This window comes from Coenobita brevimanus, chromosome 29 (genome assembly GCF_032717465.1).
Source record: "Coenobita brevimanus isolate Jiangsu-jjx chromosome 29, ASM3271746v2, whole genome shotgun sequence".
Lineage (NCBI taxonomy): Eukaryota > Metazoa > Arthropoda > Malacostraca > Decapoda > Coenobitidae > Coenobita > Coenobita brevimanus.
This window is the reverse complement of record NC_136982.1, coordinates 40,508,720-40,580,808: the sequence shown is the minus strand read 5'-3', so window position 1 is coordinate 40,580,808 and position 72,089 is coordinate 40,508,720. Positions and strand designations below refer to the sequence as shown.

At 41.4% G+C, this 72,089-nt stretch overlaps 2 protein-coding genes across 2 annotated transcripts; one reads left to right on the top strand and one right to left on the bottom strand.

Annotated features, from left to right (window-relative positions):
- Positions 1–18,237: 18,237 nt before the first annotated feature.
- On the bottom strand, positions 18,238–41,651 carry LOC145395020 (cysteine-rich hydrophobic domain-containing protein 2). Its single transcript, XM_080268764.1, has 5 exons — positions 41,527–41,651; positions 36,448–36,658; positions 28,020–28,140; positions 25,955–26,006; positions 18,238–18,334 (listed from the first exon to the last, which is right to left on the bottom strand). The coding sequence occupies exons 1-5, from the start codon at positions 41,649–41,651 to the stop codon at positions 18,238–18,240; spliced, it is 606 nt and encodes a 201-aa protein (XP_080124890.1).
- A 12,034-nt stretch (positions 41,652–53,685) lies between these two features.
- On the top strand, positions 53,686–71,368 carry Rpn2 (Regulatory particle non-ATPase 2). The gene is made up of 9 exons (XM_080268810.1): positions 53,686–53,734; positions 56,819–56,936; positions 57,876–58,045; positions 58,331–58,515; positions 61,483–61,713; positions 62,943–63,248; positions 64,809–65,035; positions 69,043–69,292; positions 69,487–71,368. The coding sequence occupies exons 1-9, from the start codon at positions 53,713–53,715 to the stop codon at positions 70,975–70,977; spliced, it is 3,000 nt and encodes a 999-aa protein (XP_080124936.1). The 5' UTR covers positions 53,686–53,712; the 3' UTR covers positions 70,978–71,368.
- The last annotated feature ends 721 nt before the right edge of the window (positions 71,369–72,089 follow it).

The window sequence follows — 72,089 nt, the reverse complement described above, 5'->3', positions numbered from 1 at the left end:
ATTTTCATACTCCATATACAGACAACCAGAGATGACTGAACTTTGGTTGCTTGTACTGCATAAGAGAGGTGGAGTAGTCTACACAGTGTGGTCAATGGATTAGGAATCTGGAAGGCAGTAAGTGGTATCGTTAGTAAAGGGATTGTTAGAAATTCTTCTTGGACATGAAAGTCAGAGGGAGATCACAGTACAGCAGCAGTGGATGGGTTGTTGTTGTTGTTGACCCCAGGCTCAATTGGAAGTGAAACAGGTGGACTGTAGGCTGAATCTGCCTTGTTTCTAAATCTACCACCTTTCAGGGGACGGGGATGGAGTTGAGGGATACTTGTATAACCAAACAGCAGAGCTGCACAGTTATATCAGTTCCATTACGTGAAGGTGTCCCCTTTCAGCACTTGTAGAAGGGTAAAGAATACAAACGACAGAGTGGGAAAAACATGACATCCTCAAGACAGAGAAAACCTTTCAGCCAACTGATTTAAAAATGCTGAAATGACACATGTGGGAATGGCATCACAAATAGGAAAGGGAGCAAGAGTTCATTAGAATGAAAGTATGCTCAGCATACAAAAAAAAAAAAAAAAAAAAAAACCACAGACAGGTAAAGCATATGGAGCGAAATTATTATGAAGAGGTCTCATCTGTCTTTCTTTCCTTCATTCTTTCCTTGTCCTTTTGCCTACGGGTGACTTTACACTCCCTCTTCTGTCTTTTTTTCCACTTCCTTCAGCCTGTGGGTGACTCTACACTGAGTGACAAGCCAAATGGTTTCCTGTGCACCAGGAAACCATTTACTACGCTGGGTGGTAACCATGTAACCATATTTTGGTGCCTGGTGATTTAGTGGGTAATTATTGCGTTCCAATCGGATTGAGCCGGTGAAGGTTTATATCCAAGGGGTGGTTGGGGTTGATTGCTCATGTAATGCCACTCAGGGATGAGTGAGGCTGGTCACTCTCATCTTAAATGTCGGGACCAACTGCCTAGCCCCGGGCTCCTACGCTCCTCATGGGGCAATGTAGGATTGGATGATGGATGGATGGATGAAGAGAAATCAAGAGAGTGGAAAATATTTAAGTCAGAAATGACCTGAGTGGAGGCCATCTAAATTAGCAAGAGCACAAGTGTGTGCTCTGGTAGTGAAATGCATCCCAGATTCAGCTGCTCCTGAGCAGAGAGTAAGGGCGGGGAGGATCAGGGCACCTAAAAAATGAAGAAGATGTGAATCCTCACAAAGTACAAGTGGGGAAGATGTGGATGCAGTGGCGCACATGAGGGGGGCTGTTTGAAACTGCCCACCGGACCCTCAATTGAGGGGGAGCCCCCAAAGGCCTTAAAAATTTATAAACTTTTTTATTAATATTTAAAAATATATATATATATTTATCATCCCAACAATCCCAGCTGCGATATTAGATAAGTTTTAAGAATGAGAGGGGCTAGGTTCTTTGCAGGGCCCCCTTCCAGGAGGGGGGCCACGCAAAGAACCTAGCCTCCCGGGCCCCCAAATATCTAGTTACGTTCCTATGTGGGTCCTCAGAAAGTAAGAGTAAGGAAGATCTGGATCCTCAGAGAGTAAGAGTGAGGAAGATGTTGGTCCCAAGTAAGTACGAGCAGGGAAGATGTGGGCCCTCAGAAAGGCAACAGCACAAACTGCAGTGGAGGAAAGCATGTAGGAGGTTGGCTTGAACTGGTGAACATAAATGGATGATGAGCTGTTACTACAAGGCTTGAATATGTTTTGTCAAAGCCACCCTGGATGACCAACTGCAATATGCCATCATGTCAGTCAAATACCTCTAAAACCAGTCCACAATGTCTACCTCATCACTGCAGGTTTGGTGAGGGACACCTTCACATGGTGATATCAATGTAGCCATACAGCTCCTCTGCCCAGTTATTCAAACATCTCTCAATTTTCTCCCAATCCCTCAACAGAGAGATGGTGGATTGTGGGACAGGGGCAGGTTCAGTCTGCAGTCCACCAAAGTTTACATTCAGATGAAACGGAGCCACAAAAGCAACACCCTGATTGAGCTCCAATAACTGAAAGATTCCCACATTTAGGCTCCAATGACACACTCTTAGCTGGGGGGGGGGGAGGGAATCTACCATTACACTGAATAACCTTACTAGAGTACAGTAGATGTGACCACGAGAGTAAATGATGACAATATCAACACTCTCAGGCTTCCAGTGTCACTCTTACCTAATAAAATAATCAGCCATTACTGAAATAATATACCAAAGAAAACAACCACGAGAAGGTTAACTGTCACTATTAATTTTTTTTTTAAATCTGACTCAATGACAATCAATCAGAGGAAACATATATGTCCATTATGCAAATTATTTTTAACTGTTTATTGAGATGAGAGGACTATATAGCTGTTTCACTATACAGACCTAATATCATAGTGTACAAATATACCCTTATAGATTCAACATAACATACTAGAAAGTAGGATTATTTTTTCCATTCAGGAGTAATGTGCTACAGGGGTTAGTGAAAATAATAACATTGTCCGCACACAAAATATAAAAATCTGGAACCTTATTTCTGTCCCCCACTATGTTAACGTCTCATTCCTCTTACATTTGGTACAGTACAGTATAAGACAATTAGTGCAGGATATGAGGTACTGGGTAAGATTAAAATGTAAAATTAAATAAGTACAGCAAGTTCCATTTACATTTACTCTGGTCTTCCATTATTTGGTCTTCAGTGTTCTATCGTGGTTATCACTAATTTCACAGACAATAGTTATGAGATGTTATGGACGTAATTATGGCACTTAGTATATGTTTTTAGGTAAATATATTATGCAGTCAAGCTCTGGTAACCTGGTAGCAGCTGAGAAGATACATAATTTACAATAGTTTGTACTTTAACACTAGACAGTGCTCTTGAAAATGATGATCTTAAGTGCAATTTGCTTTCAGTGAGGGTTATGTTCCTGCACGAAAGGTTATCATCTCCTATATATTACTTATCACTGGTGCAAATACAATTAAAAATTTACTTGATGTGATTAAGTGTACATGTAGCTGAATTAATCGTGTTAAAATTCAAAAGTAGTTTAAAAGAAATGTATGACAAACTAAGATAAACATTGGTGTACACTGTATCAACCCTTTCCCTTCACTACACATCCTAATTCCTTAATAATGTACAGTACCTTGTTATAAGTAAAGTGTACATAAATGGATTAACAGCTTTACAGTCAAAAACACATTCAGCACAAGAGTGTTAAATGAAGGATTATTCTATTACAGTGCCAGAAAAATAATACAAAGCAGATAAGTAAACATTTTCACTGTTTGTCATCACCATAATATATATCTTTTTAAATTCCAGTATTTCATCTATCCCACTGTGTCAAAAGATTATATGCCTTACAGGGGATGGAATAAATTTAGTCTTCATTTAAAGCTGTCTCTTCATTAAGTTAGTGACCTAATTTTCTTTTTTTTTTCTTCTTCTTTTTTTAAGTTACTCTTGATTCATCATAAAGTTGCTTTGATGTCGGATGTATGTATTTTACTGTGCTTTCAACACTTCATTCCTGATCCAAAACCTTTCAAACTTAAGGCTGTTTCATTTAATCTGGTATTTTACTTGCACAAATCCTAGTCTTTGACACTCTGAAATTCCAGGTGATGTCCTTGTTAGCTATACTTTATTCATGCTGCTACAATATGATTTTATTCAATTTAGAAAAGACCTCTCGCACTGAAGAGATTTAATAATGCTAGCTCTAACGACTGCATTTCAGAATGACTGCCCTAAAATCAGTATAATCAAACAAAAATTAATTAATTAACTAATTAATAAAAAAACTCCAGGCTCGAAATATTAAATGAAAACTGCTTTTACATGAGACTTACTGTACCCAACAATCCTTAATGGTGGTTGCTCAGTATAACCCCTTGAATCTGGGTGAGGTCTTTTTTAGTTTATTATTGCTACTACCAGACTACTATTAAACTATGGAAAAACCTCTCATACTGGAGGGGATTATTTAGACTATATCCACCCCTCCAGTATGAAGTCTCTTCCCTGATGTGCATAACTGACTAAAAATAGCAAGAATAAATTAATACAATACTGTAATATGTCACTGGAATCAAGGGGGGTTAACAGTCACCAGCCTTACTGATATACAGTAATGAATTAACTAAGTCCGAAGATTTTTATTTTCATTCCTGTCACACCCGATCATTTTAATCCACTTAGGATAGACTTTATTAACTTGAGGGGTTAGATACACCCTTAATAAACCCTTTCACTATGGGAGGCCTTACTCTTAAGATGACTAAAATCATCTTGTAGCAGCAGTAGCATACTTAAAAAGACATCCAGATTTTAAAATTTAATATAATGAAAAGGGTTCTGTGATGGCACTTTTTGCAAATCCTTCATGTAAAGACATCATGTTATGGAACCAAAAACTGCTCACTAAACTAAAGATTTGCCAAATATACCTAAAAATGAAAAATAAAATAAATTTCTAGGGAAAGGCATTTAAAGTTTTTCCAATATTGTACATCAATACTCCTGCATATGAGCTGCATATAAACTTTGGAGATTAACTGTTTACACAGTGAACACAAAGTTTAACATTACAATACTGTACTTGTATGTAATGCATGTAACAAAGAAATGCTTTCAGTTACTAGAACTGTATTACAAAAGCTATGCCATTATCTCAGTTCCTGCACCAACTTTCCAAATAGGCTCAAATACTGAAATTCATCACCACTCACCAGTCAACTACTACTAAAACAGCTTTTGTAACCTCGTCAGGGTGATAACATACTATTTTTGTTTTATTCTTGCTACTCCAAACAATTTTATTAAACTTAAAGATGTCCTCCAGTCAAGAGATGGAGAGTATATGAAACTCCTCCAGTTAAAAAAGTATCTCCAAAGCTGAGTTAAATCATCTAGGAGTAGCAAGAATAAAATATATACTCTAATTGAAATCGTTAAGAGGTCAAACCAGCTTCTCATATGCACACCAAAATATACTGCAGGTGAAAGTAAATCAATGTTCAGAAGATACTAACTCTGCAAATTAAAGATTATTACATATCACTGTAATTCACCTGCAAACTTGGCTCACAAAACATTACTCACTAAACACATCATCGCAGCAACACTATCGTCACAACAAAGATACTCCTACACTCTGCACTTCGTCCCACATCCCTCCCTTTAACTCCTCTTCCCCCAAATTCCCAGTCCTCTACCTAATCTCCCATCCCAGTCCCTATACTGTACAGGTATCCCTCACTTAACAACACAGGTGCATTGCCAAATACTGTAACATTAGCACATTTAATTTTGTGACATGTTCTTAAGTTTATTCTTGCTATCTTCAGTTGCTTTTAATCAGCTTAAGAGAGACTTTTCAATCAGAGGATAGATACAGCCTTAATAATCTTCTTCACCACCACTAATTCCTTCCAAAGCTCAATAAAATCATCTGGAAGTAGCAAGATCAAACCAAACAGGTAATGTACAGAAGTACTAGACATGTGGGGGAATAAGGGTCATAAAACAAGGATCACAAAAGTCAGTAGGAGTGAAACACCTGTGTCCCCAAAAATTAGGGTGTTACTGAAAGAGTAGGTCACTCAAAGAGATGCTCCCATATCTAAATGCAAGTTACCAAAGTCAAAGGATCAATCTAACTGCCATTAAGCAAATCTGTTATACTGGGTTCAATGGGGATATGCTATTGGGGGTCCCAGGGTTGGCTCTGTGGGGAATATTTTTACCTAATCCATGTCAAACAACAACCTAAATAAAGTTCATAACCACCTTAAACACAGCACACAGCATCTATTAAGGACTGCTGATGAACATACACTGTAAAAACAGAAGCATAATTGCAGGGAAGCTTCGATGGCTGGGTGGCCAGGCCCCCTTTTGAAATTTTGGATCATAAAATGTGTGCACACTGTACAGCAATGGGACCCCCAGAACTGGGCTTGGACCCACCATGCCCCCCACCCCCCCTCTTTTTGGAGATTTGGCTATGCCACTGCATAAAACATTTGTAAAAAGACACTCTAGGCAATGCATTTCACTGTGATAATATATAACAACCAGGAAAAGCTTCAGTTACATTAACTCCCTGCAATGCCATTATTCAATACACAAAGTATTCACCTATTTCAACTTTACAGCTCAACAAATACTAATCATATTTTTGCCTCTCCAAGTTGTCTCTAATCTTTTCAATCCATTAATTTTTATTTTACATTAGTAATTCCCACACTCTTCCGTTCATTTTAAGACAGACTTTTCAAACTGAAGGGGTTAGATAGAGTCTTCACTAACCATTTCACTGCAAGACATGTCCCCTAAGCTGAATATAAATCATCTGCTGATAGCAAAATAACGGAACAAATACATCCTTTGAATGAAGAGATTAAAGCAATAATTGGCTAAAAGGGTGTCAAAAAATTAAAACTGTTAAAATGAAACAGGATTAATTGAAACATTGCTACAAGAGGGATACCTATACTGCCACCCACCCCAACCCCTATATCACTTTTCACTACAGTATTTCTTATCATCTATCTCTCCTCCACACTACATCAAGGCATTCTCACAGACTAAAGGTTTAATATATTAAATCTTCAGTAGCTTCTATACAATTAATGTAGTACACTGTACAATATTGCACTAATTACTGTGGTACAGCAGACTCGTAAACACTGCAGTATATTAAAGCACTTTTAGCTGATAATAGGATTAATGATTATGATTTTCACTCTGTACTCACATAAACACAAACTTTCTTCCAAATAATGGCTTAAAAATTTATAGTATCAATTTGCATGAGCACTTACTTAATCATCTCTAAACAATTATATTAATATACTGTACTCTTTAACCATTGTTACCTATATATACAAGGTGATATTTGAGGAATATTCAGGTTAATGATGTTTGGCAACTATACAACATACTGCCAATCCCTGACCAGAGTTTACGGGGATCATCCTCCCCTACTTGTGACCAATGTGACTTCATGAGGCTGGTATAGTACATTTCTTCTAACCTGACAAAGATTCCTAACTATTTTCAGCCCTGTTGCTGGCCAAGTGCAGTCATATTAGAGAATTGATTTGGCTGGCAACCAAAGAGACTCATTCCTACATCATAATTAAGGCTCATCAACCAGTATTCAACTTGTGGGAGAACAGAGAAGCCCAGTTCAATCAAGTTAAAAAAAAAAAAAAAATCAATCTAGGATAATGTCTCAAGGAACTGGTGCTTATATATGTGAGGTCACACTATAAGTAGATATCAGGAATGAGCAACAGTTATTGGTAAAAGTTGTACATTTATAATTGCCTTTCACAGTGACTCAAAAGTAAAGACAGATTTTATACTAGGTTGCAGGGACAAGTATATTATTGGTAACATTTTGTGAAATCTGAAATATGAATGATGTGGATTATGGTATGCATTTGTGTCCTTAACTAGCAGCAAACTCTTCAAAAATTACCAATAATTCTTCCACCATATCATCACCAGTCACATCACTTCTCTTCTGGCAGGCACTATCTAGACATTCACTCCTGCCAGTAAGGTACATAAATCATTGAGTAAAATGTGCACAGAATATACATACTTAGGATGCTTAAAGCTTGCATGTGCTGTGTAGATAAACCATCTTATATTTTTTAGACTTACAATTTACAGTGTGAACTGTGCACATTAGGGTGGATAAATATTCAATGCTCACAAGACAGAGCACCAATGTAAATGATTATGAGCAAAAATATGCTTAAGGGATTTTTGAACTGCACTAACTGGGCCAAGAACCCACAATACACTGTCACTTATATTCTGTATGTTCTAAACATGCAGGAATATATTGTACTCGCATATATACTATATATATATATATATATGTATATAAATTTATCAGAATTGATGTCAATCAGGATATCACAACAACTTACCTGGACCTATATAATATACTGTATGATGAAGAAAGCTTGCTTCAAGATATACAGATTTTAATAAATACAGTTTATAATTTAAACTATACTTCCTTTCATACATAGCACATGCAGTGTGGTAACTATACATTTAAGTAAACAACAGATCCCTAGTCTGATAATAATGCCAAGCTTAATCTAGTGTTCGTCAGAATACAAATGTTCTTGTGTACTAAACTTGCCCACAGATGTGAGTAGCATGTAAAGACAGAGAGAAAGGCAGTATGGAAGGCTATCACTAAACTACTCGGGAAAATTTCATCACAAATTTCTTTCCTTCTAGCTGTAACTACAATATATTTGAATTCATACTGAAAAGAAGTATGAAGGCAAGGTTACTGTATAAAAGAGATTTCAGTTCTTCCTCTATATGCAGTACTATCCCTATTGCAACTTCAATTTCACTATCACAATCAGATCAACAAAATAAAGAATTTAACTAATCAAATCAACAGGCAAACCTATTTAAGTCACCCACTGAGAACAGGGACAATTTTTAAATTTTAGTCATCCCATCCCTAACAATTTTCATCATCTTACAAGAGACTTTTCGAACTGGAGAGTTATATACAGCCTTAATAAACCCCTTCAATGTGAAATGCTTTCCCAATATGAATGAAAATAACCTGCAAAATCAGCTACAAAATAATCTAAAAAGAATTTCGCCTGCATTCAACCTGGTGACATACCTCGTATTCTACACCTGTTGTTTCCAGATGTTATTTTTTTTTAACATAAGAAGGATCTGTAATAGTTGGTACTGACAGGTGTAGCCCCCTGGTTTATCTGACATGTGAACCCCATGGACTGTAGGCTAAAGTTACACTTGTGCAATCAACCATCCTCATTTTAGGGGATAAGGAAGGGACTGAGGGATGCTTGTATAAATGGACTGTGAAACCGTTCGGTTATATCAGTGTCACCACAGGAAAGCATCCCTCTCCAGCACCTCTGTAGCAGTGAAAAGGTTTATTAAGGCTAGATGTACCTCCTTCCATTCAAAAAGTGTACCGTAAACTGAATAAAACAGCCCTGAGATGGCAAAATTTAACTAAAAAGACATCATCTGGAGGCAAGGGGTTAAACATAAATGCAGTTAACATACAAGAGCAAACAATAAATTAATCGCTGATTTATTTCCTATAATTTGAAAAGTTTATTCCTTATGAAAACAAAGTCAGCTATTGAAATCAAAACTTACATGTAAATGTAATCATGAAAAAGCTATTAAAACTGGCTGGAGCTCATTGAATACTCAATCACTCCACTGACTAAACACAATACTGTATTGTAGAAAACATCGTATTGCTAATGTACAAAAAATGTAAAAACCTAAAAAAGCAAGAAAAAAGTAAATGCTGATGTATGAGTAAAAATGCAGTATCAACCAAAAACTAGCAAGAGAAAACAATGCAAGAAAAATGTTTGTAAGGCTATATTGTTATTCTGTTTCCCCAACGATTATGGTATATAAGGAAGGATGCAAGCTAGAGCCCGGTACTGAATGATATGTCAATCCCGGTGAGGAAAATGGCCACACACAGAAAGACTGATCATGGTTTCACAGTGGTTGTGTGTGGGGGTGGGTGGGGGGATGTCTGTGTGACATTAGAAAAATTTCTGCTTGAAAGGCTGTCTAAATATATCTCCATTTACTATCAATAAAAAAGAAGCATATACAGTGACTGCCCTAAGGTCCACCCGTGTTACTGATACACTTATGTGGTAATAATATACATGGTAAATTAACTGTGGTTGCCGTGCTATCACAAACGGTGTAATGACAGCACCTCGTAAGAACACATATGGCTAACCTATGCGTTAACGGATAGTGTGTGAGTTGTTGAGTATACTATGGTCACTCCTTGGGCTGCTTTCTTGTGGGCTTTGGAAGACATTTAACACCTCTTTCATACTGATATAACTTTCATTCGCCTAACCACTATACTCTCTTGTAGGTTATTTACCAGTATATCTCTTTCCTACCAGTATATTTCATATACTACAACTTACTATTCTCTTTTATGTTTCTTTCATCTTTTTCTGCTTTGTTTTCCATGCTACACCTTACTACTCTCTTGTCGGTTATTTACCAGTGCTGTACCATGTATCTCTTTCCTACCAATGTACAGGTATTTCAAATGGTACACTTTACTGCTCTCCTGTATGTTATTTATTATACCATACTACTCTCTTGTATGTTATTTATATCTCTTTCTTACTGATTTATTATGCATGCTACACCTTACAACTCTCTTGTTTTCTATTCATATCTCTTTCTTACCAATATCCTCTGCATGCTACACCTTGCTACCCTCTTTTATGTCATTTATATCTCTTTCTTACTGATTACTTTTGCATGCCATACCTTACTACTCTCACGTATGCACTTCTAATTTTTTCTTACCTATTTATTTTGCATGCTACATCTTCCTACTCTCTTGTTTGTTATTCATACAGTACCTATCATTAGAAATCTCTTGTACATTATTCATATTTTTTTAATATCAACACAGACTACATAAATAACATAGAAGAGCTTAAGGAAAAGATGCTACAAAGCCTCCTCAACCCCTTTAGTCTAAAGACATGTTATTTACTTCATTCTCGCTTTCTCCACATTAGTTTACTGGTATTCACATAAGTAGACTTTTCAAAATGGTGGGGCACAGACAAAACACTCAATAAACCTTTCAAAACTGAAGGTACATCCTAGCACTGATAAAACTGATCAACTGAAGCAAGAATACTGTATAGGGGTGAAGGGGTTACATTATTAAAATATGAGCCTTTGGGATGTACTGTATTCTCTTTGATTAACTCCTTTACCCAGGTGAGGTATTTTGGTACGTGGGGGCACAGACCATCCACTCACTCAATGTAGTGCTGCTTTGGGTATCTACCCTTTCCTCTCTTCCTTCCTTCCTCTTCTGTCTTTCTTTCCTTCATTTTTTCCTCTTCCTTCTGCCTATGGGTGACTTTACACTCCCTCTTCCATCTTTCCTTCATTCTTTCTTCTTCCTTCTGCCTATGGGCAACTCTACACTGAGTGACATTCCACATGGTTTTCTGTACACCAGGAAACCATTTACTATGCTGGGTGGTAACCACATAACCAAATTATGGTGCCTGGTGGTTTAGTGAGTAATTATGGCGTTCCAATCAGATTGAGCCGGTGCAGGTTTATATCCAAGGGGTAGTTGGGGTTTATTGCTCATGTACTGCCACTCTGCGATGAGTGTGGCTGATCACTCTCATCTTAAATGTCAGCACCAACTTGCCTAGCCCTGGGCTCTTACGCTCCTCATGGGGCAACACAGGATTGGATGATGGATGGATGGATCTCCATACATTTTTATTCAACTTAGAATACACCTATGAATCAAAAGGGTCAAATATAGCCTGCTTCAATCCTTTCTCAACCTGACCTCTCTTAGCTAGGTAAACTCATTTGATGGTAGGAAGAATACACAAATAAGTATGTAGCCAGACTAACGGGGTTACCCCTTTTCAATCGATGGTGTGTTTTGTTTTTTTCTCACAACCTTCTGACAGACAGGTATATTCAGCTTAAGGAGAAAAGTCAGATTGTGAAGGGGTTCATGGAAAATATATCTAACACCATTACTATAAATGGTCTCTCCAAAGCCTAACAACATCATCTGCAGGCACTAGGAATAAAATAAATTACCCGGTAATACTGTACTTTGCCAAACGGGCAGACTTGTTTATATCACATATATCATCATCATAATGACGTTACCAGCAACAGCAAAGCTCTCCAAATGCACAATTTACTTTTGGCATGATTTTAAATTCTTTACCAATGTTAAGTTAGACCATTTTAGTTGATTAAGTTAGGAGAGGTTAGGTTAGGGAAGGATAGGATAGGTTAGGCAAGAAAAGGTTATGATAGATTAGATTAGATTAGAAAGTTAGGATTCAGATTGGGATTTGGCCTGACAGGTATTCAGAGGCTCTCTAGGTTAGGCCAAGTGGCAGTCCTAAGTGGTTAAAATCAAGGAAGGTTTAGGAGGTGAAGTCCCTCAGCTGAGATAGGCTAGGTTTGGCTGGTCATTAGGTTAATAGGTTTCCTATAAATCTGAATGTTTGATGCACTGACACTGCCCGTCAGCGACATCGTCAGTAATCAACACATCCAGTTGGTAAACAGGCAAACTGGCAGCTTCCATAAATACCCCAAAATAGGTATATTTCATTTCTCCTCTGCACTTATTGTAATCTAAAATAACCAAATACCCATGTTGCAAAATGTAATAAAATTACTGTCCTGGAGATCACGACATTGTAAGAAGACAGTTGCAATTGCTGTGCCCGTGTGGTAAAGTTTTACCTAATATTAGAAATATGTCCTCAGACTGAAGGGGTTAAAGAGGAACCCAAGCGCCTCATCCTTAACAGTACGTTTCTGAATACAGAATGTTAATATTCACTTTGGCACCTGGTGGTTTAGTGGGTAATTATTGCACTCCAGTCAGATTGAGCCGGTGAAGGTTTATATCCAAGAGATGGTTGGGATTCATTGCTCATGTAATGCCACTCAGGGATGAGTGAGGCTGGTCACTCTCATCTTAAATGTCGAGACCAACTCCCTAGCGCCAGGCTCCTATGCTCCTCATGGGGCAATGTAGGATTGGATGATGGATGGATGGATATATATATTATTTAGGCAGTCCAAGCCAATAATAAAAATACTTACACACCACAGTGACCACACACAAGAAGAGTAAGGTTCTGTAGGCAATATTCATCAATGATGAGGGGAATGGTACATTAGTGTCCTCTTGCAGCTATGTTATTTATGAACTCCGTGTCAATAAATAAGACAAACAATATACTGTACAGTCATCCCTCCTACATCGCGGCTAATATAGACTGACAACACGCTGGACTAAACTTTTCTGCACTACATATTCCATATGTTTCCTTTATTCAAGGCTAACCTAGACTGGACATTTTCCAAAGTTGCCCTTTTCACCCCAAATCCCACCCAAACCCTCCAAAAAACACCCTACTGACATTCACTCTGGTACTCATACACAAGAAGTTATTAAAAATACATAAAAAAGGATCCTAGACAGCAATAAAAAAAACTTTAGGTCACTAACATGACTGGCCCTGCTGGCCATAATGCTGGTAACATGGCTCTGTACCATAGAAGCAGCAACCTCAGACACAGGCACGAGGTGGGAGACCACCAAAAAACAATGGAGGACAGCAGCTAATGGGGGCACATATGGATGTGACGTCATGCGACCAATCACAGTGCACTGCTCACCTGACATCATCACACGTGACATTTGACTTTCAGTGTGATGTCTGAGCTCCAACGTCCAACAACTCACCGCAGTACAGGGTATATCTGTTTGTGACCACAGTATATATTTTTTGGTCACACTATAGGTGACCGCATAAGTACAAATCCATGCTATGCAATATTGCATTATACAAGGGTTGACTGTACAAGAGAATAGTAAGGTGTATGCCAAATTTACTCTAACCAGACATATTTCTTAGTCCTTTCTACTCAAACTATGGCCATAGCCAAGTGTAGTGAAACTGGAGGGCCAATTTGCTTAGTGAACAAGGAGACTCATTCCTACCTCATAACTAAAGTTCTCTGAATTTCATGTAAGCACAATATATATTACATTATGGGAATGGCCCATTTCCCTCAGGTGAAAACCAACCAACCATAAAAGGCAAAATAAATCACTACGAAAGAGGTGCAAGAAGGTCTCCTAAGCCGACGAGAACACGAGCCTTTGTCACAGAGAAGAAACAAATATGTGTTGTACTTGGAGCAATTGTGCGACATGACTGACCAAAGGGCGGCAACCCACACACTCATTCATCTTCAAAAAATATTCAAAATTCTTCAATCCGGTGATGTCTTCTCTAGTTTACTCTTGCTACTGCCAGTTGATTTTATTCAGCTTAGGAGAGATTGTTCGAATCCAGCCTTCATTTATACGATAACCTGTGCCCCACATAAGTGTCAGTGTATTATACCCTTTCCAGCTTGGCCTTTAGTGGCAATGTTCCCCAGAGTGTTGAGGCTTGAAATGAATAGAAAAAAAAAAAAAAAAAAAAAAAAATATATATATATATATATATATCCCCCTCACTATGTCTCCCCAAAGCTGAACAAAATTGTCCAAAGATAGCAAGAATAAACTAGAAAAGCACATCATCAGATGGAAGTGGTTAAAAGTGTGCCCCATCGCCTTCTATATATACAAAAATGCTAAGTCATATACATCATATATGCAGTACATTTGCTAATATATATACATGCTTCAATGTACTATAGGTATGTTAGTGAAGTAATTTACTGATCATATGAGAGACTCTGACAATGGGCTGAAACATAGATTTTCATTTCTGTGTGCACCTGACCAATTACATCACAGTAAAATGCCTTGTTTTATGTCATCTTATTTTAATTTATTTATTAATCTATTCATTTTTGTTAACAAGTCCAATGTGAATTACAGACAAATTTCTAATAACACAGCTTTGTTCCAATGCAAGGTTGGTTATTCACCTCCTATTCTCAGTCCTAGTTTCTATGGAGAGGTGTCGATAAAATTCACAGCCAGCCCCACATTATTCACTTCAAGGTACCATAGCTATATGGATCTGAAGGCAGGCTACCATCGTTACTTTTTGGAATGCATCTTTGGCTTGTAATCTCATTGGTTAACTCTTTTCATCCAATGATGTATTCTTTAGTTAATTCTTGCTAATTCCAAACATCACTCAACAATGAAAAGGGCTTTCATACTGAAGGGGTTAATGATGGCTCTACCTAACCCCTCCCATTCAAAAATTCTCTCATAAGCTGAATAAAAACAATTCATGTACAGAGAGCATGAAGAAGCATTAAATACTGTATACATCACCGGATTCAAGCCTTATGCAAGCTCCATAGTACCTTTTTCTCAGTTTACTTCTGTATCTAGTATGTTAATATACAGTATTCTTGAATTTTATTTATGCAATCTAAGTTGATATAAAAAAGACATCAATAACATATGAGAATAATAAGCAATATTATGCAATATACATTCCCACTGCTAAGGAAGAGGTGCTACAGTACCTCAATCCTAAGCTGATGAGAATATAATGCCCTGACTAACATTGGCACACATTGGTCTAGTGGTTATAGCATCCCAGGCAGGGTGACAGCTTAGCACAGGTTCAGTCCCCAAGAGGTGACTGCATATTTTCAATCATGTAATGTCATCAAGGGAAGAAGGGTAGACCTCTACCTTTAAATGTATTGAATTGGGGTAGCCTAACCTCAGGTCTTACACCTTGAAGGGGGTGATATGGAATGGCCTTTTTTTTTTTTTTTTTTAAATTCAAAATAATTGCTAAGGAAAAGGTACGGGCATTACTCGTTACAAGTCTGGACTGTTTTCCAATTATCACTTCTTTCATCTGTTTGGTGCTGTAAATTAGGTGGAACTGACAAAGCAGCTTTATAGCTACCAACAGAATTTTATTAAGACATTTTTCTGTAATACAATGTAGACTTGTACTGAAAAAGTGTCAGAAAAAGTAAAATCTATGAATCTATCATCCAATCCTTGTTTGCCCAATCAGGAGTTGTAATGGCGATTTACTGAACTAAAAAGCCCCCTCGGCAGACAATAACCCAGCCTCTCAACTTACACTGAGTACTTATTGTACTGCTGTGATGTGTGTAATAAAAAAAAATAATATAAAACAAGGTGACTTACAACAAGGGTTTACCGTATTACAAATCCCCCTATCTGACGATAACACAGCACCTCAACCTACACAGGGGAGTTAGTGTATTGTTGTGGTGTGTGATGCAGGAGGGAGGTGACTCATAATGGCAACTTACTGTAATAAAAAGCCTCCCAAGCTGACGAGAGCATGGCTCCTCGCCATACACCAAGGAGTTACTGTACAGTTGTGATGCATGTTGTGTGACGAGAACAGGGCCCTTCAACTTACACTGAGGAGTTTGAGTACTGTTGCTGTTTGTGTTGTGGGAGGGAGTGAGGGTGTGATGTAAGGGCAGAGGCATGAGACAACGACAACAGCCACCGCCGCCGCCGCCTCCGCCGCCGGTCGCTGGCACGGGACGAGGCCAGGCCAATGCGTCAGTCTGGCCGCAGGATGTCCTTCTTGGGAATGACTTCTATCACAAGTACCTGAGACAGAACAAACATATTAGCCCTTGTTGTTGTTGTTGTTGTCCCTTGGAATACCGGCTGAAGTTGCTCCTCGCCTTTCATTCTCCATCCTCTTTTCAAATGTAGCTCAAGGAGGAAACTGAGGGACATTTCTATAACCAGACAGAAGGGCAGTCTGGCTAGATCAGTACTGCCAAAGGAATGCATCCCTCTCCTGTATCTGTTAGCCCCATCAGCATGGCAGACATGGAAAGCACCCAACAAACATTTGCCCAAACTACATGTAACCACTGTTTTACAAATCCAAGTCCATTTATAAGTTCAATATTGAACAGACTGGGGTAAAAATGACCCTGCAACAAACATCTCACACTCCAGACCTTTCAGCTGCAGACCAAGTGTGCTTCCGATTACTCTGCTACCATAACCACCCCTTACATCCCCCCTCTTTTTTTTCTTATTACTACCAGAAAAATTTCTTCAGTTTAGAACAGTGCAATAATATCTGAAGGGACAAATGATAGCTCTTCTATCATGAATAAAATCATTTTGGAGATAGCAACATTAATATATAAAGGATGTCATGGTAGCAAAGGGCTGTCATTGTCATCATCATCATCATTGCCATCACTATCATCATCTTGCTCCCTCTGGTAACAAACTGAAAGGAATGGCCAAGACAAAATTGCCTCCACATTATTTTGTCCATACAAACATTTATCACTCTCTCATACACTCTTCTACTTCCTCTCTCACGCTGTATGGATCCTTTCTTTTCTCTCACATGCCATATGGACACATTCGCAGTGGCTACGGAGGCTTCCTAACACCTGCTCATTAACATTTTATTTCTTTATATAACACATTACCATTCTCTTGTACGCTACTGTTGTTGTTGTTGCTACTCAACCTTGATATATCTGATTCAGCAGGTATGCAACATCCCCTAAGAAGCTGTCCTACAGGTTCCCTACACCACTGATCCTGCATCTGTGTCTTCATGTGGCATGTGTGTTATATTGTGTAGGCCTATTCTACAAGCTAGGCACATGTCATCTGTGATTCTACCCAACCCCTAACTAAGATGGTAACTGAGAGGGGCTGGGTGATGTCTTGCTCTAAGCCAAGCAAGGTGAACTCGATCATCTTTAGTTAAGGACACCTGCGATGTCGGGGGGGAGGGGGGGGGAGCCTGTAGTATGGTGGTAAGATTGAGGTGTTATACTGCTTTGTGTGTAAAGTGAGTATGCAGGTGTTTCTTAACTGATAATGATGGAATGACTGGAAGTGGAATATTGTTGTACAGGATATGATAATGTTTGCATGGTGCTTTCATGTGTTGTCTCTGTCATGTCCTGCACAGACGACCATGGTCCAGCATGGCAGGGCAGTATCTCCCTCTCTTGCACATAATCATAGCAAATTGTGTCTATGTGAAACTTATATCAATATCACTAAAGAATTTTAAGTTGCAATATGCAAAATGAATCACTACAAATTATGTGCCAGATAACCCCCTCACACAAGGAAAATATGATCCACGGTCTCTCTCTTCCAACAGCACAGTACCTTAACTCCCAGAGTCAAATGGCCATATTTCAAAGATCTTCTACCAGGGTAGGCCTTGCCTTTTGGATATCTCTGATGTGGGTGGTTCACTGCAAGCAATGGACCTGAAGAAATTGGTGGCTGTTACACTAGAGGTGGATGGCCAAGGCAAAAGTGGCCTCTTTTCTGGAGCCGGCATTTCCTCCACCTCTGGCTTTGAGAAGCTCACAACAGTTGCATCTTCATCCTTTTTTTTTTCTTGCTATACATGTCATGATAGCAACATACTGATTCCTGTACCACATATCATGCTTCACAACGACAATACTTCTGGGGCACTGGTCATTACTGTTAAGAGACTGACAGCTCTATCAAATTTTGTCAGAATTTTTTGGATCAGGTTGGCCATGACAGCATTGACAAACTTAGGATTCATTCTTTCTTCCCGTGCAAGCATTTCTATCCCTCACTGCTACTCAGTACTAAGCAGATTGTCACTACTGAGCTCCTCATGTTCAAATGTTTCAAGGATCTCCTGAACATAGTCCTCATCAGCCTCATCAAAACATCTCCTGACAACTTAACAATGTTGCAATAACTGTCTGGCATGGCCTTGACCCCCTAAAGGTGTGAATATACAACAGTAATTTGTCCACAGTCTGCACCAAACACTGTTCAGGGTCTTCCATATCACTTCCATCCACATTGCAGTGACGTTATCATACTTCTTGATATTGTAATTGCACCAAAAGTTTGTTACAGTTAACCTAAGGCTTTCCATCAGTTATTCTTAACATCTCCACCATCACGCAATGGAGATAACATGCTTAAAGTTGTCAATCATATCCTGATCCATTGGCTGGATGAGTGGTGCTGGGTGGGAGGAGGAACTCCTCAATGTTATCAGCTCATCAGTGAATGGTATACAGGTGCAAGGCTGCAAATCCAGACATATTCAGCCAGCCAAGGAGACAGGTAATCAACAGACATACTGTAGCTGGCACTGCACCATAAGTCTGGGGGCTGGATCACTTGCAGATAATTCTTATTGAAACTATAGAGTGCATGAGGGACAGAATAGCATCAGTTTCAGCTCCAAGTCACTTTCAATGTTTGACCTCAGAAGCACAGTATGCCACTCCTTGGCTGCCCTGAAGTCTGTGTTTACATTTCCTCCTTGGTACAAGCAATGAAAATTCTTGAAGACATCTTTTTTTTTTCCCCAAACCAGGCTCATTTTATCGAAGTTTAGGACCTGCTTAGGGTTCAATCCCTTCATCCTGACCATGCTCTGGAGCACAGCAGGAAACTCTGCCACTCTTCTCATCAAGTCCTCATCCCAATTAAACCTCACGCTGCTCAGGTGGGGTCATGTCTTACAGACCTCAAACCATCCTGCACTAGCCTTAAACTCTTGCACAGTGACTCCTGAGTGATCACCAGCTGCTCCATCACACTGCTGCAGGCTCTCTCACAAAATGGTGACCTTAGTCATAATCTTGTTAGTGGACAGACACATCCAGCACTGACGCTGGTTCTTTATTCACAACATAGCAATCCCTCCATCCTGCCCGTAACTAATGCTCATCTCCTGGCATTCCAAGTGGCATTGTTGAGGACTTCCAGTATGTTCTGTGCTGCTAACTTCATCCCCAGGTCTTTTCTAATGCTGGTAGACAGTCAGCTGTGCCTGGCCTAGCACTTGTCCACTGGAAGTTAACCTCACAACCAGTTTTCAGCATCTAATTTCCAGCTTGAGATTAAGCATCATTGTCTTAACAAGTAGCCTTGGTCTTCCATGAAACAAGGAACAGGGATGTGCTTGTAACTCCTGACACTGTGCCTCAGGAACATATTATTTTCACTTGAGCTTAAAAATTATTAATTATCAGTCACAACTATCATGCAACAATAATATTAATTATACATGACTTTTTGCAACACTGTGTCAACTTCACAACACAGGCATTTGGGCTGGAGGTGCTTGTGAGGGATGGCACTCTAATCAGAAACAAATACCATTCACAAAAATATTCACACATATCAGTTCTGGTTCTTTTAAAATATTAACTCTTATTCACAAATGAAATGCACAGATTATACTGTACTGTATAGTATTTAGCATAATTATGGCACACTTTGATGATGTATGACCAAACGAGGAGTGTGATGGTGGGCAAATGAGCTGGCTCTTCTGCAACGACATAAGTATGATACACACCACTCCCTTACTTTCACTGCAGAGTCATAAAAATTTTACTTGTCATTCACCTGTACACTACTTTGTGTAGCTGCTGCAATGTGTTGTAAATTTTAACCACATGGGGAGTGATGGCGGCAGTGGTAGTTGCCAGAACAGCAACAACACCAGCGTATCAATTACATGCACTTAACTGCTAACTTCATCCTCAGGTCAGCCACTCCTCAATTCCAAGCTTTTTTTTTTTTTTTTTTTTTTTTTTTTTTTTTTACACATACAAAAAGATCAATTATCATTTACTTGCATCAAGCAATGATCATATTTAGCATAAACTGGGAACACCGTGATGATTTTTTACCACACATGGTCAGCAGTAGTGATGGTGTTGAGTTGCTTATCCAGGGGTCATGCCAGAACACAAGTATATTATCTCTCTTACTTATTTTCACTTTAGGGATAAAGAAGTACTAAATTATCATTCACCAGTCTAAAGCACAGATCATATTTAGCACACCTAGGGAACAATATCACACTGTCAAAGACACATATCTACAGTGCTCGTCAGAAGTATGGAGCGCCCTGCGTCCCTCCTGAGAAACAAACCTTTCAACATTGAAAAAACATATAAATAATGCAATTTATTTACCTTTAGTGCTTCGTAGGGTAGCCTTTACGTTTCTTCACGGACCTGAGACGTCTTGGAAGTGAAAGGGCGAGGCTCCTGAGGTGCTGGAGCGGTATTTTGTCCCAGGAGTCACGAATGGCGGCCTCCAGCTTAGGCAGAGAGCTCACGTCCTTCCCTTGGAGACTCTTCTTTACGAGGTACCAGAGGTTTTCAATCGGGTTGAGGTCTGGGCTATTTCCTGGCCAGTCTGTCATGAATGATACCTCACAATCACGAAGCCAATTGGTGACCGATTTGGCCTTGTGAGCAGGTGCACCGTCCTGCTGAAACACTCGTGCACCTGTTAGCTCGAAGGAGTCTGGTAAATGATCACACAGAAGCTCCAGGTAAACATCCTGATTCACTCTGAGGTTCTTGGGAAGTACAACAAGCTTCCCCAAACCCTTCCCTGAGAAACAACCCCATACCATGAGTGAATCAGGATGTTTAACTGTGCTTTCTACATACCGTGGGTCAAGTGGGTCACTACCTTTGCGTGCTCCTCTGTTACAGGTAACACTAAACGTTGCCTCATCAGACCACAACACTGACAACCATTGCTCCTCACCCCAGTTTAGATAGTTATTAGCAAAGGCAAGCCTACGAATTCTCTGGCTGCTAGAGAGAAGAGGCTTTTTCACAGGCCTGTGACTTGTGTAACCAAGCTCATGCACCCTACGAGACACTGTTCTCACTGACACCTCACCAAACACTTCTGGGTTGCTCTCCTTAATTTTCCTTGCACTCACACGAGGATTAAACTCCACTGCACGTTTTAAAACATTAACAGACCTTGGGGAAGTTTTCCTAAGCCTACCAGACCTCGGTTTCTTTGTGGGAACTTCACCACTGTTTTCCTCCCGAAACCGCGCACACCAACGACGCACTGTCGATCGTGCCACACCAACCAATTCACTAATTTCCTTTGTCTGGTGGCCTGCCTCCTTTAGAGCAATGATCTGGGATATGATTTCACTCGATAGTTCACGGGTAGGTGCCATAACAAAGTTTTAAAGGCCAAAACACTGCGGGACACTCGGTAAAAAATGTCGCAATTTGAGAGGGACACTCGGCGGAGTTCCTCTCTCTCAGGCAGCCCGTGGGCGACTGAGGCGGGAACCAACCAGCATGTCGGAAGGCCTCAGGCTACCGTGACGTCATGCTCGGAGCTCATACTTGTGGCTCAATTCTTACCCCCAAAAATGGGTGATTCTTTTTGGGCCATAAGTATTGCGCGCCCGGCGGACAACGCTGAATACTTCTGACGAGTACTGTAGGATAATGACTGCCTAATGCAATCATCAATGCAATCTATTTTTACACTTGTGGTTGACAAATCTTCCACTACAGAATCACCATTACACAACATGGCTCGGACCACAGTTGAACAAAGATGAATCCTCTGAGCTGGGACCAATGGAACGTACAGCTCTACAGGTCACGGAGAGATCCTTGGAAAGACCACAACATTTCTCACCAGAAGTAAGCTACCCTGGCACAGGCTCAAACAGCCAACCCTACAGTCATGAAGCATGAGTGCTACCACTGAGCTATTCTGGCCCCCACAGCTGAACAAGGAGCAATATATAACAGAGCTACAAAAAGATACAGAACAATCCATTACACAAAGATTACAGGGGTCCCATGAGAGACCTGTGAAACTTTCTCGTACAGCTGGTCACGAGAAAGAGAGAGAGAGAGAGAGAGAGAATGATTCGTTTTGTTTTGTTCTTGAAGACTCCACCATGTGCTTGCATGCATCAACATTGGTCCCCAAATGGCAGCATTCCATGCTGCTCGATCTTCAGCAGCTTTCCTTTTCGGTCCCTTATCCCTGAGGTCACACTCGATGACCTCATCCCAGGTCTTTTTCGGTCTACCTCTCGCCACCCTACCCCCAACATTAACACTTCTCACTTTCTGCACCCATTTATCATCCCACATCCTCTCCACATGCCCAAACCATCTCAACCTACCTCTCCTCATCACAACACCAATACACTCCAGTCCCATCCTATCTCTCAATTCTTCCAACGTAAACCTAGTCCCCCCAGGCCTCACACTCAAGGATGCACTGCACATCCACCTAATCATTGCCATTTCTGTACATCTGAGCCTGCAAATATCCTCTTCCTTTACTGCCCAGGTCTCACAGCCACACAGCATTACGGTCCTAACACATGCTGCATACAAAGATCCCTTAGCATGGAGGGAGAGCCCTCTCAATGTCAGGAGAGGCAACAGCTCTCCGAACTTCTTCCAAACACTCCTCACTCCAGCCACAAAGATACCTCCAGCCCCACCTCCAGCACTTAACATGTCTCCCAAATAACAAAACTCGTCCACACACTCAAGAGACTCAACAGTAAGTTCAATCCTTTCACACCTGGCAATCACACCACACACGTGAAATCAGTGTTATCTCGCAATCTACCTCTAATACCACCACATCTCTTATGTACTGTACCTACTTATCACAAACACTGCACAAGATGGAATTACTTCCCACATCCTTGTGGCAAATTGCACAAGGGCCCTCCCCTTCTTTTTTGACAGTGCCCAAGATACCATCACTTCTGCTTTTATCTCAAGCTCTTGTGTCCCATACCATCTCTCCATTCCCTAAATCTTTCCTCCACCTCCTTTCATTCTCTGCAATCAACACCAAATAATCAGCATACAACATCTCCCACAGGAGTCCATCTCTTAAGTCATGTGAGAGGGCTTCAAGTACCATAATAAACAACGAGGGGCTCAACACTGACCCCTGATGCAAACCAACATTCACGGAAAACTCCTCACTCAAATCTCCACTCACCCTTACCTGGTGCAAGCACCCACATACATGGCCATAACCATCCTAACCAGCCACTCCTCAATTCCAAGCTTTCTCATTGCCCACTTCACCACCTCTCTAGGGTCTCTGTCAAAGGCCTTCTCCAAATTAACAAAAACAAAGTACAGTTCCCTTTTCTTTCTTATATATATTTTCTGAAGCTGTCAAACAATGAATATGGCATCAGTGGTCCCCTTGCCTGGCAAAAACCCAAACTGCATCTCATCAACATTCACTCTTTCTCTAATCATACCTTCTAGAACTCTCTCCATTACCTTCACTATCTGGTCCAAAAGCTTTATGCCTCTATAATTTCTTCTTTCCAGGGCATCATCCTTCCTTTTGTACACATTTACAATTACACTCAGCCAATCATCTGGGAAAACAGACTCATATATAATCATATTTATCAAATCTGTGACTAACTCCACTCCTGCATCTCCTGAGGCTTTCAACATTTCAGCAGTCAACCCAGACACACCTGCTGCCTTCCCCATCTGCATCCTGCCTATTGTCCTGCTCATAGTAGCAGCGTCAATTAAAGGCCAAGGGCCAGACGCTAGATCTGCTGGATCCAAACCTTCCCTGTCCCTGTCAAACTCCTCATTCAATAACCAGTTGTAGTGCTCTTTCCAGGCATCTTTAATATCCCCACTGTTCACCACTACCTCTCCTCCATCATTCTTCACACACTGCTCACCTATGATTTCCCTATTCTCCCTCTTCATCTAATTTGCCAGCTTAAATACCATATTCTTCCTTTACCCACTAATTAGGCTATTAAGTAGTCTCTGAGATTCAGACTTTGCCCTGTAAACCTCTCTTCTAGCCCTACCCTTGGCAGCCAAATATTCCTCTCTGCTACCACCCTTCCTCCACTCCCAGAAAAGCCTTCTTTTCTCCCTAACTGTAGCTTCTACACCTTCATCCCACCACCAAGCTACTTTATGTCTTGGGGGGCCCCTTGTCCATCCACACACTGAATCAGTAACTCTCAAGAGGTTCTTCTTGAGGACTCTGTACTGTTCATTAACACTCCTACCAACGTCTCCCTGTTCAGCCACCACTCTACTCATCTCGCTATAAAAAGCATCCCTTACTGCTTGGTTTTTCAACTTCCATATTTTCCTCCTAGGTGCATAGGTCTTCTTTTTCATCACCCGCTCTTTAAGCACCACGTCACATATCACTAACTTGTGTTGCAGCACACACTCCTCTCTCCCTTTAACTTTAACATCCCTTACTAACCTCCTATCAATCTTGACCACGAAATGGTCTATCTGGCTGCTATTTCCCTCAGACTCATATGTAATCAACCTACTCTCTCTTTTCCTAAAATGTGTGTTGCACACAATCATACTCATTCCCTCCCCAAACTTGAGTAGCTTTTCCACTTCCTTATTTCTTGTACGATATGCACATCCCCATGTACAGTCACTCATAAAAGAAAAGACCCCCCCTGCGTTTGAGGCAATCTAACTTGGGGTATTCAGTGTTGGTAACAGTGTATTTGACGTCAGCCATATGGGGGGATGAGGAGGGGTGTTATGAGAGGAGGGCAGAGTTAATCTGCACGAAACACTGCTTCAATCCACAATTCGAGTCAAACATACATTATATCTAACTTGTTATGTTGTCCTTCACACAAAATTAACTTTATGCTACAAGAACAAAGAACTTTCAGGTGATAACAGAATCCCATACCCGAAACATTTATGCATTAATGCCGCACATGATGCAAATGAAACCCCCGGCCTCAAGGGTTAAATGAATGGTCTCGACACACTTCGAATGATCTTTGAATGAACTTCCCCCAATCGCAGCTGACGTCATTTACAGTGTTACCAGGACCGATATCATATTGGTTGAAAGGTGTGTTGGCCGGGGGGGTCGTTTCTTTTATGAGTGACTGCACTTCATATCCTTGAGTTGCTTTATTTACATAACCATTTAAGTCCCCTCCCAAAACTACAGTCTCATCATCCCCCTTACCACTTACTACATGTATTAGGTCATCCCAGAATCTATCCTTCTCTACCTCATCCAAGCCTGCCTGTGGAGCACAGGCCGATATATATGCAAACATAATCCTACTGAATAAAATTTTCATTACTATTATCCTATCACTGACTCTCATTACATTCATGACATATTCCACCCATTTCTCCCCAACCAACACACCCACACAGCCATATCCATCTGCCCTACCCTGCCAAAACAACTTGCAACATGCATCCCTCCCAGCAATCATTCTGGCTGATCCTCCTATATACCTGACTTTCTGCACACATCCCACATCCACCCACCTCCTACTAAATGCCTTAACTACTTTCTCCACTCTAACCCTCAAACTTCCCACATTCCATGATGCCACTCTGATCCCCTTGGGTGATTTAGTTTCCTCAGGCTTGCTTAGAAGATCTTTCTTTTGTCGTCATAATTTGGTACGAATAAATACTGGGGAGAGACATACCATAGGCCCCACCCACCTGCACAGTCCCAGGCCTAGGCATGGGATCTGGGACCCATAGTCCACCAGGACTGACCAGTGGCTGTGGTAGTGGCCCTTGGGACACCCTGCCAGGACAGCAACAGGGACACCCTCCAAGTGCACCTTGGCACTGTAACTGCCTTGCAATTATACACCCATTGATAGGGCAATCTCCTGGGGTGCTACTCCCAGGTTCGGGCCCCTCTCTATTGGGCTAAAGTGGCAGCCTGGGAACAATTATGCCCTGTACCTTCTAGCACAGGCTGAATCCCATCCTATCTTGGCACCAAAATCTATGCTGGCAGAGCCCTCATCATGTCTCCCCACAATAGGTCTGCCACCAGGTAGCAGGTCAAAGTTTTCTGACCACATGCCCTTGTTGGCATTAACCCCTGTGACGGAGCGGGATACAGTGTGTAATATGTAAAACCCACGTACAGTAGTGTATGAGATAGTTAGAGGAAAGTGTTCGGGAAAGTATGCTGGTCTACTCTCCATGTTTGTGTCACAATGAAAAGATCAGCAAAGGGGGATGGTCCAGTAGCTAGTGAAATGGGAGCACCAGCTCTCCCTATCACCAGCATTCCCATTCCCCTTGGGAGTACCACCCTGATCAGCTGGTGCTACAGCCTACTCCCTATAAGGGACTACTCCCTATAATGTGGGTTTTGTAAATGGTGTAGGAGTGCAAAATGGGTTTCAGGACATGGCAACCATGTTGGATGGAAAGCAGAGAACTGAATGCAAGTCTAGCTTAAGAAAAACAAATGTTGGCCTCTCCTGGCTATAAATATAGTAAAATGAGTGATGGTTATTGATGGTAGGTGGGAGCACTCATCATCCACTTACTTAATGTAGTGCTGCTCTCGAGTGACTGCCCTTTCTTCTCTTCATTCCTCTTATGTCTTTCCTTCATTCTTTCCTCTTCCTTCTGTCTACGGGTTACTCTACACTGTGCGACAAGCCAAATGGCTTCCTGTACACCAGGAAACCCTTTACTACACTTGGTGGTAACCATACAACCTAACTAAATTATGGCAGCTGGTGGTTTAATGGGTAATTAAGGTGCTCCAATCGGATTGAGCCCATGCAGGTTTATATCCAAGAGGTGGTTGGGGTTTATTGCTCACATAATACCACTTAGGGATGAGTGATCTTAAATGTCAGGACCAACCTGCCTAGCCCTGGGCTCCTACACTCCTCATGAGGCAACACAGGATTAGATGATGAAGATGATGATGACATTTTTAACCCAAACTGAGTGTCAAAGACTGGCAACATTAATGTGAATTAACAGTAGCTGGTTCAATGTTAACAAAAGATACTGTACCTATCAGCTTGGGCACAGCATTTACTCAGGCTAAAGGGGTTAAGTCATAATTAGTATTGCATCTTGGTGGTAGGTGGTGGTGACAATCATACTTTCACTTGACGTAGTGCTACCTACTTCTTCCTTCACCTTTATCAATGTTAGGAACAACTTGCCTGCCCTCCTCTCTTCCTATTTCTCCCTTTCCTTCTGGTAAGTTTTTATTACCAGTACTCTGCTTTCCACTTCAAGAGGCTCTACACTAAGTGACATGCCTAGTACTGTAGTTTCCTGTAAACCTGGAAACCACTTACAATGCTGGGAGATAACCAAATAATCAATAGGCTAATGGAGTGGCATGGAACCTTCTATGGTGCCCCAACAAACTGAGTGGAGGGCTGCAAATCTGGCGACCATCCACAACCAAACCTCTACAATTTTCCGTGTGCCTCGCTGTCAATCACATGGGAACATCAGCTCGCTGCACAGGACAGACTTGCAAGGAGGGTGGGGTTGTTTGCCTGTAGCTGATATGTCAGCTATAGGTCTGTTTGGCCAGGGAGACTGGGGTTGATTGAGGGGAGGGGGGACATATTGCATCCTGTTGCCTTAAAAACAATACTGTTCCACACCATTACCTTAGCATAATACACACTGGTGTAATATGGTCACATACATAAAAAACAGACAACCAGTATATATATTTCCAAAGAATATACTGTAGTGCAGCCTAATTATATCAAAATTTAAATACTTACATATTCCATTAATGAGGAATTATCACAACGTTGTCTTGCCAGTCTCCAATGCAGTCCAAGTTTGTGATATAAGTTGGTATTTTCTGCTTCTAAGGTTTTCTCTATTGCATTTCGCGTCTGAAATTAATGGAAATATTAGACGTTTCCTCAGACATGACCATGGTGTCTAACTTGTTTTGCAATACAAACTAAAGAACTTACCCTGTTTCAAAAAACCTTTCTTTGCAACCTGTTAAACACATCACAACAACCATCATCTTTCTCCAAATCAAATTTCCACAAACTCAGATGGACACACCCAGCCTGAACAGAATGAGAAGACCACAAAAATCCTCCCTGAACCACGAATACTCCAAACGTCTCAACATACATAAAAAAATAATTTTTAAAACATATCAAGTATAACAGAAAGATTTGAAAAATAATACCAATGATTAATAATGAATATACACTCAACCCTCGGCTATCACGGGTTCCGCTATAGCGTATCTCGCTATCACGCCTATATAAAAAACTACCCAAATACCTTTATCACGCACTAAATGCCCACTATCGCACACCGAAAATGCTCGAAATTTTCAAGAAGGCCGGGCTCTGGTGCTCCGCCCAGCCAACAAAAGCTTCACTCCGTGATTGGTCGTGTGATGTCAGCGCCAGCCAAGTGCTGATTGGCCACCCGACCGAGTCTCCTGCCCACCAAACCATTCAAGTGCACACCCTCAGACTGTGAACAGTGACAGCGAGAACAATAACCTTTTTTATGATATGACCATGGCCAACGTACCCCCTCCCTGTCCCACTACCATCACCCAACATAATACTGCGGCACCTGGCAGGGAAATAAAGAAAAGGAAGAACCTAAGTTATGCAGATAAACTGGAAACGTGAAACTTATAGACAATGGAGAGACCAAGCGAAGTGTGGGGAAGAAATATAACATCAGTGAATCAACTGTGAGGGGTATTTATAAGAATCATGATCACATCATAAAACATGCTCATTTTTGGACTATTGTATGTTAATATGTGGTACAAACTGGGTATCTTAGGGGTAAAGATTGAGGTCATGGCACCAATTAGAATTATTTCCATAAGTTCTTCAATTCGGCTATCACGGTTTTGGCTATAGAGCAGCCATAGCAGGACCAATTGAGAGTGATAGCCGAGAGTTGAGTGTAGTTTTTTTGTTGACAGCAAGAGACAGTGAAGTATGTGCAGGACATCCCACCAGCAACTGAGCAGGGAGGATTCCTAGTTTTACAGTCCATGTCATTCCATTCACTGCACATGTGCTGCCATAGTCACTTGTTCTGCATATATAGCACAGATACTGTGTGTTATGGACTTAATGATGCCCATGGCAGAAAGTCCTCCAGGTACTATGTGTCCCAAAAGTGTCAGTGCACAGGGGTTCAGATGCCTACCGAGTACATTCGATCGCCTGCTGATGTTTACCGTCCCATTCGTATGAACAATGTCTGTTCATACAGAATGGGACAAACATAATATTTGCTATATGTATGCAAGAGGATATTGCTAGTTGGTGATACATGACACCTCCCAACAACAGGGCTACCAATGTGTGGTAGGTCGGACTAATAATTCAGTGACCTTCGTTCTGTGGTCCCAAATGTTTCAAACATATTGTGCACCGATACTCTGGCAACCCACAGTACAGTGATAGTAAGCCGTCATTACCTCATTGACATCCTGTTTTTTTTTTTTCTTTACAAGTCCAAGGAAAAGTGTATATAAAAAAAAGCCTATTTAACCCTATAAAACATGAGGATGAAAAATAATGTTTTTCCAAAACATGGCATATACATGAAAAACTGCTCTTCTTGAAGTCAATTAATCAACAAAGGAACTGGTTATATAGAACACTCAGATCATGAATGAAGTTCAACCTTTCCTAAATCGGTCTTTCTTTCCTTCATTCTTTCCTTTTCTTTCTGCCTACGGGTGATTGTACACTCCCTCTTCAGCCTTTCTTCCCTTCATTCTTTCCTCTTCCTTTTGCCTAATTGTGACTCTACACTGAGTGACAAGCCAAATGGTTTCCTGTATGCCAGTAAACCATTTACTACACTGGGTGGTAACCATTTAACCAAATTATGGCATCTGGTGGTTTAGTGGGTACTTAAGGCACTCCAATCAGATTGTGTCTGTGTGGGTTTATGTCCAAGGGATGGTTGGGGTTTATTGCTCACATTATGCCACTCAGGGATAAGTGAGATGGTCATTCTCATCTTAAATGTCAGGACCAACTTGCCTAACCCGGGCTCCTCCACTCCTCATGGGGTTGGGGTTTATTTTCACATAATGCCACTCAGGGATGAGTGAGGCTGGTCACTCTCATCTTAAATGTCATGGCCAACTTGCCTAGCCCTGGGCTCCTACAACTCCTCATGGGGCTACATGGGATTGGATGAAGGATGGATTGCGGTATCTGCTTGTTCATGTCACTATGACAACTGAAAAAAGACATGTGATTCACCACAAAGAATCGAGTTCAATCAAAATGTAGCATAAAGATACATATGTACTGCATGAGACTTAACTGTGCTCAACCTTATAATGGCTGAAGCAGTCAGTCACTTGGCTCTGGGTGGTATATGTGAGGGCTGTAATTGATGACTGGACCACCAGATGTCATCTTTTACAGGAAAAATGTCTTCCATCACATGATGTTCCATGCAGAATGCGGATGCTCCCATTTACATCATAAGCTGTACCCTGCTGTTTAAGAGTTAAGTTTCAGTGTTACCTGTATTTCAATTAGCCAGTTTTCCAACTAAACAGTACAGTACATATTGTAAAGAGAAAGTTGCAATATTTTAGAACACATCCCCAACATACAGTACAGTATACTGACGACTGCCTGTATGCATATTCCTGCACACTTCCCTACAATTTCTGCTTTCATACTTACCTTTCCCCGCAATCTACTACATTTTTCCTTAGTGATCTGCTTCCATATTACATATCAACTTCCCCAATCCAGTAATGTACATCTTATTTTATTCTTGCTCCACTATGCAGTTTCATTCACATTAAGATAAATGTTCCAAACTGGAGGGGCTAGATACAGCTTTCATAAACCTCTTTGCTGCAAGACATCTTCCCCAAGCTAAAAGAAATCATCTCCAGGTAACAAAAATAAAATAATACAATACTGTACCATACATCATCAGAGTAAAGTGATTAACCCTTTCAAGTGCTATACTGCATTTCATTCTTCTACCACCAGAAGGCAGGAATATCTAGTAATAAATGGACTAATGAAGGATACATTTTACCCACCAGGTTCAAAAGATCACTCCTGAGCTGCATAAAATCTCACGGAGACAGCAAGAATAACATTTTCAACCTAACAACTGGAACAAAATGCCACAGCCATTCTGTGGCACACTGCGACGTACAGCTCCACCATCGGGTTGTAAATCAAATTTCCCACGCTTTTGAGGGGGCAGATTGTTGATACATGACTTGAAATGTCATGTAGAAGCAACTCGAGTCTTTTTGCCTGCTCACAGCCTGCCCCACATGTGTCTCATTAGTCACTGTTTTGTACGATGGAAGGTCATGGTCCATCCCATCGTTTCATTTCATTTCGTGTATAAAGGCTCCAATATGCTTGTATTTGTCAGTCTGGGTGACAACATGCCTATACCAAGGTAGGTACTGGGTTGGTTTTCTGCTGCATAATGTTTATAAATGCACTCTTTCATGTGGTATTCTATCTATCTATCTATCTATTGCCAGACGCCTCAGTCCCGTTTGGGGTGGCCACAAACAAATCGCCTCCAAGTCGCCCTGTCCCCCGCCATTTCACTCCCCTGCTCCCAACTCACACCCCCCTCTCTCATATACCTCTCCACCCCATCCCTCCATCTCATCCTCGGCCTCCCCCTCCCTCTTTCCCCCTCCACCTCACTCACATACACTCTCTTCGTCAGTCTTTCACCCTCCATCCTCTCCACATGGCCAAACCACCTCAGTATGTTCCTCATAACACTTCCTATCACATCCACATCAACACCACAACGCTCCTTTATATCCTCATTCGTCAGCCTGTCTCTCCATGTGACTCCACAGGCTCCTAACATTTAATCATGATGAACATTCACGATATCTGCATTTTTGCCTAAGTCCCACCTTTAAAATAAAGAAAATATCTGAACTCTTTACAGCCAAACTGTAGTAAATACTGACCCAAAATTTTGCACACCCATACTGCAACATTCTCTCTTCAATATTATATCCATAAAATTGGTCTTTGGAAAAAATAAAAATGCATATTTTTTTCGGTGGTCAAAAAGTATCAAAGTTCGAAACACTGTTGTGGTTAAACTGTGGCATAAATCTACCTAAAAACTGAGACATATACTCTATCACACCCTCTATTAAATGGAAAGGCAAGAAAAAATTGAGATAATTTTTTGTTTTCATGAGGTGCACTTTTGATTTCCAGTATTTCCAGTCTATTACTGCATTAAGGGGGTCATTATTCTCTTATAGGCAATTTATATCTTTTCAATATGGATATACTGTAATATGCATGAACAATGTACATTTCAGCTGCTCCCCAATTTATGAGCAATTTTTGTAACTAGAAAAGTTTTTTAGTTGGATTTCAGTAGCTACAGTGCATCTAATATCACTGGTAAACACAGAAACTATCTATCTATTGCCAGATGCCTTAAGCCTGTAAGGGGTGGCCACAAACAAACTGCCTCCATGTTGCTTGTCCCCCGCCATTTCACTGTCCTGCTCCCAGCTCACACATGACTCTCTTATATACCTCTCCACTCCATCCTTCCAATTCATCCTGGGTCTCCCCCTCCCTCTCACCCCTTCCACCTCACTCACATACACTCTCCTCGTCAGTCTCTCGCTCTCCATCCTCTCCATATGGCCAAACCACCTCAATGTATTTCTTCTAACGCTTTCTATCACATCCACGTCCACGCCACAATGCTCTTTCACTTCCTTATTTGTCAGTCTATCTCTCCATGTGACTCCACACGCTCCTATCAAATAACTCAATTCCACTGCTCTCACTCTTGACTTGGGCCCCCTCCAACAAGGCCCAAGCTTTACATCCATACATTAGACTTGGTGTCACAATACTGTCATGCTCTGACATTTTTACTTCCACGCTGAATTCCCTGTTTCTTATCACTCTTTCAAAGAACCAGCAACCTTTCTTCCTTGTTGTACCCTTTCAGGCACTTCACCCTCTAAACTTCCATCCTTACTCATCACACTACCCAAGTACAGTACTTGAATGCACTCACATTTTCCATTTCCTCCTCATCCAACCTCACTGTACATTCACTGACTTCATTTCTCTCGAAGACCATAATTTTACTCTCCCCTAAATCACCTTTAGATTCCATTTCTTACACACTCTCTCAAACTCATTCACCAAGCCTTGCAGCTGCCCTTCATCTTCACTTAACAACACAGTATCATGTGAAAACAACACTACTGGGTGTTAAACATACAAACACAGGCAGAAAATGAAATACCATTTCTGTACTATTTGCTTCAAGTATCTCTGATCGTGAGTAAAATTAACTCTGAGTAACCAGTGCACACAGTACACAATTTTGTAGATATTACTGAAAAAAATAACTCAATAAAAGCTTCTCAAAAGAAGTTCGTATCTCTGAAAACTCATACAGTAACTCAAAAGTTTCCAAGCATTGTAGAGGAGCAATTGTTCATGAAAGTATTATATCTCTGAAAACTTTAGCTACAGTAATTTAAAGTTTGTAAGTACTGTACAGGAACAATTGTACATAGGAATATTAACACATCTGCAGAAACTACTGGTAATAAGCAAGGAAGGTGCAAGAAAACTTCCTTAGACTAAGAAAAAACAGGCAGTCCTCACCTAATGAACATGGTTGGTTTCTTAACCCCTTAACCGTGGGACGTCACTTTCGTGACGCTTGGGAGTAAGGGATAATACCGCAGGGCGTCACTTTTGTGATTCTGTGTTATTTTGAATTCGCCCGGGCTTTCAAGTGGTGGCTTGTATCATCTATCAGTACTGCCAATGTCCAACACTAGTCAGCACTCCTAATCTCATCTGTACTCCCATCCATTGTTGACAATTTAGCCATTTCTCCCCATTCTTGACTCCCCTGCCTACCTCCCCTCCATTACCCTCTCCTCTCGCCTGCCTGGCCGTGCTACGCTAAGTAAATCTTCCCTGGAATTTTCCACTGATTTCATCCATTGAAATAAGCCCTATGCCCTATTCTTATACCAAATAATATATACAAAAAAGAAATAAGGTAAGTGAGAGTGCCATACACCTGGAATTGGCTAATTATCACCTGACAACACCTCACATGCACTTGTTCGCTAATTTTCGCTGTTTATTTCCCCTTGAAATATGCCGTATAATCTATTCTCGTAATAAAAATATATATATAAGAAAGGAAGGGAGAAGCCTAAGTGATATTTACATTCACCTGGAACTACCTAATTATTGCAGGCCACCACACTGTATTCTACGCTAAGTAAATCTTCCCTGGAATTTTCCACTGATTTCATCCATTAAAATAAGCCCTATGCCCTATTCTTACACCAAATAATATATACAAAAAAGAAATAAGGTAAATGATAGTGCCATACACCTGGAATTGGCTAATTATCACCTGACAACACCTCACGTGAACTCGTTCGCTAATTTTCGCTGTTTATTTCCCCTTGAAATATGCCGTATAATCTATTCTCGTAATAAAAATATATATAAGGAGGGAAGGGAGAAGCCTAAGTGATATTTACATTCACATGGAACTACCTAATTTAATATGTATTGTCTAGATTTCCTGCCAATCATTTCATAGCTATATATTAGCAGCTCTCACGAGGCTGACGTTGGCAGTATTGCACTCTCCCTAGGCAGTAGGCAGGCAGGCCACCAGTATCAGTTTACTGTCGTCTTTCAAGATGAAAGTACGTCGGATTCGCGCCTGCTAAATTCCGCCGCTTTTTAGCCCCAGGCAAAGGGCCCTGTGACCTCTACCCACTACTAAACCTCGTGTGGAAAGAGGTAAAGGGCTGACAAATGACAGAGAGTGACTACGATCTTTCTAGTGAGTAAAACAGTGCAAGTGGAAATGTAAATAATGTGTAAAAAGCAAGTGAAAGCAATGAATGTGAATATAAGTGAACAGTGGAAAATAGTTTTATAAGTTACTGCAAGTGACAGTGCCTAACACAGTGTAAATAAAATAGAAATGTAAATAATGTAAATAAAATAGAGAACGTAAATAGAAATGTAAATGAGTAGTACTATAAGAATACAAGTATATATACTAGGAGTAATGAAAGTGAAAGTTTCACTCTATCATGTATGAATACTATGAGCTATGAGAGTGAAGGTGAAAGTGACATTCACTCTCAACGCTAGTATACAGGATGAGAAAGTGAATGCTACGTATATTACTGAAAGAGAAACTGAATGCCTACAGTGACAATAAACTACTATTACTGAAGGAAACTTATGGATAAAGACTGTAGATATATATATAAGTGTTATATAGTAATAGAAATATAAACTGTGAGTGTTTTTATGAATAATAAATGACAGAACACCAGCGGCGAACGATCACAAGTGGGAAGGTCATATACACGCTTGTAATTTTCATTGCTTTCACAGTGTTTTTTTTTTTTGGAGTATGGATTCCAAACTATTTGAGAATCATAGAATAGTGTTTCTAGTGATAATATCAGGCTGTGGTAATCATATTACGGGTTGTCGGGAAGTGTAAAGTGGAGACTTCGTTACCCAACTTCAGAGGTCTCCACAAGTCCTACGGTACTCGACGAAGGCTCAACAAACACCCCAGGAGAAAGCTGAAGGTATGTGCCATAAGCATATGTGATTTTAATATTCTAGGACTAATAACTGATTTTTGGCAAATAATTTTTGAGAGTCTGTCGAGCGCGAATATGCCCACGGGAGCCGCAAGTCAAAGCAAAACAAGCCCGCAGTTAAGGGGTTAAGGTGATTGTATAGTATGTCCATTTTAATTCATAAGTATGACTTCAGTCTTGTAGATGGAAATTACAACTCACTCAGATGAAACAAAATCCCCTCCCCCAAGTCAGATTCATCACCACCTCAATACAGTGTATAATATATATATTATGGAAGTGGAACAATGTTTACTCACTGTCCCTCATTTTCTTCAGTACTGATATTGTACCATGACTTTACCTTCTGTGACAGATTACTGAGGTGAAAAAGGCAAAAAAATGAAAATAAATATAAAATATTTGTCACTGACTCCCATAATTCACTCTTACTTGAGTAAAACTGTCTGTTTTTTCCTGGAAAAAAGTACATGAACATGCAACCATGAAAGAGTTAACACAATATACCGGGTAAACTATGACTTACCCTTTTACTTAGACATATAACTGGCCAGAGGGAGCAGCCACAGGTACATAAGCAGAAGCAGCAGCCACACAGCAGCCACCGAGCTGAGACAGGTAAGGTCTTCCTGAGAACAGTGTTCACACGGCCAACTGACCCTGTGAATTCCTCTGGAGCGAGTCGTCCAGTCAGTGCACTTGGGAAATCTCGACAAAATCTGTTACTTAACCCAAATCTGAAAAAACAAAAATCAATTCAGTCACAATGACTCACTATCACTGCTGTCATTCCAGCTATCTACAGTATTAATCATTCAATCCTTTCTTGTCCCATCAGGAGAATAAGGGGCCCAGGTAGGCTAATTAGTCTAGACATTTATGGTAAGACTGAAAAGTTACATCTGTGGCTCAATGAGAGCAATAAACCCAAACCACCCCTCAGGTGTTGCCGTTGTTCTTGCTTAACACTAATCTGTCTCGCTGAGCAGACCTGTCGACCACAGGTATGCAACTACTTCTGTGGGGCCGACCTACGAGTACAGTGTACAGTGTTGTACAGTATATACACCATGTAGGGATCTAGTGCCCCACTGTGGTACACTGTGCCTCACGAGGGTCAGACTTGTGTCCTTCCCACAGCGAAATGCAGGGAAATATGAGAATGTTTGGCTCCTGGGTGAATGCCACAGCTGCTTCACCCGGAGGGAGCTGAGTACAGTACCACCATGTGGAGGTCCATTACTGGGTGTAAATTCTTATGGGTCACATCCACGTGAAGTGCCTTAAACTACTAGACCACCAGACGTTCATTTAGCTACAAAGTTATCACCCAACGCAGTACGGTAAGTCATTTCCTGAGCTACAAGAGCCCAGGCTCATCACTCAGTGTAGTCACTTGAACGCACCACTATAGCTTCATGTCAATAAAAAAAATAAATAAATAAATAAAACATTAATGCACACCAAATCTCAGTAAAACAGGATTTTTTTTTTTTTTTTACCTGTTCCTGTATATAATACCACTCAGTATTTAGCAAGGAGGAAAGTAATTTCAATACTCATCTTTACCTTACTATTTCCATAACCTGCACTAAATTACAAGGAAATATCATACACCTAGAGGAAAATCATCACCATATTCAGTTTTATGTGTTTTCCACATACAGTACTGTATATACAGTAGCTAGGATGAAAACTATTATGGAAGAGCTAAGAGGAAAGATAGGAGAAAGTGAGAAGTGTTAACACTGGTGGTAGGGTTGTTCGAGGCAAAACAAAAAAAGACTTGGGACGAGGTCATAGAGTGTGACCCCAGGGATAAGGGACTGAGTAGGGAGGCTGCCAACGATCGAGTGGGGAGGCTGCATGCCAAGACATGCAAGCATGTTGGAGCCTTTACAAACAAAATGATGGATCACACAGGTTCACCTGACAGTATTCCTCCATCCCGCTTTGTTCTGAGCCAACTCTCTATTAATACCTCTAGACCTATCCTTCTGAGGGTATCCTGTCATTCAGTTTATTCCACGAATCCATCGGATCATTCCAGTCTCACAATATCCTTCACTTTTACACCTCATGTATCACTGCCATACAATATAACACTCCTGACACAAATACCATTTTCCTTATTATGGACAATGGGAACATTAGAGATGTCTGGAAAGGTAACAATTTTCTAGCTTTTTCTAGTTATTAAGCACCAAGAAAACAACAGTGTAACACAACAAATGGCAACTGGTCTGCAGCAAATATAAATACTGTCACATCCAATGCATGGAATAATCCTGGTTTTTAATGCATGATGAGTGACACAAATGAAGATACCAAATGAAGGGAAAAAAAAAAAAAAATCGAAGCATTCCTGGATATAACCCCTGCCAGGCTGATTCTTTGTGGGGTAGTTTACCTCCCATGGGTAATTGTTTCATAACCAATGTAAACTGTACCTCACAGCCTATGAGGCTTACAGCATGGCCTATACAGACCTTCACTGTGTCTCATATGAGGTATGATGCTCAGAAAGGGTTAATGCATGATGAAAGACACAGAAATGAGGATACCCATGAAGAAAGACCCTAAGAGCAAAAATTACCTCTAGCTTTAAACCAAGGGTTCACATCCCTACACTGGCTTTTAATTGCTAAGCAAAATTTAGTCCTGAGAAGGATTAAAAACACAACTTATATGGACCTGGACAATGTTTTGAGCATTATATCATAAGACTAACAATAAAATATGCAGTTCTGGTCTGATCTCCACAATACAAGGGAGAAATGGACACACTAGGAAAGACTGAAAAGAAGGCAATCCAGTCAGTGCCTAAAATTAGAGACATGGAAACAGACTTGAGAGGCTTGACTCACAGCAGTAGAACAAAGAGCCTAAGGAGACAAGACCAAGGTGTTTAAGATAACAAAAGAATATAAAAATACTGACCCTAACCAGTCCTTCCAACTGGAGCTGAAAAGTGTCCAAATGGAAGCAAAAAGACACTGACTTATAAAACCCAAACAAAGGACCAAGATATGGAAGATTCTATGATACCAGAATAAACAATAGCTATGCTACCTGATAAACCCTGTTCTCTTAAATATGTAGCTATGATCTCAAGCATAAACATACTACTACATTTTTTTTTTTTTTTTAAATGCTAGGAAGAAGGTACAAAAGGCCACGAGCCCACAACAACTGTTCCTCCCAAGAGAAAAACAAAATACAAGAGAGAGCTAAACTCAAGATCCAATCATTTCGAGATGCCTGGACACACTGCGTTTGAAAGACTGGAGATCATAGCTAGCAGGAAATACAGACAGAAGGGGACAGTTCCAAAGCTGACTGCTAATGAATCCCTGAGGACAAGCTATTCTTTTGAGCCCTAGCCCCCTAACCTTTTATCCATCACATACGGTACTCTAAGTAGCCTACCCTCTGCGTGATGTTTCCATGGAATCACTGTATTCTTCCACTTCACCTCACTCTTCAACTGACATAGTGTTTATGGATTCTGAGAACAACTGTACATCTCACCACTTCAGTAACACTAGCTGCTAATTTAGTTATTATCCATCACATTATTGTTCAGCTATATACTATTTCCTTATTTTTTTAAAGGAAAACTAGCCAGGAAACTATTAACATACATACTGGCAATGACTAACCATCTGTATATTATGATGGTTGGCCAAGATCAACCCTGAGAAGTACTACCATGAGAGTGAAATGTGGCAATGTAACAAGCCATACAATTACCACACTTTGGTAGGAAATTCCATAAGAATTACACAAAGTCAAAGTCATAACAGACTTTCACAGTTACAAAACTTAAATATCTGAGATTCTCTTTTTCTTACGGGCTTCCAGCAACTGATGGGAAGTAATCAGGTAAGGTACAGTACCAGTGTATACTTTTAGCTTTTAGATTTGCTTCCAATCCACTGAAAACACCAAATATACCGGTACCATGGCCAACCTCAATATGGGGATTCCTTATGGGTGGCCAAGGCATTATTTATCAGTATTAGCTATACTGATGGTAGGTGGTGGCAACCATCATCCACTAACTTGATGTAGTGCTATGGTACCTACTTCTTCCTTTGCCTCTGTCATTCTTTTTCTGTGTCTGCCCTCCTCTCTTCCTATTTCTAGCCATCAACCACTCACTTAATGTAGCCGGTGCTGCCTACTTCTTCCGTCACCTTTATCATTCTTTTTTTTGTGTCTGCCCTCTTCTCTTCCTATTTCTCCCATCTTTCCTAGCACTTTTTATTGCTCTTCTTTCCTCACCAGGTGGTTTTACATTGAGTGACAAGCCTATTGGTTTCCTGCAAGCCAGGAAACCATTTACAACGCTGGGTGGTAACCATATAACCAACCCATACGTGTTTCCTACGTGTCGGCAAGTGGGTTGGCAAGGGTTAGTGCCCCTCCCTGTAAAACAACTAACTCAAAGACAAATGCTCACCCCTTATGGGATTGTGGCACCTGGCTATAGACAGATAGACAGAAGGCATTACTGTATTTGATATGAACTGATTTAGACCATCTATGCCAATACATGCTCATTTTCACTTAGCTACATTTTTTTCTCAGAGATTACAGCAGGGCAAAAGGCAGAGAAATTACCTGGTAAAAAGGTAAGACAACTGAACCTAACTTGTAAGGCTAAAGCACAATGATGCAAGTTTCATGGTACCAGGTCCTGTTCAATTACTGTACGTTCATAAGCCATGATTGTAAAGCACCAGATTAACCTGTTTTATCACTATAATAGTATAATCTTCCTCAGTCTTTAAGTTTTGCTCTCTATCAGAAGCACAAAATGTGCAACACAATACAGTATTTACTATAGCAATTGCTAAGCTTATTTCTTCATTAAAAATCTTGAATAAGAGTGAATAAATCATCACTGCAGGTAGAAAATAAATCAGTACTGCTGTGACACTGCTGTGCTATGTCAAAGTTCTCAATAAATAATTATATGGAATTAATGTAATCATTAGCTTCTAAATAAATAAAGAGAATTAACGTGATAACCAGCTTCACCGTAAACAAAGACTTCCACACACCAGTTTATCATTGCCAGAATTTTTGCTTCTACACTTCATGTATTATAGGCAAATTGTTTAATAATGCTAGACCTAGACCTATACTAATTTCTGCAACCCATCATATCTACTCTGCAAACTACACGCAGCTTCAGTTAACAAATACCTATTATATGAGACACTAACAATGAATTATTTACAAACTCACTCATATAAATTTAATTTCTACTAATCACTGTTGTGCATAAACCCTGTTAAGTATTTAAATTCATACTGGCCACAGGATAGCACCTCCAACAGAATATTAAAACATTCTCCTTCTACACCTATACAATTACACAAACTGCTCTAGCTCAAAAACAAAATGGACCAATATATAATGGACGCCCCCAAATACGTACTCACAACCTAATGAAAGTGCTAAAGATGAGCCTAAAAGCACAAAACTTAGAAAACTGATGCGTGGGCTTCAGTTCCTGGTACTTGCGACGAACAATGACAGGATTCTAGGAAGGCTACACTTTTCATTTCAGCCTCGTAAATAAATTAATACGTACACCGTTATGTTACCCGCGCCTCTTATGATAACTGGCTCAGGCGTTTGTGTGTAAGATTCCAAAGACGACGAGGAGTTGTCCTCTTCATCTCTTTCGATTGTGTTGATGGCATCGAAATCTGCCATCTTTCTGTTTACACTGCCATAGAGAGGGCGCAGGGTTAGTTCTATTTTCCTAACTTCTTCCACACCTCCTTGTTTTAGGACTATACTTACGTAGAAAACTCTTTACAGTGCTATTCAAATAAATCATGGTGAAATTAGAACTCATCCTCTTAGGATATCGAAAGTACATATAGCTAGGATGAAAATAATGTATGACCCAGCAGTGTTCTGGGGGCCATACTGCATCAAATCGTACATGCAATGTGACGCAATATGACCTTCCATCAACAAAGTAAATATCATAGGCCAGCTCGCTTAGGCTGATCTTATGTTTCCGCTAATTTTCTATTGTTTGTGATGATTTTGATTTGAGAGGACGACGCAGTTCACTTATAGATGACATTTTGTACTTTATTCTTGCTACTGCTAGGCAATTTTAGTCAGATTAGGGGAGATGCATCACACCGAAGAGGTTACTGAAATCTACACCTAACCCTGCAGTTGAAAGGGTATTCTCGGATGAATAAAATCGTCTGGGGATAGCAAGAACAAAATATGCGTCATCGAACTGAAGGGATTAAAGCAGAGTATATACAATGTACCAAACTATGGCCCTCTAGTCAAGGGGGCCAGGGATGGATATTATAAGGCAGTATAAGTAAATCAGTGTTTGTCCTCCTGCCATTTCCCATTAATATGCGCGCTCCCGCCGCCGGAACCCCCACCCCGCCACGAAGCCGCAGCCCTACCCTCACACCAGGAGGATACAACGGCGGGCCAGGTGAATGCGACATGGCCCAGAGCAAGACGGGCGCCGGGGTACCCCGACCTTGTGTCCCTTTTCCCTTCAACCTGCCCAACCACGACGTCGCAGGAGTGCGACACTACTTCCCAGCCGAACCAACCCTCGTCAGGATCGGGGTGGGACTGCTCCAGATACAGTTCCAGGCAGTATCGCGGTAGTGGCCACTGTATGTACCGGGGAGGGAAGGCCACTATACGTCCCTCAGCTCTCTGCCCCTGCAGCTCCGTGATGACGGCCACTGTACGCGTCAGGGAAGGAACGGCCACTGTACGTCCTTCTGCTGCAGCCACATCTGGAGCCCGCCTCGGTGTGACGGCCACTGTATGCACACCGACAGGGAAAGGCAGGAGGAGTGGAGCCGCGACGACGGCCACTGTAAGCGTCGGGGAGGGAACGGCCACTGTAAGTCCCTCAGCTACTTCTCGTTGGGCAGGCAGACCCACAGTAACGGCCACTGTACATACCAGGGAGGGAACGGCCACTGTACGTCCCTCATCTGCCTCTTCCTCCTTCGGGAGCAGCCCCGTGATGATGACCACTGTACGCGTCGGGGAAGGAACGGCCACTGTATATCCTTCTGCTGCTACCCCAAGGGGCTGTGGAACCGCGACGACTGCCATTGTACGCGTCGGGGAAGGGACGGCCACTGTACTCCCTTCATCCACAGTCCCGAAGGTTCTCTCGGAGGAGAAGGTCCCTTGAGAGGCCCACTCTCCACCCCTCGGCTGCGCAGGACGCCCTTCTGTCTCTCCCTCCAGGTATGGTTCCCTGGAGGTGCTGCCATTCCAGAAGTGGTGGCGAGGTCCTGTCACCGAGGGCGGGGTTCACTCCCTTCAGTCTGCCCCTGGATGACGCCGGACCCTGATGGACGCCCCGCGGGCGAGGTGCTGCAGTCAACACCTGACAGTACCCCCACCCAGTGGCGACCGTAGTCCCCTTCCTTCCACGGCCAGCCCCCGGACCCCAGGGCGGGACCGCTCTGGCCTCCCTCACCGTCAGCCCTCCGCCAGGAGCAAGAAGCTGCAGGCCCAACTCCTGACACTGTTTGGCCCCAGTCCCAAGGGCCCCTCACCAGGTCGAGGCCTGAACAGAAAAGGGCCTCCCTGCACCCCAGACCAGACACGCGCCAGGGCTGTGACGCCCCCGAGAGCTGTCCCGTCCCTTCTGCAGGAGGGCTCCCCAGAAGGGCTCCCTCCCACTCCCGGGCGCCACCTCTTCAGCAGCCCAGTGACGACGCCTCCAGACCCCAGTGTCGTGCTAAAGACTTAACAGTGACAGTGACTGAAGGTGATATAGAAACAGTGAGACAGAAACACTATCCATAAAGGTCTCTACTCCAATTTATCCAGAGTGCTGTGTGTTTGTCTAAGCGCCCCAGAACCAGAGTAATATACCAGTGTGTGGTTAAGAGACCAACCTACCACGTACAATCCAAACAGACCGAGTGTGTGAACAGTGTCACCACAGCTATGTGATATTCTCTCGTGTATTAAGTCAGGTGTAAACAGTGCCCATGTGATACCGTATGTTATGCTAATATCAATTAACCTGTCACTTTACCCCATCCATATTCAGTGTATCTTTGTATGTATATTGTAAGGGAATTGAACTAAGACAATAGATGTGTTAAGGTGTCCTGCCGAGTTTTTATGTCCTGTTCCTTTGGAAGTGTTCTATTTCCGGTCTAGAAAGAGGACCCCGCTCAGTCGCTGGTATCTTTAGAACGAGAAGTCGGTCTAAAAACATCCAGCGTAACACCCATAACATAATTATGTGAATCTGGTTTCCCCAACCTTCTGCACATGACAAGTAAATGCCGAAACTGGTTGGATGTGGACCCAGACATGAGCTGTGCGTTATCAGTGACTCACCCTCGAAACAGTCGACTGACTGAATGCAAACTGCGCTATCCATCCCATTGCAATGTAACAAAATATGCATTCTGATTCATAGCTGTAAGCATTAAAATGAATGGATAGCACCAAAACAGTTCTTTTCATCATTATTGGAGAGTGGCTTGAGAGAAAACTGAAGGGGGGCCACGAGGATGTTAAAATCTCCACGAGTGGGGAATGAATGGGTAAAAGTTTGAGAACACTGGCGTAGTGCTTGACATTTTTTATGTTAATGAAGGAGGTGGGGAGAGAGGAGAATCCCAAGTCTGGAGCTATGAGCTTAATGCCTATGAACAGGTAGGCGGAGGGAGGTACTCGAAGCTCTTTTCCAGCAAAATACAACAGGTAGCAGCCCTTCAAATATGGAATCATTAAACTATCTCTGTATGATGGGGTTAAGAAATTCGAATGGGTAGTACTACGGCCTACTTAACTTCTATTGAATCTATCTATCTATCTATCTATTGCCAGACGCCATAATCCCGTAAGGGGTGGCCATTTGACTCTGAGTTATTTGTTTTACGGGGAGGGGCACTAACCCTCCACCAACCCATTTGTTTGGAGCACGTATGGTTTGGTTACCACCCAGCTTTGTAAATGGTTTCTTGGCTTACAGAAAACCATTTGGCTTGTCACTCAGTGTAATGCCACCTGTAAAGGGAAGAAAAAGAAGTGACAGGAAAGATGGGAGAAATAGGAAGAGAGGAGGGCAGGCACAGAAAAAGAATGATAAAAGCTAAGTAAGAAGTAGGCAGCACTGCATCAAGTGAGTTGATGCCTCTAAAACTCTGTTCCTCCATCTTTCAGCTCAACAAAATCTTCCACATGACTATTCACTTACGTTCAGCATTGTTTCTAAGTTCATCATCACCATCATCATAATGGTGGTGGTGGTGGTCGCACGGATGGAAGGGAATCAAAGAGACGAGGATATCATCATCAGCAGCAACCTGAGCTAGCCCACTGCAGGACAAAGGCCTCTCCCATCGCTTTTTCACTCTGATGTCTTGGCTAACAGCCTGTTCCATCCAATCTAAGTAAATCGTCTAATCTCATCTTCAGGGATGGATCCAGGGGGGGGGATGCATCCCCCCCCCCCACCCGCCATGCATCATTGAATAAAGAGGCAATTTCAGCATTGAAATATCAGTATGTCGCGTCAAGTCTTTGGTTGAATCAGCGAATCAGACCCCCCCCCCCACCGAAAATTCCTGGATCCACCCGTGCTCATTTTGCCATCTTGTTCTCTACCTCTTCTTCTCACTAAGTTTCTAGGTTGTCACTTACCCTAACTGTCTATCTTTCACTTATTCGTATACGAAGGACGTGACCTGCCCACATCCATAACTGCTTTTAAGTTGTAACGATTATATCCTCTACTTTCGCCTCTTCCCTTATCCAGGTAACTTTTTATCCTTCCATGTGACACCTAACAATCCTTTCCAGTCCTCTCTGAAGAACTACTAAGTTTACGCCTCAAGAATTTTTTTAGACTCCACGTTTCTGATCCGTAAGCCTAAGTAGGCCTAGGTAGGCTCAATAAGGTCTAGTGAAATACACTAAACCTTTGGTAGGCTATACCTACTGCTCGACACATTCGAAAGTGCATTAACTCTAAACTTTTTTTTTTTTTTATGTATCCGACTCTGGGCAAAGGCTTCAGGGCCTATATCTTAGGGGCAGTAGCCTATCCCAAGGCCCAGTAATCCTCCTACACCTCCACATGTCACCACTTCGGCGCTAACACCCACCGTCCTTATTGAATACTTGCTAGGGCTGTCTCATGCAGGACTGGTGTATTGGTATTAGCGGGGGTTCTTTTATGACATGTCGGAGGGTCATCTGGTAGATTAGGAAAGTCTGCTTTTATGAAATTCAAATCCTTAAACTGTTCCCTGCCCCAGCCAGGATTCGAGCCTGGGTCCATCAGGACTGCAGGCCGCCTCTCTACCGATTCAGCCTCTTTCTAGTTCAGCTGGTACTCAAGTTTTTTTTTTTTTTTTTTAATTTATTGTCATATTTGAGGGCTGATTTCAGTTGCAAACATGGAAACTCATTCCTGCCTTATAAACAAGTGTGTAGTGGCAAAGTTCAGTCAGCGGAAAACAATCACTCTATAGTTCTCTATCTCTTATTCTTACTGGAAGCGAACATGTCTTAGTTTTCGCCCTCATATTTATTTTCAAACCTACTTTCAGTCCCTAGTTGTCTTTGCTATCATTCCCTGTAGTTCTCCCCTGTTTTGCCGAAAAGAACTATGTCGTCCACAAATATTAAGATCGTTCAATTATTCACCTGTAATTGTAATTCATTTTCCATTTTACCTGAGATATCAAAAAACGTCCTCTAGGCACGGGCGAAATTCTGTCCAGTACTTTTCTTCATTGGTAATTTCTGACTATATCCTTAGGGAGCTTTGTGATGACCCTGATCTACATTATCTTCCAACCTTAACTGCTTTCATCACTGAAACTATTTTTAACTGAAATTCTCATAATCGTTAAACGTCATGCACATACAGTATATAGACTTCTTGTATTTGCACTTAAATGTGGTCTGTTGTCAGGAAACCACTATGAAATCGGATCTCTTCACTTGCCTGGTTTGCATCTAGTGTGGGGCCAGTTCTATATGCTAGTATTTGGATGGAAAGTTTGAACACAGCAGGAAGAAAACTAGTTGGCCGGTAAGTAGTTCTTCAGGTCATTAATATCACTTTTAAGACTCAGAAAAAAATATATGGGTTTTCCATTATCTTACTACTGCTTTTGACTTTTAAACATTTCGTAAATAGTTTCGCTAGATTATTTAATGCAAAGTAACCTGCGTCCTTTATAAGATAACTGGTGAAATGATTATCTCCTGCCTTACCCTTTTCATTCCTCTCCAAGCCTTATTCACTCCTACCGACTTACAGCTGGGGGTCACTATGTCCATTTACCTTTCCTGATCTGCCTCTTCAATATTGTTACTGTTGCTTCAGAGCCACGCATACTAGGGGAATTAAACTATTTTGACCATACAGTTTATTTGTTGCATCTCCGTCAGTACGTGCTAACATTTGGTTTCTTCCTACATACCAAACCTCAGCTTGTTTGCGTTCAGTCTTCCCCTATTCTTTTACGTTTCCTCAGCTCTACCCATATTAAACTGGCGAATATTCTCATCCTTCTTCCTGTTTTCCCCCTCAATTCAGCTGCCTCATTGTGATCTGTCTTACAGTCATGCCTCTCTTTAGACGTTCCTTTGAACTGTGTTTAGGCGTATACCTGCTACTTCTTCAGTTTCCTCTTTTACACTGATTGTGACAAGCTTACATTTCTCCTTCCAAGTTATTCATTTTGTTTTCAAACTACCTCAGCGCCCTTCTGCTGCTGAGTTCGGCCTCGCTGTCTCATCCCATCGTCCTTCATATTCTGCAATGGTTGTTCCGATTGTCAGTGAAACATAGGTGTGTAGAGTTTTGTTGAGTGTCTAGTCACATTGGTATCCCAGGCAAGAGACTGTTGATGCCTTAGCAGCTTATGCTACCATTAGGTCACCCTGCATACCTTTCCTTTCTGTCCCGGTGTCACATTTCTTTCCTGCCTTCTCAAAGTTTCTTACACAGCGCCTGCAGGTTCATGCTATTAAACCCTTCGTGACACCTTGTTCTCCCCCTTTTTCATCGTGCTCACCGCTGGGAGACAAAGGTAGCACGTCGCCAGACTTTTTCTTCTCTACATTGTCTTGGCTGTCCCCTTCTTTTAGCTGATATTTTACTCGTAAGTGAATCCCGGGCCTTCTCTGCATGTGGACCGGCTAATGTTTTTGACTCGCACTGGTCCTTTGCGCGATATTTAGTTTTTCACTTTCCCTCTTTTTTTTTTTTCTTATCTTTATCTCCTCAACATAGTGTCTTGTCTTCTTTTAGTTTTTTACCTTTTCTTGTAACTTTTTTTTTTTCCCTTTCCCGTTTGTTCCATTGCTTGCCATGTCTGCTTTGAATTACTACCATAGGGTCTTGCTACCTGGCGCTAGGAGTCCATTAATTATCCAGTTCAATTAACTTCCCGCGTTTAGGAGTCCTAACATCATTTGCTATCCACGTCAATCCTTTTAATGCCTATTCGAATTCGTCATCTATATTCTTTTGCACAATAAATCCACCCAGATTTTTTTTCTCTCAACATTAAAGTTTTCGGAACGAGTAATACCACTCAGATTATCCACCGATTTACGATTACCTTTGTCGCACCAATACTTTTGTCGTAGATACAATGTTCACTAAAACTACCGTGAAATTCCAACGGGCCAAAGCTTGTAACAGTTCTGCGTGTAATTTCTCCACCATTTGTTAATCTAACTTGGCCAAAAATTTTCATCCCTCCATTTTGAATGCTGATATGTAACATTATATTAACAATATACGGGCATGAAAGCATACATTCCTTTCTCATATCCTTTGACTAACGCAAGAAAGCCTTGGTTTAATCACGCTTGTTCTAATGCTGTCCGCAACAAGGAGAGGGCCTACAAAAGGTACCGGAACCAACCCACCCCTGAATCACATCATCTTTACGTTTCTGCCCGGAATCGTGCTAAGTCTGTTCTTCGCTCTACTAAAAATAATTTCATCCATACTAAATGCTCTCAACTCTCCAACTCGAATTCTTCCCGCTCCTTCTGGCACATTGCCAAAAATCTTTCTAACAACTTTACCTCATCATCCTTCCCTCCTCTTTTCTACTCTGATGGTTCTGTAGCTATTTCTTCTAATGATAAAGCAGATCTCTTCGCACAGACTTTCTCCTCCAATTCCACCTTAGACGATTCCGGTGCTGTTCCTCCATCTCTTCCCTCCTCTGACTTCCTCATGGCTGGCATTAAAATTTCTTCAGTTGTTGTATTTTCTGCCATCACTGGCCTCAGTACTAACAAGGCATATGGGCCTGATGGGGTCCCTCCTGTTGTTCTTAAGAACTGTGCTTCTGTGCTTACACCCTGCCTAGGCAAACTCTTTCGCCTTTGTCTGTCAACTTGTACCTTTCCTTCTTGCTGGAAGTTTGCTTTTATTCAGCCAGTCCCAAAGAAGGGAGACCACTCCCAACCCTTCAACTATCGTCCAATTGCTTTAACGTCCTGTATTTCAAAAGTTTTCGAGTCAATTCTCAATAGAAAAATTTTAAGGCATCTTTCCTATCACAACCTTCTTTCCGATCGTCAGTACGGGTTCCGTCAGGGACGCTCCACTGGCGATCTTCTCACCTACTGTACCTTTCAGACTCCTGGTCATCCTCCTTTCGGGACTTTGGCGAAAGCTTTGCCATTGCACTTGACATCTCAAAGGCTTTCGATCGAGTCTGGCATAAATCTTTAATTTCCAAACTGCCCTCCTATGGTTTCTATCCTTCTATCTGTGCCTTCATCGCTAGCTTCCTTTCTGGTCGTTCTATAGCCGCTGTTGTAGACGGCCATCGTTCATCTCCTAGATCTATCAACAGTGGTGTTCCTCAGGGCTCTGTCCTATCACCAACTCTCTTCCTTTTATTCATCAATGATCTTCTAAGCTGTACATCTAACCCTATCCAATCATACGCTGATGATTCCACCCTTCACCTTTCCATTCGGTTCCCGCAACGCCCATCTCAACAGTTACTTCAACAAACAAGGGATGAGGCTATGGCACACCTAATGTCTGACTTGGCTCGTATCTCTTCACTTCGCCCTGTCCTCTGCCATTTGGTTGCCCTCCCTCCACTTCACACACCCCTCTCCCATAAATCTCTCCACTCCATCTCTTCATTCCACCTTTGGTCTCCTCTTCTTCCTCTCCCCCTCCACTACATTCACTTATACTCTTCTCGTCAGTCAAATCGAAATGAAATGTATGTCACGGGCTTGAGGGGGTTAAGGGTCGATACCCTTTTCGGAGTAGTATTCGTGTCGTCATCATAATCCTCATCCTCATCATCATCATCATCACCATCATCCAGACCTCCTTTCCCACCCCAGGGTAAAGTGAGGTAGGATCCAGAGAGCCAGAACAAAATTATATAGTATTCATGTCCCATTATATAAACGTACAATTGATCTGTTTCAGAGGTACTTCTGCAATGAGATGACTGTGTTGTTGACTTGCAGAAGTACGGGTACGTTGAGTGTATTCCACTCTGTGCTGGTCTGCAGACAATATGGCGCTGAATGCACACTTTTCAGCTGATATGTTGCCTATACTATTTCTTCTCTTCCTACTGCTCTCTCCATCTTGAGTGCTAAGGTAAAACAATAGATTAACACAAGAATACGATGCTAGTTACGAAGAATTGCTGAGGAAAGGATAATCTTTTTACCCTCCACCTGACAAAGTCAGAGGATGGTGTTGACATCATTGTGATCAATAGGTGTCCATCCATAGGGTTCAGCAGTAGGGATGCTGGTCGAGCGTACAGATTTCGTTTCCTGGCCAGAACTCAGAAAGTATTCATATAGAGTCTTGAAATTTCGCATAGCTATGTGTCTTCTAGTGAACTGGTGTCGTTTGATAGGTAGAATGCTGTGTCTTAATTAGTTTTTTGAAAATAAAGAAAAAGTATTTTTTAAAAATCCAGAGATATCAGTGCGACCTGTGCAAAGAATCTGAAGGGCCCAGGTTCTGTGTCATCAAGGCGTTCTCCTTACACCTACCTTTAAAAGAAAAGATTGGGGTGAGGGGTGAGGGTCGTTTTGCGCTTGGTCAGGCGTGCAGGGAGGTGGGGGTATGTGCTTGGTCAGATGGAGGGTTGCAACAGTGTAGCGTTGCCTATGTTTTTATCACTGAGCTACGTAAAGTAGGCTGCAACAGGACGAAAATCTGGGCCACGTGAAGGTGAAAAAAGTATAGCTTGTTCCATAGCGTTCTTGAAGACCCCATATTATTTTGGAGTGCCAGCGTCAATAGTCGTTTTACCTTAACTTGGCCCAGATTTTTGTCCTTTTGAAGCTTATTTCACGCAGTTTAGTGGCAGAATAAGACAATACTATGACACTACATCCTTTCCACAGCAGTTCACCATGACTTGCATCATATTCCAGTACTCAGCAGGGGCGTCGTTTTGTCTGCAAATGTGGGGGGAACAATCGGCATCATACTACTTTGTGCGCACTGCAAGGGGGGGGGGGAGGTCCGGGGGTGCGTAGCCCCTCGGTCACCGGCGGAGCATTTTTGTAATGTGAAGGCAAATGTATGTATAATACAAGCACATTCTATTGTAGGAGGGTCTAGAGAAAACACTACCTTGTAATCACTGTTTGCCATTGTATGGGAAATTTACATCAATAGCCTCTCTTTGTCCTTGACTCAGGTGACCACGTGACCTGCCCCTCTCAGCAGGGAATGATTTTCATATCACCTGAACTGTACTGTACTGTATAGAAAGGATTTTTCCATTAAGGAAAAAAAAAAAAAAAACGGCGTAAAGCTATTCATCCTGAAAATTTTCACCTAAAAAAGTGGAGGGGACAAAAGATACTCTGTCCCCAGGCTCTAAAAAGTAGGGGGGACACGTCCCCCTGTCCTCCAGGCTCCAAAAAGTAGGGGGACACGCCCCCCCTGTCCTCCAGGCTCCAAAAAGTAAGGAAGACACGTCCCCCTGTAACCCACCCAAACGAGGCCCTGCTACTCAGCATTCATGACGGATAGATGGCAATTTTAGGCCAAGTTAAAGTATAATGCCTTCAAGTTAGCACTTATATACAGGGGGAGCGTGAGTTATGGTTGGAACACTGCTGTGCTTCCATGATGTAAAGGCTGAAAGTATTCGTTGTAGTAATGAGGAACCAATAGTTTTTGTTTTCAGAAAGAAACTCCCACAAGCAAAAGTCCGCTTACATTTCTCTACCGGCTCTGTTAATAGGTGTTACATGAACTTTTTTAACGTCAGCAATATGATACGCACAAGACTACAAGAAGATAGAATAATCTCTGTCGTTTGGAGAAGAATGAGAAATATGAAAGACAACTTTTGCTCGTGGTTGTACTGTCACGTCCACTGCCTGTTGTTGCCATGGGAACCTGCAATGTATCCTATAGGCCCAGGAGTGGCAAGACGTGATGATGGTTTGGACGTTCATGAGGAAGTGTGGCATCACATACAATGGTTCTCATGGTTTCGGAAGCTGTCTTCACCCCTTTTGGTTAATATCGTTCTTACTGTGAGTACCCTTAACCTAAGGCCTTGGCTCAGGCTATAGGACCAATGACTGCATTTTTTTGTTGGTAACTAGAAACCCTATATAGGGTCTTTAGTGATAACGTTCTCGCAAAATTATGTGGAAGTAGCCCTTATAAGCAGGGTTGCCAGGGGAGAATAGTCAATTTCTGCCCAGTCTCACCCGTAAAGTAGCCCAAAATAGCGCCAATAATTGTTTATGAAAAATAGCTCCTTCAAATCAATCGCTAATTATATCATCATATCTTCCCCTAACCTACTCATTGTCTTGGCTTTGTGTCCTCTTTCGACAACACTGGTTGCCGACTATAAAAAAAAATGCAGCTAAAAAGTAATCGTCATTGGAGAGCTTCATATCCACCGCGTTTTGTTTCACGTTGTTTCTTGTTGTGTGCTTTATTAGTTTCACCTAACTTATCATTTGTCCTTGGAACACAAATGCACAGTTGAAATGCATAAGAAACTTGTCTTCATCTGGTGTGTGTGTGTGTGTGTGTGTGTAGTTCGGCATTTTTTGAGCTCCTTGTCCTCTCTCCGTCCGGCAATAACCATTGGCCGGACGCTCATGAGCGATGAGTGACTGGGCAAGTTTGTGCTGTCTGGACACTGCTACTCCTCACCCTGTCCTTGGGTGGGAAAGGAAGTCTGGATGATGATGATGATGATGTGTGTGTGTGTGTGTGTGTGTGATAATCGTAACGTTGGATTAATCTAATATTGGATTCTTTATCCCCTGCCATTGCCAGTAAGTGATATCATCCAGTCTAACCTTATTTGTATAACAACATACAAAGCGCATGATCATATTGACTCAGATTTCTTCCAGACAACGAGAAAAAGGCCAAAAATCTACCACTCCTCTAAATATTGCTCCAAAACCCACAGCCCAAAATTCCTACAGTTTCCCCATGACTCTCTTTTGCGGGAAAACAAAAACCTTGGCAACCCTGCCTAAGAAGGGTTTCGTCTGCGCGTGTTGTCAACATTGCACATAAAATCCCTTGACATCTAGTTTACTAAAGAGGGGACTTATTTTTTATTTATTATAGCCACTTCATATAGTAATTTTTTTTTAGCCAAAATATTTAATTTCTAGTTGTAATTATAGTTTTGTGCATGATTTAGCATGTAGATCTTTTGTGTTGTTGCCGTCCCTCTGAACCTCAAATTTGTGTAGTCATTTTCTGAGGGAGATGGGCTTCATTACTTCTGCAGGTAAAATATAGCTTTTTCTTTGTAACCTGTAGCTTCATGAGTGCATTTTCCCTTCCACAGTATCAGTAATGTGTCATCGGTAAGTATTTCAATGGTAAAATTGACGAAATGTAGCAGGGAATGCCTCAAGGAAAGTTTGTTGATAGCGGCTTGTCACTTTCTTAACCAGAAATTATGTTGCCGTTACTGTTGTGTTCCTGGTATTAAATATTACTGTGGCTGTCCTGTTACATTGAAAGAGAACTATGATGTAGGCACAAGGTAGTACTTTAGAAAAATATTGCCTCATTGCTGTAGGAGAATAACTGATAAACCAGACCAGTTTGTTTTGCAAAAACGTTTTATGTGATAGATATGTGTTCTTCCATTTCTTTATTTGTTCTTTCTCGTTAATGCTACCCAGTGATGCAGGTGTTATATAATTTATAGCCATTTCATGATTAAGTGCCATTGTGAATAGTGTACAGAGTACCTCCTTAAAATTATAGCATTTTATACCTCCCCTCCCCCCATTCTTCTTACCTAACTTTATGGAACCTTACGGCAATACTGGACGGAGGTCATGTTAGTCCTCTACGTCCAGATCTTCATCATCTGGGATCAAACTAATGTGGTGGCCTAGGGTGGTGGTTATTTTTCCCTCAAGATTATTTTTAATGGCTTGATTTTTCCAAAACCTGTCAAAGAGCTTTTCAAAAAATATCACATTTTATGCCTCAGTCACTTCATTGGGCAAGATGTTCTGTACATCCACAGTTCTTGAGCTAAAAGACATCTACCTCAGTTTTGTCCTCCATTCTTTTTTCAGTTTCTTGGTGTTACCACGGGGTGGCCCTTCATTTCTTTGTACAGTGAAGTTCACTTCTGGGCCATACATACCACTTCTTGCTCTATACTATATACAGTACTTGAATCACGTCTTCCCTTACACACTGACAAGCCATAGAAGGCATATCCAGTGCTTTTAATCGTTCTGGGTAGCCAAGAGACTTCATTCCGGTATCAACTTCGAGGCTCTTCAGAGAACATTTTCCACCATTCTTATGTTTCTTCCATCTTGTATGGTGACCACACAGACTGGGCATATTCTAAGTGGGGTCTAACTGTTGTTTTAAAAAGATTTTGGAATGTATGTACCGGTATATCTGAAGATACAAATGACCTTATCAATCCCATTATCCGATTAGCTTTGGTCACTTTTTCGTGTCCTGGTATATGCACTGTGAATGTTAGATTACTATCTGTTATCACTCCCAGATCGTTTTTATAATTGACATTATTTCTGTGATTTCATTATTCTGGGTCTTTAGGTAGTAGCTAGTTATTTCTGGTGCTTTATACCTACTACAAGTTTTAAAGTGCTTGCATTTCTCTGGGTGAAAGGAGAGGAGACTATCTTTCAGCCAATCTTGGAGTGCATTGAGGCTCTCCTGTAATGCTGTTTGATCTTTGTCTCAGTCCTTCAAAATATCTTGGTGTCATCCTCAAATAAATGTGTTCTTGACTTTACAAAGTCTGGTAGGTCATTAATAAACAACACAAAAAGAATTGGTCCCAACACACTGCCTTGTGGTATTCCATTCAGCTGAGTAAATTTCTTTGATGTATACTTTGCTTTCTTCCAGTCAGGAATGTTTCATTCCATTTGTAGATGTTTCATGTAATACCATAGCCAGCTAGTTTTTGCAGAGTCACTTATATAGGATAATCAAATGCTTTCATCATCCAGATAATTGTGTATATATTTTTTTGGGGGGTGGGGTCTTCGTATAAAAGAGAAGAAAATAGTATCGTTGCCATTTGAGCCCCAATTAGAGCTTTTCTGTTATGATAACTTGATTACGGTGGAGGAATGTTGGTTTCATGGTTAGGTTTGCTCCCATTTGGCCTTGCTTGTGTGTAAATTTTTTTTTTTTTTTTTTTTTTTTTTTTTTTCCAGAGTTGCACATTTATGCAACTTTTTAATCATGTTGTCCACTCGCTTGATGCAGTACCGTACTGCCTACTTCTTTCTTCACTTTCCTGTGTCTGCCCTCCTCTCTTCCTATTTCTCCCATTTTTCCTGCCACTTATTATTACAGTACCGGTATACTTCTTTCCTTTTCAGGTGGCTGTACATTGAGTGACAAACCTAATGGTTTCTTGTATGCCAGGAAACGATTTACAATGCTGGGTGTTAACAATATAAGCAACCCACGTGTTCCCTACTTGTCAGCAAGTGGGTTGGCAGAGGGGTAGTGCCCCTCCCCATAAAACCTTGTAACTCAAAAACATATGGCCATTCCTTACAGGATTAGGCCTGTAGCTTCTGGCTACAGATAGATAGATAGATAAGCCTTTATCTTGAATTTGGCTCTTTTTTGTATTGTGTTTGTTTGTTTTTTTTCTTGGAAGGAACTTTTGTGGTCTCAGCCTTTAGTTTGTTCTTCCTCATGTAAAAAAAAAAAAAAAAAAAAAAAAAAAAAGTTAGATTTTGTTAAGAAAAAGTACAGTACAGTAATGGCAGCTACATGTAATATATGTGTAGGAGCTCTCCTAGATTTTCACTCATCTTTTTCATGTAGTAAACTAAATGTACTTTTAGTCCACAGTTAAAGTTGTTTCACTTGTCTGTTTCATTAGTTAGTTGCCAACTAACATATGTACTTTACCAAAAGTTGACTGTGATCAATTATTGATTTATTTTGAAGTCAGAAACGGTAGCTATACTGTACAGCTATATTTTGTGTGGGTGTGGATTTGTTTTTGTGCATTTTAGGGGGCTAAATCCCTCATTCATGAAGGAGAAGCTTGTCTTTAAGTTGTTTCATACAAGGTTGCATTTTGCATAGACACATCATAAACCTTAAGTGAGGATTGACTATTTATCCTTTGCAGATGGCCATGCCAATGAGGTTGAATCAGATTTCAGGGACTTGAGTTGTTGATGATGAAGTTTGTGTGTATGGTTCATATCACTGAGCATACTTTCAAATAATTCTCCCTCTGATCATTTTTTTTTCTCTTTCCCTGTTTTCAGGGAAAAGGAGGTTGTAATGGAGGTGGTGGTGATAATGTTGATAATTAATGTGTCCCTCTTTGCAGCGGGGATTCTGGCCCTGCTGGACGAGCCAGAAAACCAGCTGCGTGTCTTTGCCCTGGAGCGCCTCAACCAGATCACTGACACCTTCTGGCCAGAGATTGCGGACTCCATTCAGAAGATGTGAGCATGTGCTTGTTTGGTTGATTTTTTCTGTAGTGGTGTTTTGATGAAGTAGACACGGTCTATCATCTCACCTTATAAGTGAAGCTTTTTATGTTGTAATTTTACAGTGTATGTTTAATTTGGAATTCAGGTACTATTGATCTGATGTTATCATTATCATAGTTTTTGATAATTACAAAGGATGGGATGATCACAGCACAGCTCTGTGATCTCCTAGGGATATGATTTCAGGAGATACAAAATTTTCAGGTATGACCTCCTCCCTCCATGTACCACAAGAGGTATGAGTCATCTTGCAACACATTTGCTGGACAGTGCGTTATTACATACTGATGCCACTGCAAAGGAGGGGATATATAGCTACAGATGCAATACACTTCACTTTCAGTTATTTACAGCATGCAGGGAATATGTGAAAATGGTTGTAGTCTTTCAGCACCTATCCCCAGCTCATTTATAATCTCCCCCCTCCCCCCCCTCTCACTCTCTTCTCTCTCTCTCTCTCTCTCTCTCTCTAGTATATGGTACTGTAGAGTACAGTATGTGCAACAGCTTCATGGCTGTGACTGATGCATCTATAGAATGAAGATCAGTTCTTTCTTTTGCCAACCTTCTTGTGCTCTCCACACTTCTCATTTTGTGCTGGATATTTGCATGGAGAGAGCTCATTATCCAGTGGAAGAAGCAGCTACTATACAGCACTAGAGATACAGTGGACATGGAGATGCACATGATGTATGGTATCAATTTGTACATTGTATCTGTAATGCTCAAGTAGGTCTTGGTAACTAGGCTACATGAGTTCGCATGTGAAAAAATGTTCATAAATTAAAGGTAGTGTACAGTATGTACTGTATATTTTTGACTCCATTGTACTAAAATATAATAACTGTACATATATTACTTATTCAAATACTGTTTCCACTGGTATTGTAGTGAGAGACTGGAGGAAGATCCCAACTTCCCAAAGCGCGAGTTGGCAGCATTGTTGGTGTCAAAAGTGTACTTCCACCTGGGATCCTACCTAGATTCTCTCACATATGCTCTTCGGTCAGGTCCCTTGCTCCACTCTGACCCCAACCACCTCTACATTGACACAATCAAAGGTAATTGTGGTTTATGTTTATGAGAGGATTTGCACACTAATAAAGCCAAATAATTGACAGGAGAGTTTAATGGATGAAATGTGCAAGGAGACTATACACAGGTATGTGTGAAATCTGAGAGATTTCATTTTAGGTGGCATGGATAATATAAAATACAGAGTGTTTGGGAGCTTAGCAAGCTTTGACATTAGTAAAGATTCTAGTTTTGTATCACATAGTACTGCAGTATGTTAGTGGTAAAGTGTTATTGTATCCATGGAATAAAAAAACAATTTGTATTCACAGTTCATGCAATAGACCACTACATCAAGCTGCGAGCCCAGAAAGATGCAAAGATGGACTCACGGCTGGAGACACTGCTCAACAACATGTTCCAGCGCTGCATCCAAGACCAGCAGTACCGTCATGCCATTGGCATTGCTCTCGAGACTCACCGAATGGACTGGTTCAGGGAAGCAATTATGACCTCGGTGAGTGAGCTGAGCCTAAGAAAATTTTGATTGGACTTTGTGTTATTCATATACTTGACACTGATGTTTGTGGTAGGTGGGGGCACTCAGCATCCACTCACTTGATGTAGTGCTGCTTTCAGGTGTCTGCCTTTTCCTCTCCTCCTGCCTTCTTTCTTTCCTTCTTCTGTCTTCCTTTACATCATTCTTTCCATGTCCTTCTGCCTACAGGTGACTTTACACTCCCTCATCTGTCTTTCTTTCCTTCATTCTTTCCTCTTCCATTTGCCTATGGGTGACTGTACACTGAGTGACAAGCCAAATGGTTTCCTGTACACCAGGAAACCATTTACTATGCTGGGTGGTAACTACTTAACCAAATTTTGACGCCTTCAGTTGGATTGAGCCAATGAAGGTTTATATCCAAGGGGTGGTTGGGGTTTAATGCTCACGTAATGTCACTCAGGTGAGTGAGGCTGGTCACTCTCATCTTAAATATCATGACCAACTTGCCTAGCCCTGGGGTCCTGTGCTTCTCATGGGGCAGCGTAGGATTAGATGATGGATGGATGGATGGACACTGATGTGTTGGATGAAATGGAATGTACTCAATGAATCTGAATATAAAATGGAGGCATGAAATATACAACCTATGAATATGATGCTTTGTTCTGCTGATAAGTTTGTTAAGTATGGGTGAATTGAAAATGGGAGATAATATGATGTAGAAACAGTAATGATATTTACACTTGAGAAGAGTTCTGAGTTGTTCGCTTGCCTGCCACTTTGAACCACTGCATGTAAGACAAGTGCTGGTGAAGCAGTAACCAAACAGTCATCTGTCTGGTAATAATGTGTATGAGGGCTGTAGGTGGGAGGAGGAGGATTAGGAACAGGGAGCTCCCCTAACCCACCTTCTCCCATAACCCCAGTCCTCTCACAGTTACCAGAGCATGAAGTGCTTGTCTGCTGGTTCACTAGCACTTGTCTCCCTAATTTAGGAGTTCAAAATGATGGGCAAATGTTGTGCACAGAATTTTTCTTGAGTGTACAGGTAAGTTGGTTCATGCAGGTAGAATACCATAGTACATCATTGAATCAGCTCAAAAAGTCTCTGAATAACTTGTATTATCTAGACAGTAATAGAGCGTAAATCTTCATGCACAAGGTTTATATGAAGATTGTAACCCATTTGTCTGCATCTCCCATAAGCTTAATGAATTCTTTTGAAATTTACCAGAATGAAATACTGGTATGAAGTATGTCGGTGGGCTGAAGAGATTAGGATGTAAGTGAATAAGAACAGAGAAAAAAACAATGAATGGGATGCAGCTTATTAGGGCTTGGCTTTTGCTTTTGTATATATATATATATATATATATATAATCATAATCATCATCATCTTATCCTGTGTTGCCCCATGTGGAGCATAGGAGCCCGGAGCTAGGCAAGTTGGTTCTGATATTTAAGATGAGAGTGACCAGCTTCACTCATCACTGAGTGGCATTACAGCAATAAACCCCAAACACCTATTGGATATAAACCTGCACAGGCATAATCCAGTTGGAGCACCTTAATTGCCCACTAAACCAACAGGCGCCATTATTTGGTTATGTGGTTACCACCCAGCATAGTAAATGATTTCCTGGTGAACAAGAAACCATTTGGCTTGTCACTCACTGTAGAGTCACCCATAGGCAGAAGAAGAGGAAAGAAAGACAGAAGAGAATGTGTAAAGTCACCCTCAGGCAGAAGGAAGAGGAAAGAATGAAGGAAGTAAAGACAGAAAAGGAAGGAAGAGAGGAAAGGGCAGTCACTCGAGGGCAGCACTACATTGAGTGAGTGTATGGTGAGTGCCCCCACCTACCACAAATTATTATTATTATTATTATTATGATTAGTGTTTTATTTATTTTTTTTATCACCATCATCATCATCATTATCATTGATCATCATCATCCGGACCTCTTTTCCCACCTTAGGGCAGGGTGAGGAGTAGCGATGTCCAGATGGGCCAAATTTGCCAAATCCAATGGGCCACGCTTCTATTCGTTCACCATTCAAGCCCCTGAAATCCTGGCTGTATCTGACACGCCAAAAACATTCATCACTTTCTGTAGCTTCACATAAACATATTCGATAGAGTCAATTTATTTATATTTTTTTTTATCCAAGGTGATCAGTCTGCATCAGTATTTGACGGAGGTTGTTTTCATGCTGTGTACATGACAAGAGATGCACCCCTTTTTTAATATGGCAGACGATGGAAGGATTCTAGTCCACGCAGGTGATACAGGAGTTTAACCTCTTAAAAACTTCTTTGTACAGTACACTTCTGGCAATCACTTGATGAATTTATTTGGCTACGGGAAGACCATTCCATTAAGGATTAAACTAATGAAGCACAATGTATGTGAGGTGCCTGTTTCTAGGGTGGAGTTGCAAGTTTCCAAGGTGCAGATTATGAATAGATAGATGCTTGACCTGTTTCATTGGATTTTTTTTTTTTTTTTTTTAGCTGTCATAGGGAAGCAAGGTTAGGATGATGATGCATATTCTTTCAGGCTAATTATGTTACATATACATACATTAAAATGATGCCATTCTTCCTCTTAAGGGATCCATTCATTGAGGTTGGTCATTGTTCAGCTGATTTATTCTCAGAACTGAAAGCTAAACTAGTCCCAAAACCAGCTAAAAGAACTTCTCAGCAGTTGCTGGCCTATGTTAGGAAAAAAAGAAATCTGATGTGTACTAAGATTTATGTGTTAGAGGGTAAGCTGGGGCTTTGACTCCATGTGCTTATGGCTGAATGTTCCTGCTAGAGTGTGATGATGGTGTGGTGAATCACCAAGCTTGTAGCCACATTTCACTGTTATGATTATACCTTCCAGGGTTGATGGTACTCACCCATCTACTGACTAAATAATGTAAATTTGCAGGGATGAAGCATACATGTATTTTATGAGCTGTTATTGTTGATTTCAGGATGACATTGTTGGTAGTTTGACATACTCATACAAGATTGGGATGCAGTATATAGAGCAGCGCAAATTCCGAGACGAGGTGCTGGAACAGCTGGTAGCACTGTACCAGGGCCTTGACACTCCAGACTACGTCAACATGTGCCAGTGTCTTATACATCTGGACAAACCCCATGAAGTGGCTGCAATTCTTGATAAACTTATCAAAAACGACAGCCTCAAGAGCGAAGCCATGGTGAGTGTAATTTGATTTTGTCACTGGGTAGTTCATTTACTGAATCTTCACTGAGTAGCAGGCTTTCAGTCAGCTTTGGGATCACATGTTTAAAATTCTGTTGGTGATGCTTTAATTGCTTCAGTATTGTGAAACTGTAAAATCTTGTAGTCTTGGTATCATAAAGTCCAGGATCAATATGAATCTTCAGATAAGAATGATAGGCTTTGTCCTATTTTCCAAGACTCTTACTTTTTGTAAATGATGCCTATGCAGGTGTATTATAGAAGTTACAGGTGTAATGCACAGAAATACTCTTATTTGCATGTGTATGGTAGTTGTTTGATATTCTGGGTTTGCATTTAGTGTTTTTACTGTATATAAACATATGTTTTGAATGTCAAGAACAGAAAGACTATGACCCAAAGTTTTATGCATAGCTCAAGAAGAGGCTGCTAGTGTTCTAGGAAAATGAATGTCATTGCCTTCCTCAGTCATATGTTTTCATGATATGAAGGTTACTGTATCTCCATTTTGAAATCAACTAAAATTTATTAGATGAACAAACTAATTTGGACAATGTTGAGGAACAAATGAAGCTTTGGAAATGTTTACAGTGCTGGGAGGATTATTAGTTACTGTACTGAATGAACTTAGTGATTGGTATGCAACTCTGCACGTCAAGAAGTTCCTCTTAGGTGGTACATATTTGATGACACAGTCAATACTATCATGTATTATTAGTCACCAAGAATTTGGGGAGTTAAAAAATACTATACACTGCTGCCAGGAAGTATGGAAATGCTATTGTCTTCAAGCAAGCTGGATTTCAGGACTGTAATACATACTAGTAGGTGTTAGTTACTGTTTTATGCTAGATACTTCGTATGCTTTATTTGTCGTAAAGTTATTCAATGCTAGTATCATGCCGTATGAGCCAGTGTTTTTATAATGAGCAGTATGAAAAAACAACAATGAAGATGTGTACCTGTACTCTGGAGTGAGGTGGTAAAGAGATGGTGAAACTTTCTTTCCCTGTTCTAAACTGAGCAAACGATTTTTTGTATATTGAAAACAAAATTAAATGATCTTCATTGTAGTTTATGGCACAATATTCAAATCTTCCATGTATCATATTAATATTTGCTTCAGTTATGATTGAATGATATTTCAGTTAAGTGTCATAAGTACTGAAGTGCATAGAAATCTGTTTACTATTTTCACCTGTTAATGGGCTAATGCTTTGGCAGGATAATGAGTTGATGGCGTATCAGATTGGGTTTGACCTGTATGAGAGTGCCACGCAGGACCTGTTGTCACACGTGCGTCAGGGCCTGCGCACCACTGCCCCTGTCCCATCCCTTCTTCGTAATGTAGACCCCCCTACCTCTACTGATAATGCTGCCACCTCATCGACCACCACAACCACAACCACCACTACCCCACCTACCACCACCACCACCACCTCCACGACAGAAGAAGAGGAGGAGAAACCAGCAACGGAAGAAGAATCCGGTGACACACCAATGAGTGAGGAGAAGACTCTGGATGATCTGGTAAGGCAAAATCAGTATATTAAGTTAGATTCTAAGAGGTTCCCCTGTATCATATGGAGAAACTTGGTGCCCTTTATTAGAAATGAGAGGGTGATTAGAGTCTGGTATCCATATATCACTTGAAGATTGAAACAAGTAATGCTCCTTAGTGCAGTACCTATCACATGTCTGTTACATGCCCTTCTTGAAATATTTTGTATTTTATCCCCTTCAAAACAACAGATCTCAGCTAAACCAGATTTTTTGTTGATAGAATTATATGAAACATCAGACATCTAAGTGAAAGGCATGCTGACAAGGAGCCTATACATAGTGGCCTTGTGCATCTTGGGTGGAGTAGCTGCAGTGTCCACCCAGGTGACAAAGCACCTCATATATCCTTGCACCTTGCCATGGGGAGGACCTTGATATGACCCTGGTGAGGTACAGTCTACCACTAAGGGGTGCTAGATCACTACAGGGTGTATGTACTATACTGTACTGTACCTGTAGGGTAGCGGTAGCTCAATTGGTAGAGGTGGCCTGCAGTCCTAACGGACCCGGGTTCAAATCCTGCTGGGGCAGGGAACAGTTTAAGGATTTGAATTTCATAAAATCAGACTTTACTGATCTGCCAGAAGACCTGCCGACATGTCGTAAAAATACCCCCGCTAATACCTATACACCAGTCCTGTATAAGACAGCCCTAGCATGTATTCAGTATGGACGGTGGGTGTTAGCGCCGAAGTGGTGACATGTAGAGGTGTGCGGTACGTAGGAGGACTACTGGGCCTTGAAAGCAGGCTGTGAAGCCTATGCCCAGAGTCGGTCACATAAAAAAAAAAAAAAAGCAGTTGCTCATCTGTGATCAACAGATCTGCTCAGCCACACATACTGATATAAGACATAAACAACTGAAGAGGATAATACTGTTTCTCACCTTATCATCACAGAGAGATGTGTTTTTAGCTGACATAGTTTGATAGTATTTGATGGTTGCCATCATGAAATGGAATACTTTGGATATCTAATTGGACTGGCAATTGTAGACTATTTCTAGCTCTTTCATTACAAGATGTCCTCCCTGGTAATTAAAAAATTCTGAATCAGATACCGTTGTACTGAGAGGCTTAATGACTGTTTTTTTTATGCACGTGTTTTTAAGGTACCTCGCAAGCGTAATTCTAAGTTATACTCTGTTGTAGGTCTTACATATGTGTTTCATTTTTCATGGTCTCATTTTGCTTATATTGTCCCAGAATCATTTGCATATTAGCCACTGTGATGGATTAAATATTTGTATGACCCACGCCATTTTTTATTAGGAGGTAAGGCAGGAGTGGTTTTGATAAACACTGGGACATGTACCAGCGTGTCATGTAGGACATCAGTCTTTGATATTTGAATAATTTAGCTGTATATGGCTTAGTTTGATTTTCCTTATGGATTTTTGATATGGTGTCTTTGTAGACTGTATAATTAAAGCAGTTGTTAATACAGTAATTTAATTCTAATCAGAAATATTCTTCATTGTATTGTAAAACTTTTGTAACACTCCATATTAACCATTGTCCTGACCAGACGGAGCTAGAGAAGATTCATCAGACACGTGTGGAAAAGTTAGCGAAGATTCTAAGTGGTGAGATGACAATTGAGCAGCATCTGCAGTTTCTGATTGCCAACAACCACACTGACATGCTGATCCTGCGTCATAGCAAGGAAGCTGTGCGTGCATCAGTTTGTCACACAGCCACTGTCATTGCCAATGCTTTTATGCACTGTGGCACCACATCAGACCAGTTCCTCAGGTGAATTACTCTACAGTATTATAGTATTTGTATAGCGTCTGCATAGAGTTCAGACCTCTGAAGGCTGGTCTTATAATGCTACCGGAGGTGTAGGTCAGTGTCATATCCTTAGTTGTTTTGAACTGTGGTTGCCAAAGTGCAGGCCAAAGCACCTTGTAGGGGGTATTATAGGATTGGCTCTGGGTGTACTTCCACTTTACTACTGTATGGCTGCATCCCACTGACATATATGAAGTTCACTTAATTAACAAAGAATATAGGTGGACTGCAGGTGAGGTGGGCAGAGAGTTTTAAAGGCTTCAGTAATGTTTCCCTGTGTGTTTGTGTGTGTGTGGCCTGTTTCAATGGGCACCGTTGATAATTCTGCATTTGTACTTTCAGTCTGGCGTGGGAGGTTTGCAATACATTGCACAGACAACTATGTCACACTTTGGTGCGGATGGGGGTTATGTGACTGGAAATTCTATTGCCTGTAATTATTTTGGAAGGGTACAGAAACGTTAGGACTTGCTCCTGTGCTTTCCCTGGACCCTGTTAATCTAGACAGACAGGTATAGTTGTGTGGAATGTGAAAGTTACAAATGAAAAATGGGAAAGGGTGTTCAAATAAGAAAGATTTGGTGTGGTAGCATAGTGTTAAACAAAGGTAAAGGTGTTACATGGGTAAAGTCAGGTGTAAGCACTCATAGGAAGTGTAATGATGGAGTACAGCTATTGATGAATGATTGACCTGTACAGTCAGAGGATTACATTTATTTATTCTTACTGTTTCCAAATCAAGATTTCATGGATTATATGAGGCGTCTAGAACCAAAGGGGCATCGGCGCCAAAATGTACTTTTGAGTTATGACGCTTTAAAGTTGTGTTTATGGCAACATCATAGCCAGAAGGCAATAAACAAACCTTTTATACATCAAAATGATCATCAGCGCCTATGCTCTACATGTAAAGCCAAAAAAACAAAACAATAATAACCGTAACCACAAAATAGGCAGTAAACCAAACCCCCAATTTATAAGTGGACATAATAACATATTGTAGGGATTTAAAAACATAGCAGAAAAAACATCAACGAATGTATTAATGTACAAAACTTTATTAACTGAAGATTCCAGTTCACTTAATATTAATAAACAAATAATTATTACTGTAATTTCACGTCTTTTACAACTAAAACTGAAATCAATGCAGTTATTATTTTTCCTCTACCATAATAGATTGAAATAATAACACTAAAAAAAAAAAAAAAAAAGTAGTGTAGTGCTTAAGTAAATTGAGAAGGGGTAGTGGGGGGTTAAATGGTGGGGTCGTCATCTAGGAGATCGACATCCAACTCTGCCTCCTCGGTGCTACGCCCCCTCCCGCTGTCTCCCCTCACCACTCTCTTTTCCTCTTCCTTTCTACCTTTTTCCACTTCTCCACACTCTTCTGACACGAGAGGTTATAGGCACCACCTCCTCACTGTAACTATGTGATGAACTCATCTTGTCACCCCCCCTTCAACCCTAATAACAACAGCTCATCTTGTCACCAATAATCCACGATAAATGGGGTAAAAATCCAATACGTAATAATTATACACCTCAGTGAACACGGGAAGGAATCCTCACCGTCACACCGGGCGGGCCACACGCTTGCTGATTGGCTGCTCTGGGGGAGTGGCAGAGAGTGAGAATGCTGATTGGTTTGGGCTGTGTGGCTTAGATGCCTGCCTGCTCTGATTTGTTTGCCCGGCAGCATGGACAAACCCACGTGACTTTGAGCCCCTCTACCACTGTCCAGAAGGCCGAATCTTGTATGGCAACCAGTGCTGTCACTGAGAAGAGGGTTAAGCCTGTTGTCTCCCATACCTAACTTAAAACCAGTATATTGGTGGAGATGCCCCTTTGGCTCTAGACGCCTCATATGTGTTAGGTATTGCCTTCATTACCCTGTCATTACAAGTGTTTTTCAAACTAGGTAAAATCATCTGGTGATGACAGCAAAAAAACATCAGAATACATCACCTAGTTCAAGGGGTTGATGGTGAAGAATGACTGGCTATGTGTACTTATCATCATCCAGACCTCCTTCCACACCCCAGGGTGGGGTGAGGTAGTGTTATATATATATATATATATATATATATATATATATATATATATATATATATATATATATATATATTATATATATACCTAGGTTGCTTCCCCCATGGAAAGGGAGGTAGCCGAGACAGGACGACACACTCCCCATTTATTCATCCATTCAAACACATTCATTTGCATCTTAGCCCCAAAGGGGAGAACGGACAGATCCTCACCGCACCACACCGCACAAGTGTCAACTGCGCAATGCAATCAGTGACATCCGCAGCAGGGTCCGACAGCAGAACTGGTTTACCCCTGCCACATCATAACAGACCCATCCCCTTACCCGCACCTGACCTGACTAGCTGATCAGACCAAATGCTGGAGAATATCCCCTCAGGGCTGCGTCATCACTTATTCATTCACAATTTCTCTCCATTTATTTCTGTCACGCACAGCCACTCTTCCTTGCTCAACAGACATCCCTCTCGCATCCAGCACTCTCTTCACACTGTCCATCCATCCTATTCGTGGTCTTCCTCTCAGCCTTACACCTCTCACATCAGATCTAGTTATCTTTTTCACCAATCGCTCATTATCCATTCTCTCCATATATATATATATATATATATATATATATATCCATCCATCCATCCATCCATCCATCCATCATCCACTCCTACATTGCCCCATGAGGAACGTAGGAGCCCAGGGCTAGGCAGTTGGTCCTGACATTTAAGATGAGAGTGACCAGCCTCACTCATCCCTGAGTGGCATTACATGAGCAGTCAACCCCAACCACCCCTTGGATATAAACCTTCACCAGCTCAATCTGATTGGAGTGCAATAATTACCCACTAAACCACCAGGTGCCAAAATTTGGTTATAAGGTTACCACCCAGCATAGTAAATGGTTTCCTGGTGCACAGGAAACCATTTGGCCTGTCACTCAGTGTAGAGTCCCCCACAGGCTGAAGGAAGTGGAAAGAATGAAGGAAAGAAAGACAGAAGAGGGAATGTAAAGTCACCCGTAGGCAGAAGGACAAGGAAAGAATGAAGGAAAAACAGACAGAAGAGAATGGAAGGAAAGAAGGATGGAGAGGAAAGGGCTGACACCCGAGAGCAGCACTACATCGAGTGAGTGGATGGTGAGTGCCCCCACCTGCCACATATATGTATATATATATATACAGTATATATATCACTCTCATCTTAAATGTCGGGACCAACTGCCTAGCACCGGGCTCCTATGCTCCTCATGGGGCAGTGTAAGATTGGATGGATAAATTGATATATCCATCATCCAATCCTACATTGCCCCATGAGGAGCGTAGGAGCCCGGGGCTAGGCAGTTGGTCCCGACATTTAAGATGAGAGTGACCAGCCTTAATCATCCCTGGGTGGCATTACATGAGCAGTCAACCCCAACCACCCCTTGGATATAAACCTTCACCGGCTCAATCTGACTGGAGCGCAATAATTACCCACTAAACCACCAGGCGCCTTAATTTGGTTATATGGTTACCAACCAGCGTAGTGAATGGTTTCCTGTTGTACAGGAAACCATTTGGCATGTCACTCAGTGTAGAGTCACCCACAGGCAGAAGCAAGAGGAAAGAATGAAGGAAAGAAAGACAGAAGAGGGAGTGTAAAGTCACCCGTAGACAGAAGGACAAGGAAAGAAAGACAGAAGAGGATGAAAGGAAAGAAGGATGGAGGAGAGGAAAGGGTAGACACCCGACAGCAGCACTACATCGAGTGAGTGGATGGTGAGTGCCCCCACTCACCACAATTGAAAATCATAGTTTCACCCCACTTGTCCAGTGGAAAAAGAGGCAGGATGACAATGAATTGTTTTATGTTTCAGGGACAATATTTCACCCCACTTGTCCATTGGAAAAAGAGGTAGGATGACAATGAATTGTTTTATGTTTCAGGGACAACCTTGAATGGCTCTCACGTGCCACGAACTGGGCTAAAATGACTGCAACGGCCTCACTTGGTGTGATCCATCGTGGACATGAGAAAGAGGCCCTAACGTTGATGCAGGCTTACCTCCCAAAGGAATCTAATAGTCCAGGTTATGCTGAGAGTGGCTCCCTCTATGCTCTTGGTCTCATTCACGCTAACCATGGTGCCAACATCATTGAATATCTACTTAACCAGACCAAGGATGCCACCAGTGATGTAAGTGCTCTGTCTGTTTCATTTTTGTCCTCATGACTAATGGTAAGTTTTATAATTATTTTATCAAAATATCGTATGCCTTTTAATATGATGCCAGTAGCCAGTAGCTCTGTACAGGTAAAATTTGTCAGTGTATATTCTGATTCCCTTTTAGTAGTAAGGCAGGTATTACAAGAAATCTTTGCACATGACAGATTGTTCGGCATGGAGGCTGCTTGGGCCTGGGTTTGGCAGCCATGGGTACACAGCGTACAGATGTTTATGAGCAGCTCAAATACTCTCTCTTCCAAGATGATGCAGTGACTGGGGAGGCAGCAGGTTTAGCAATGGGTCTGGTGATGCTGGGCTCAGCTAATGAGCAGGCAGTATCAGACATGGTAAACTATGCCCGTGACACTCAACATGAGAAAATTCTGCGAGGGCTTGCACAGGGTATTGCTCTCACTATGTATGGACAGCAGGACCAGGCTGACCGCTTAATTACTGAGCTCAGTGAGGACAAAGATGCTATATTGCGACGTGCAGCTATGTACACCGTGGCCATGGCATACTGTGGTACTGCTTCCACCCCAGCAATGAAGCGCCTCCTGCATGTTGCTGTTTCAGATGTGGATAATGATGTAAGACGTGCTGCAGTGGAAGCCCTAGGTTTCTTGCTCTTCAGGTCTCCAGAACAGATTCCCAGTATGGTTTCCCTCCTTTCAGAATCCTACAATCCCCACGTGCGATATGGTGCTGCCATGGCCTTGGGAGTGGCATGCTCAGGCACTGGACAGAAAGAAGCCCTAGGCTTACTAGAACCTCTTACCAATGACCCAGTAAATTTTGTACGGCAAGGGGCTTTAATTGCCTCAGCTTTGGTGCTGATACAACAGACTGAGACCACTTGCCCCAAGGTTAAGGACTTCCGCCAGTTATATGCAAAAGTAATTGGAGACAAGCATGAAGATTCCATTGCTAAATTTGGTGCCATCCTTGCCCAGGGTATTATTGATGCTGGTGGCAGAAACATGACAATTTCTCTTCAGTCCCGCACTGGTCATACTAGCATGACATCAGTAGTGGGCATGTTTGTATTCACTCAGTTCTGGTATTGGTTCCCCTTGGCACACTTCCTCTCCATGGCCTTCACACCCACCTGCCTCATTGGTCTCAACTCTGAGTTAAAGATGCCGAAGATGCAGTTCTACTCCAATGCTAAACCTTCAACTTACGGATACCCTCCACCCCTAGAAGAGAAAAAGAAAGAAGTGGCAGAGAAGGTCACTGCTGTTCTTTCCATCACTGCTAAGGCTAAGAAGAAGGATGATGAGCGGAAAAAGAAGGAGCAGAAAGATGAAAAGATGGATGTTGATGAGGAGAAAGAAAAGAAAGAAAAAGAAGAGAAAGAAAAGGAAAAAGAAGAAAAGAAGAAAGAGGAGGAAAAGAAGAAGGAAGAGCCAACTTTTGACTTACTGAGCAACCCTGCACGTGTAATGAAGGCACAGCTTCGGGTAGTGAGGATGGCTGAAGGGTCTCGCTATACCCCCGTCAAGGAGCTGGGAATAGGTGGGATCATTCTTATGCGAGATACCAAGCCCGAGGATAGTGAAGAACTGGTCCAGCCTGTTCCTGCACTTGGACCCAAAACTGAAGAGGAGGCTGAACCTGAACCACCAGAGCCTTTCAGGTATATGGAAGACTAAACTGGTGCAAAAAAGGATTAAGTTGATGCAAAGCAAGCATGAGAAATAGGTGGTACCTGGTGGGAAGATTTAAGTGATAATTACCTTAAATACTGGATAGACTGAAATGTAAGAACTGTGAAGTAATAAGAGGGATGACATTACTGCATGAGTACGTGATTGAAATATTATAAATGCAGTTATTAAGATCAGTAATCTTGCTTAGTCATGTTATGCAAAATTGCGTACGGACTAATTTGGTCATCAATAGTTGCCAGGTATATATTGTTTAGTTAACGAATGATACTGTTTATATAGGTTAGGTAAATCTTATATACCGGTAAGTCCAACACAAGGTTTTTTTTCTTCTGAAAAGTTATGTTTAACTTTCTAAATAAAGTATTTAATCTTCGTGGTTGTTTTATGAGTAATATATTGCCAGGATAAAGTTGCTTGGATGAAAGACATACAGATGACAGCTTAGGAGCTCCCCCCTTTCCCCCCCCCCCTTTTTTTTTTTTAAGATGCAAGAGTATTTCTTGAAATTCTTCACTCCCATAGACTTTAGCATTCCCCAATATTTTACTATTAATTGCCCAGCATCTGTCTAGAACATTGGTACTTTTTTACCTTTGTAGTTAGCATAATGGTTATCTGGCAGTTGTATGTGAAGTGAATTTTAAAGGATTAATCCATCCATCCATCCATTATCCAATCTTATGTTGCTCCATGAGGAGCACAGGAGGCTGGGGCTAGGCATATTGGTCCTGACATTTAAGATGAGAGTGACCAGCCTCACTCATCCCTGAGTGGCATTACATGAGCAATAACCCCAACCAGCCCTTGGATAGAAACCTTCACCAGCTCAATCCAATTGGAGTGCCATAATTACCCACTAAACCACCAGGTGCCATAATTTGGTTATATGGTTTCCATCTAGTGTAGTAAATGGATTCCTGGTGTACAGGAAACCACTTGGCTTGTCACTTAGTGTTTAGTCACCCATAGGCAGAAGGACATGGCAAGAATGGAGTAAAGACAGAAGAGGAAGGAAGGAATGTAGGGAGGAGAGGGAAGGGCAGACACCAGAGAGCAGCACTACATCGAGTGACTTTACAAAAAAAATATGTGAT

Excerpts from the sequence above, each read along its gene's own strand:
- LOC145395020 (XM_080268764.1), bottom strand. The coding sequence starts at position 41,651 with ATGGCAGATTTCGATGCCATCAACACAATCGAAAGAGATGAAGAGGAC. Across the intron at positions 28,141-36,447 it reads TTATATGTCTAAGTAAAAGG|ACGCGAAATGCAATAGAGAA; the intron begins GTAAGTCATAGT and ends CATTAATTTCAG. Across the intron at positions 18,335-25,954 it reads CTAGGCCTGGGACTGTGCAG|ATGTTTTGATGAGGCTGATG; the intron begins GTGGGTGGGGCC and ends AGTTGTCAGGAG.
- Rpn2 (XM_080268810.1), top strand. The coding sequence starts at position 53,713 with ATGGGCTTCATTACTTCTGCAG. Across the intron at positions 56,937-57,875 it reads GCGGACTCCATTCAGAAGAT|TGAGAGACTGGAGGAAGATC; the intron begins GTGAGCATGTGC and ends CTGGTATTGTAG. Across the intron at positions 65,036-69,042 it reads ACATCAGACCAGTTCCTCAG|GGACAACCTTGAATGGCTCT; the intron begins GTGAATTACTCT and ends TTTATGTTTCAG.